This window comes from Papaver somniferum, chromosome 2, assembly GCF_003573695.1.
Source record: "Papaver somniferum cultivar HN1 chromosome 2, ASM357369v1, whole genome shotgun sequence".
In the NCBI taxonomy this organism is placed as follows: domain Eukaryota; kingdom Viridiplantae; phylum Streptophyta; class Magnoliopsida; order Ranunculales; family Papaveraceae; genus Papaver; species Papaver somniferum.
This window is the reverse complement of record NC_039359.1, coordinates 42,687,056-42,759,144: the sequence shown is the minus strand read 5'-3', so window position 1 is coordinate 42,759,144 and position 72,089 is coordinate 42,687,056. Positions and strand designations below refer to the sequence as shown.

General features: G+C 38.6%; 4 protein-coding genes across 6 annotated transcripts; 2 read left to right on the top strand and 2 right to left on the bottom strand.

Annotated features, from left to right (window-relative positions):
* The first annotated feature begins 29,725 nt into the window (after nucleotides 1-29,725).
* On the top strand, nucleotides 29,726-34,817 carry LOC113347478 (histone acetyltransferase KAT6A-like). Of its 2 annotated transcripts, none has more exons than XM_026591141.1 (5): nucleotides 29,726-29,973; nucleotides 30,710-32,094; nucleotides 32,858-33,064; nucleotides 33,163-33,314; nucleotides 33,803-34,817. In XM_026591141.1, exons 2-5 carry the CDS (start codon nucleotides 30,750-30,752, stop codon nucleotides 34,358-34,360), a joined length of 2,262 nt encoding a protein of 753 aa, XP_026446926.1. In that variant the 5' UTR covers nucleotides 29,726-29,973; nucleotides 30,710-30,749; the 3' UTR covers nucleotides 34,361-34,817. The 2 variants fall into 2 exon arrangements, with proteins under 2 accessions (XP_026446926.1, XP_026446927.1); XM_026591142.1 differs by having other exon boundaries at nucleotides 30,707-32,094.
* Nucleotides 34,818-36,002: 1,185 nt separating this feature from the next.
* On the bottom strand, nucleotides 36,003-36,752 carry LOC113350891 (probable DNA-directed RNA polymerase subunit delta). Its single transcript, XM_026594995.1, has one exon. The coding sequence runs from the start codon at nucleotides 36,750-36,752 to the stop codon at nucleotides 36,003-36,005; it is 750 nt and encodes a 249-aa protein (XP_026450780.1).
* Nucleotides 36,753-42,275: 5,523 nt separating this feature from the next.
* LOC113347476 (60S ribosomal protein L30) lies at nucleotides 42,276-44,044 on the top strand. The gene is made up of 5 exons (XM_026591140.1): nucleotides 42,276-42,437; nucleotides 42,543-42,648; nucleotides 42,760-42,861; nucleotides 43,572-43,640; nucleotides 43,732-44,044. Exons 1-5 carry the CDS (start codon nucleotides 42,417-42,419, stop codon nucleotides 43,770-43,772), a joined length of 339 nt encoding a protein of 112 aa, XP_026446925.1. The 5' UTR covers nucleotides 42,276-42,416; the 3' UTR covers nucleotides 43,773-44,044.
* An 817-nt stretch (nucleotides 44,045-44,861) lies between these two features.
* On the bottom strand, nucleotides 44,862-47,974 carry LOC113347475 (protein FAF-like, chloroplastic). 2 transcript variants are annotated; one of them, XM_026591139.1, is made up of 4 exons: nucleotides 47,924-47,974; nucleotides 47,433-47,464; nucleotides 46,832-46,891; nucleotides 44,862-46,549 (listed from the first exon to the last, which is right to left on the bottom strand). In XM_026591139.1, the coding sequence occupies exon 4, from the start codon at nucleotides 46,137-46,139 to the stop codon at nucleotides 44,994-44,996; it is 1,146 nt and encodes a 381-aa protein (XP_026446924.1). In that variant the 5' UTR covers nucleotides 46,140-46,549; nucleotides 46,832-46,891; nucleotides 47,433-47,464; nucleotides 47,924-47,974; the 3' UTR covers nucleotides 44,862-44,993. The 2 variants fall into 2 exon arrangements, with proteins under 2 accessions (XP_026446924.1, XP_026446923.1); XM_026591138.1 differs by lacking the exon at nucleotides 47,924-47,974 and adding an exon at nucleotides 47,841-47,873 and having other exon boundaries at nucleotides 44,862-46,891.
* Nucleotides 47,975-72,089: the final 24,115 nt, after the last annotated feature.

Here is a 72,089-nt window from a genome sequence, read left to right as displayed (position 1 = left end):
AAGGAATTTCTCAAAGATATTGTTTCCTAGTATGTCTTGTTTTTGGTTTAGTTGGAAGAATAAATAGTGCTTGAATAGCAATGATTGTGACTACACATAGCTATTATCTTTAATCTTCTTGTTCTTTTTTAGGTTTATTGGTTTAAATTCTAAAAATATTTGGAGGATGATGGTTTGCAGTATTTAATCTTTATGATTTGTTATATTGCAATTTGTTATGGGATATTGGTGTTTACGTCCGTGAACTATGTTGTCCCATATTTTGTCAAAAGTAACGTCGTTCATGATCGGTATTCATGTATTGATTTAAGGATGAATAGACTTTTGACATATACAAAAGTTAAGCCTATATTGTCAATATTTGATGGAAGATAGGTTAAAATCTTTTGTGACAAGGATGATGTCTATTAATTGTTGTTATGCAAATAATGATTGAAAATAGAATGAATCCTTGTATAGTCCACAATATTGATCTTCACTGATCCATATTTGATTAATTTTTGATTAGCTTTGTTGGTTGTTCCGTAAGGTACTTTATGTTGAGCATTCTTGAACTAAATTAATCATCTTGTTTGGTTATTTAATTATTGCTCCATAAGTCTTTTTATGTCGAGCAAAAAAAATGACAGTTAAATTGATTACTTTTGTAATTAGTTTGGTTGTGCATTCCAATTAGATTAATTATGGGTTCTCTTGTAATTAATCTGGTTGAGTATTTTCATACTCCTGAAGATTACTCTTATGTTGAGTATATGAACGACTATCCTATTCATTTTATAATGGTTATGTTAGTCATATGCTCCGTAAGTTCTCTTATGTCGAGCATAATCAATTAAGTTGATCATTTTTGTGTTTAATTTGATTGCGTATTCCGATTAAATTAATCATGGGTTTACTTGTGATAATTTGATTGAATTTTTGGTTATAGAAATCATTCTCATGTTTTTTGGTGTCCAATAAAAATCCTTCTTTTCTTTAGAAATTAAGGTCGCTCTTGTTGTTCCCTTGAGAATGACATCAAATGGGAGAGAGTTCTTTTGAACTTGTACGTAATGGTCATATCTCGAGGATTGTGCGGCTGTGGAATTTTAAAGGGGTTATCTTGTATCTTTAAACTCCTTGATGAATGTTATTATCTTCGGCTATATGATTGCATCTAAATTAGATGGTATGTATTTTCTATTAGTCATTAAATGTCTCTTACAAAAATTTCATTATGATCCCGTTCTTGTACCTTACCAATTTTATTGATAAAAAAGGGGAGAATTAATATGTAGTTCACACTACAAATACATATGGTTTTCGGATCATTGTGTAAGGGGGAGTGGTTTCCATGCGAGATGGAGTATTGACTAAGGGGGAGCGATACATATCACCATAGTATTATTGTTGAAGTTGTGATAAATTGGACTTTGACATTGTGTAATAATACTATGACACTGTATAACAATCATCGAGACCGATGCTTTCTCATTGTTATAGCTACGGATCTTCAACAACGGTGATGCTAAACTTACAACCTTTGGGATCATTGGAGTACTTGGAAATGACGAAGATTTCGAGGAATGTTGAAGATTAGACATGTGGAATATGAGTTATTAAATTTTATTTATCTTTTTTGAATTCCTATGTATTGATAGTTTTGTCACTAAAATTAACAAAGGGGGAGATTGTTAGATCATTGCTTAGTCGAACTCGCAGGCGTTGCTATGTCAAGCATATTTGTCAATGTTAGTGATCAAAACTATAAGTCTTGATTTCTAGTCTACTATAGCTAAGTATCGGACTAGGATAGAAAGTGTGGTTGATCTCAAGGACTTCATGGCGATTCATCATACAAGAAGAAGAACTACTCAAGGAACCGGTGGAACTTCTCGACAAAAAGGTATGTGAAGACTTGAACTTATCTGTCACTCAAAAGTCTATCTACTCTATCTCCTACTTCTTGAGACAAAAAGTCGTATGCTATATATAGACTTAGATTATACACATTTGGTATTTCGAGCCGAGTATACCTCGCCTATCTATATCTCGAAATATGTGTTGGTAAGCGTTTCGCTTCGACCATGTTTATCTTTACCTAGTGACGAAAGTCATGATATGTTTCAATCACTTTGAAAATTGCTTTGACGAGAAATGGTGTAACAACTATATAACGTCCTCTAAGAATGTTTCAATGGTTGGAATGAGATTTTAAATTACATAGCCAATGATGGACATAAGTATTGTTGTGGAAACACATATGTGCATAAGTCCTATCCCTTGAACCAAAGTTTGCGAACTTTGTTGATCAAGAGAAACCAGAAGAATGGATTGTTGCCAAGTCCGCGAACTGCCGAACTTCTCATCCCGAGAAATTCTGCTGGAGTTGACAAACTTGTTACGTGATTACTAGTCCAGAACCCAGTCCGCGAACTGGTGGAAAGTCTTTGCCGAGATTTTCTGCTGAAGTTTGTAAACTCTGCCCGGTTGCTTAAGTCCGCGAACCTAGTGTGCGACCTTAAGAAGGTTATATATCTGAAGATGATTTCTGAACTTAAACTTATAAAGACTAAGGAATGCAATTTGCAAACCGTGGATATAAAGTTCATGAACCGATTCGAGTGAATCAAATCATCTTTGCTTCAATTGCGTCTTGTGTAGTACACAAGATTTCCTTGCAATTGAAGAACTTTCTAACTAGTTCATTTGAGTCATTTGAACTGGTTATGGTGAAGAAGAATATGGTTGGTATGAAATGCTCATATGGCTAACCTTTTGGTTAACTATTGTTGAACCAAAAATATACACGTTTGGGTACGGTTAACAAACCTAGAAGCGTGCATTTCATTTGTGTATAACAAGCTAAGTTTTCGATCTAACGGTTGAGAAATAATAGCTTGAATCTGAATCAGGTTTTCATATAACGATGGATATTGTTTGCTTTGTGACCAAGACGAAACCCTGATTTGAAAGACTATATAGGGGGACATCTAGCAACTCTGCAAAACTAATCCCCACACTTCACGTGTGATACTAGTTTGCGTGCTAGAGTCGTTTCTCCTTTAACCTTTGGTTTTCTTCTTCTAAAACTAGGTTAACGACTTAAAGACTTCATTGGGATTGTGAACGCAGACCGATACTACTTTTATCGTAGTTTTGTGATCTGATCTCACATCTTCTATCGTACGAGGACAATCAGATTGATTGGCTTGAGATTAATATCTCCGATAGGCAAGATATAAAAAGTAATCACAAACATCTTCGTCTCATTGTTTGTGATTCCGCAACATCTTGTTTCACTACCATACGATTAAGATTGTTGTGAGGTGACTGATTTATCTAGGTTGTTATTCGGGAATATAAGACCAGATTATCAATTGGTTCCTGTTCACCTTGATTATTATCAAAAGACGGAACAAAAAACTTTAGGGTTTTTCTGTGGGAGTCAGATTGATCATTTGATAGACTTGTATGTGTGAGACAGATTTGTTTATTGTCAAAGCCTGCGATTTTGGATCGTAGCAACTCTTAGTTGTGGGTGAGATCAGCTAAGGGAATCAAGTGCGCAGTATCCTGCTGGGATCAGAGGCGTAGGAAGTACAACTGTACCTTGGATCAGTGGGAGACTGATTGGGGTTCAACTACAGTCCAGTCCGAAGTTAGCTTGGAGTAGGCTAGTGTCTGTAGCAGCTTAATACGATGTATGTTCAATCTGGACTAGGTCCCGGGGTATTTCTGCATTTGCGGTTTCCTCGTTAACAAAATTTCTGCTGTCTGTGTTATTTCAGTTTACGCATTATATTATTTTATCTTTATAACTGAAATAATACAGGTTGTGCGTTAGATCATCAATTAGAGTAATCCAACCTTTGGTTGATGATTGTCATTGATTGATCCTTGGATATTGGTCTTTGGTACCATCAAAGTTATTCCTTGTATTTGATTTGTACTCGCAGTTTCTGTTTGAGGAAATCAAATCAAGAGAGAGAGATATAAACTCGTTGATGTACTTTTAATTGATTGAGTCTTGTTGATTCTCTTAAAAGTATATTTGAGTTTGTCCATACAGATTGCTAAGCGTAATATTGGGTGGTGTTGTTAGACCCCCGCTTTTTCAATTACCTCATGAATAAAAGCTGGTGAAGACCCTGACATCAGAATGTCATCAACATTGATAAGAACCACTGTAATATGATCACGACGATGATGTACAAATAGAGAAGAATCTGCTGAAGAATTTACAAAATGAAGTCCAGGTAGAGCTGCACTGAGCTTATCATACCAAGCTCTTTGAGCTTGTTTCGATCCACAAATGGATTTGTGTAAAACACATACATGATCTGGCTTCTCAAGTTCTACAAATCCCAGAGGTTGTTGCATGTAAACCACTTGTTTTAAGTTCCCATGTAAGAAAGTAATGCTTACATTAAGCTTCCTAATTGACCAATCAAACTGAACTGTCATCGCAAAAACAAGTCTGATTGTAGTTGGTTTAGCCATAAGGCTAAATGTTTTTCAGAATTAATACCTTGTTACTAATGAAAGCCCTTAGCCTCCAATATGGACTTGAACCTTGCCACAGAGCCATCTGGATTGTGTTTAATTCTGAATACCACTTGCAACCTAGCACATTTTTATCTACATATGGAAGAACTAATGACCATGTGCCAGCTTCTTTAAATGCAATACGTTCTTTAACCAATGAGACGCTCCATTTTAATATATTATTTTCCTTGGTGAAACTGAAAAAGCGGGGGTCTAACAACCACACCCAATATTTCGTTTAGAAAATCTGTATGGACTGACTCCAATATAATTCTGAGAGCACCAACTAATAAAGCGAGCTCAATCAAGAAATATATCCAAGAGTTATATCTATGTTTCTTCATGTAATCAGCAAATCAAACAGATAGAAATCCGTGAGCCTGATTATTATACGAAACAACTTGGACAGTATCAAAAACCAATATCCAAGTGTCAATCAATTCAATCAACAACCAAAGGTTGGATTCACAATTGATTGAACTTACGCACAACCTGTGATATTTCAATTATATAGAAAACATAATGCGGAAAATAAATAACACTGACACCAGAAGTTTTGTTAACGAGGAAACTGCAAATACAGAAAAACCCCGGGACCTAGTCCAGATTTGCACACCACAATGTATTAAGCCGCTACAGACACTAGCCTACTCCAAGTTAACTTCAAATTGGAATTTAGTTGAGACCTAACCAATATTACGTTGATCAAGGTACAGTCGCGTTCCTTACGCCTCTGAATCCCAGCAGGACTTTGTGCACTTGATTCCCTTAGCTGATCTCACCCACAACTAAGAGTTGCTACGACCCAAAGTCGAAGACTTGATAAACCAATTTGCCTCACACAGAAAAGTCTATTGAATAGATAAATTTGTCTCCTACAGAAATACCTACAAGTTTTGTTTCGTCTTTTGATAAATTAAGGTTGACATGAACCAATTGATCGGACTTATATTCCCGAAGAACAACCTAGTAATATCAATCACCTCACAATAATCTTAATCGTATGGTAGCGAAACAACATATTGTGGAATCACAAACGATGAGACGAAGATGTTTGTGACTACTTTTTATCTTTCCTATCGGAGATTAAATCTCGAACAAATCTTAGATAAGATAGTACTCAATACGATAGAATACAACAAGATCAGAACACGCAACTACAGAGAAAATAGTTGGGTCTGGCTTCACAATCCCAATGAAGTCTTCAAGTCGTTAACCTACAGGGTTTTGGAAAAAACTTAAGGCTAAAGGAGAATCGACTCTAGTCGCAACTAGTATCACACAAAAGGTGTGGGGATTAGGTTTCCCAGTTGCTAGAGTTCTCCCTTAGTGTTACCTTGGTACAAAGCATTCAATATTCACCGTTAGATGAAAACCTGATTAGACTCAAGCTAATATCTTTCAAACCGTTAGATCGAACTTAACTTGTTAAAAGAGAGTGAAAAGACCCGCTACATACTCTTAACATGGGAATATACAGGGCCGTGTCTAGTCTTTTAGAGGCCTTGGGCGAAAACTAAGAAAATGGCCTCTCTTTATGTAAGGGCGGGAAAAAAAGTGATAGATGAAGAAACGAAAATTAATAACCATTTATGAAATGAATATAGAAGCTTTATTTACATCAAAAAGAATATAGAAGCTTGATTAAAATTTCAAAAATATTTAAATTTTAAATGGAAAAATTACATGTCTGGATGATCAAACAGGCTAATCTTGTTTTAGGCTTCTCAGGAAAACAATCATGTCCAAAAATCACCGCAAATAGGACTAGAAGGTCCAATATACAAAATTTTCAACAAAGGATAGATGTAAAAATACTAAGGTTAAGCTACAAACCGGTCAAAATTTTCAACAAAGACTAAGAGAGAGGTTTTCTCTCTTTTATGAAAAAAAAAGCTACAAACCCGTCAGAATTTTGCAAAAACTAGCATTAAGTAAATAATTATAGAAGAAGATGCATGCCCCCGTAGAAGAAATATCGAATTTGTTCTCGAATCGGCGTTTCTTCCCTCACTAGCTAACGTAAACAAGCCCAAATTTACTATTGAACAAAAGAAAAAAATTTGGGCCTCGTCATATATTGGGCCTTGGGGGGAGGGAGGGTCGACCATCCCGCCCTACGCCTAAAACGGCCCTGGGAATATACTGCTCAATTATTAAAGTGATAGCAATAATTATATATATATATATATATGGCCTCCCATAAGAACAAAGGAGACAACCATTATACGAGTATTTAGCAATTTACACTCAATATTTGTTTATCCATTGAAATGGGTGGAAGAAGTAGAATCTTTATTCACGTTTTCATAATGAAACCAAATCGGTGTTAAATTATTCACTGTTTCTTCCCGAACCATTAGCTTATTCATTGACCAGTGATCATAAGATTAGTGTTACTGATAGACTTTTCACTACCTTCGGATACGCTCTTGGTTCCACTACGGAAATGAGGAAAGAAGATTTATGTGTGGGCGTCTCATTTTGATTTTTGCTGTTTAGATCAACGACATGGACGGATTGCACTTGACTGGAAGAAAATGATTCATGAACTAATAATAATTGATAACATGGCCAAACTTGGCTTTGTGGTAATAATAACTCATAAACAATGTATAACAACAACCAGCATGGCAATATACCAGCTGGTCTGACCAATTTCGCCACGTGAGTATCCCTCGTTTCGACTTTCAAGCTTAAGTCGGCTATAGGAGTGGCTTGCGAGGCTATTCAGTTCTGTCTTTGTCCTCTTTGTCCTTTTTCTCACCTCTGCTTAGGTGGCGAGAGTCGCCGGATAACTATATAAAGTAAGATACACCTGCATGGGCTTTGATAGACCTACCGAGTTGGTGCACCGTGATGTGCACGGAGAGAAGATCGGACAGTCCAGGATTCTCTCTCAACATCGGGATAGGGAGTGGGACAGGAATAGGCCGCATTTTCCTCTCACACGGTGCACGCACATCACGGCGCACCAATCATTTTTGCACCTGCATTGTGCATTATGTTAACATAAATTTGATTTTCACTCCCTTTGTATTCGAAAATGCTATTCTCCTCCCCTATTCCTCTCTGTTTCACTATCTGATGTGGCGAGCTGGGTGGGCAAAAAACAACATTGCTAGACACACCGAAGTACAGTAAAAACTCCATATATTAATAGTAGGAAATACCATTAGGTCCTAGAAATAATATATTAGAGAAAGTTTGGTCCAGTTGACCTAGTCAACTGTGTGTTTGGTCCTTTTTGGAAAAACATATTATAGTTTGGTCCTAAAAATTATAATTTGGTCCTAACATGACGTCATGGATGATGTAATTGTCACTAGGTAGTGGCAGAAATATCCTTTTGGGACCATATATATAGAAAAAGTCAATAGAGAATATCTTATTTCAGATTTTACTTTCTCTCACCTCCTGTTTTCAGATCTAGTTTTTCTCTCCATTTTTTTTTTCTTTTTCCTGTTGATGCTCATGAAAACGATGAAGAAGGATGATAATTTTTTGGTTTTTTCTTTTATGTAGCTACTGTTGATGTTGAATATGATGATAAAGATGATTAAGTTGATGAAAACGACAGAGATTTTTGTGTTTCTTTGTCATTTGTTGTTGTTGCTGCTGCTGTTGAAGAAGATGGAGATGATGAAGACGACGATGATTTTGTGTTTTTTTCTTCTCTGCTGCTGTTGCTTCTGTTGAAGATGATGTAGACGATGAATATGATGAAGACTATGAAGATTTTTATGCTATTTGGATGTATTTTTTTTATTTTGATGTTAAAGATTTTTATCTTGATTTTGATGCTCGTGTTAAAGACAAAGTTCTGATGTTGTTAAAGACGATGATGTTTGTTGTTGTTGTTGAAGATGACGAAGATGATGAAGATGATACTACTGCAGTTCATTCCAAAAATGAACTCTGGTGTATATAGGTTTTTATCAGGAGTTCATTCCGGAAATGAACTTTGGTTTTATAGGTTTTTATCAGGAGTTCATTCTAGAAATGAACTCTGGTTTATATAGGTTTTTATCAGGAGTTCATTCCAGAAATGGACTCTGGTTTTATAGGTTTTTATCAGGAGTTCATTACAGAAATGAACTCTGATTTTTTGTTCTTAATAACGAAATTTTTGTAAAATTTTAATGAAATAATGAAGTTCATTCATATGTGATTTAATTTGGTTTTTATTAAGTTTTCATTTGTAAGAATGAACTTTGATGGTTCATCACACGAAATGATCTGCTACAAGAAAATAAGTAAAAATTAACACGGAAGGGTATTTTTGTCGGTTTTATATTTTTAAATAATTATGGACCAAACAGTAAAGGCGTTTTCCCAAAGGACTAAACTGACATGGGACCACTTAAAAAAGGACCAAACGATTATTTTCCCATATTAATATTCTTGGGACTTCACAAAACTATTAGAGCATCTCCAACAGAGGGTGGATTTATTTATTTTTAATGACACATAGGATTTTGGACTCCTGTTTGGCATAAATTCATCTATAACAGTAGGGTCCTACAAGTTAGGGGGACCAATTATTAACTATGAAGGTGTTCAAGAAAGTGTTATATACACCTCCGGTTGCACCTCCACGTCATGTTTTTAACTATTTTTTTTTTAATTCTATGGGTTGAAATTCTCACAGTTGGTGATGGTATTTTAAATATGAGGTCCTATATTTAATCTATGTGTAGACTCCATAAATAAAAGGACTAAATTAAAAATCCACATAGGATTTTTTGCACCTTCTCTTGGAGATGCTCTTAATATACGGAGTTTATTAATATAGATAGGTACACCAAATTTATTTATTTATTGCTAATTCAAAGTATGTATATGATAATGTATATGGATGCCTTCCTTAATCATCCAAATGAGCAACAAGTCGTATATGCTTTGATTGAAGAACGATGGAATTAGACAAGAAAATAAAGGAGATAATCTTGATGGTGATAATAAAAAGATACCAAATATTTTATGCCAAGAAGCTTTAAACATGCTCGACAAGTTGTAAATATTTTGCCTTCAACAAAAAGGTGTTCAGTGTAATGAGGTCTTACGCATTAGTAAATCAAAAGATGCGATAAGAATCCAAAAATTTACATCATTTCTCAAATAACTATAGATAAGTACTTTGTTTCATCTTAAATTTTGATGTAACAAGATCTATAAGTTTCCAATAACGACAATTATATTAATATATGGAGGTAAATTCCTTATGAGACTAGGAAAAACTATTAATTTTAAAATGTGGAGGTTATTACTATTTATAACTGGCCCAAGTTGGGACTCTGATTTTTCATTAATATATAGAGTTTATTAATATATGGAGTATCAATATATAGAGTTTTTACTATATTGTACTTTGTTTTGTCCCGAAGGGAATCGCACGGACCCAACTTTGCGTCCTTAGCATCGAGATTTGGAAATGGCAGATGTGGGACCCACCACTCTTTCACACGGTAGAAACGCTCGTTGCTTTGTTTCGATGTATAAATCACTTCTGGGCAAAAAATTACAACTCTCTCTCTTCATGTGTGTATGATGCTTCAGCTTTCTCTTTGACTACCCCTGCTCCCATGTTTTTTCTCCTTTTCTCTATTTTTTTTTCTTCTTAATTTCTGATCGTAAATGGGGAGAAGGTTAATATTGCAACTGATTGATAAAAAAAATTAGCAATTGATACTAGTCCTTAAAAACCAAAGAATCAATTATCAATCAAAAATGAAAAACTCTTTATTACTTCTGAGAATCTCACTGGTTACTTCCATTACCACCATTATCGATTTACATTACCTCCACCAAAGCATGAAAATCGGATTATTAATCAAATTGCATATGACCCATTCGTATGGAAAAACTCGAATATACTTTTAAGAGAATCAACAAGACTCAATCAATTAAAAGTATATCAACAAGTTTATGTCTCTCTTCTTGATTTGATTTACTCAAGCAAGAACTGCGAGTTCTAATCAAATACAAGGGATAACTTGGATGGTACCAAAGACCAATATCCAAGGATCAATCAAAAACCAAACGTCGGATTTCCAATTGGTTGATTCAAACGCACAACCTGTATTATTCAATTATATAAACAAATATAATGCGGAAATAGAAATAACACAGACACCAGAAATTTTGTTAACGAGGAAACCACAAATGCAGAAAAACCCCGGGACTTAGTCCAGATTGAACACACACTGTATTAAGCCGCTACAGACACTAGCCTACTCCAATCTAACTTCAGACTGGACTGTAGTTGAACCCCAATCAGTCTCCCACTGATCCAAGGTACAGTTGTACTTCCTATGCCTCTGATCCCCGCAGGATACTGCGCACTTGATTCCCTTAGCTGATCTCACCCACAACTAAGAGTTGCTACGACCAAAAATCGCAGGCTTTGACAATAAACAAATCTGTCTCACACAGACAAGTCTACCAAAGGATCAATCCGTCTCCCACAGAAAAATCCTAAAGTTTTTTGTTCCGTCTTTTGATAATAATAATCAAGGTGAACATGAACCAATTGATAATCCGCTCTTATATTCCCGAAGAACAGCCTAGATAAATCAAACACCTCACAACAATCTTAATCGTATGGTAGCGAAACAAGATGTTGTGCAATCACAAACAATGAGACGAAGATGTTTGTGATTACTTTTTATATCTTGCCTATTGGAGATATCAATCTCAAGCCAATCAATCTGATTGTACTCGTACAATAGAAGATGCAAGATCAGATCACACAACTACGATAAAAGTAGTCACAATCCCAATGAAGTCTTTAAGTCGTTAAACTGGTTTTAGAAGAAGAAAACCAATGGTTAAAGGAGAACCGACTCTAGTATGCAAACTAGTATCACACGTGAGGTGTGGGGACTAGATCTCTCATTTATATAGTCTTTCAAATCAGGGTTTGCAATTAGGTTACCTTGGTAACAAAGCAATCAATATCCACCGTTAGATGAAAACCTGATCTAGATTCAAGCTAATATTTCTCAACCGTTAGATCGAAAACATAGCTTGTTACACACACTTGATAATGCACGCTTATAGGTTTGTTAACCGTACCCAAACGTATGCACTTGTTGGTTCAACAATAGTTAACCAAAAGGTTAGCCATATGAGCATTTCATATCAACCACGTTCTTCTTCACCATAACTAGTTCAAATGACTTCAAATGAACTAGTTAGAGAGTTGTTCAATTTCAAGGAAATTTCATTTACTACACAAGATGATTTGATTCACTTGAATCGGTTCATGAACTTTTATATCCACGGTTTGCAAACTGCATTACTTAGTCTTTTTAAGTTTAATTTCATAAATCATCTTCAGATATATAACCTTCTCAAGTTCGCAGACTAGGTTCTCGGACTTAAGTTACCGGGCAGATTTTACAAACTCCTGCAGAAATTCTCGGGTATGAGAACTTCGTCGGTTCGCGAACTGGGTTCACGGACTGAGTTCGCGGACTTAGCTTCACTCAAGTAGTTTGTCAACTCCAACAAAAATTCTCTGGGTTGAGAACTTCTGCAGTTCGCGGACTGAGTTCGCGGACTTGGCTCATGCCATTCTTCCGGTTCTCTTGATCAACAAAGTTCGCAAACTTTGGTTCAAGGAATAGGACTTATACATAAATGTGTTTACACAACAATGCTTATGTCCACCATTGGTTATGTAATCTAAACTCTCATTTCAATCATTGAAACATTCTTAGAGGATGTTATATAGTTGTTACACCATTTCTCGTCAAAGCAATTTTCAAGATGATTGAAACATATCATGACTTTCGTCACATGGTAAAGATAAACTTGGTTAAAGCAAAAATCTTACCAACTCATATTTCGAGATATAGATAAGCGAGGTATACTCGTCTTGAAATACCAAATGCGTATAATCAAAGTCTATATATATAGCACACGACTTCTTGTCTCAAAGAGTAGGAGATAGAGTAGATAGACTTTTGAGTAATAGATAAGTTCAAGTCTTCACATACCTTTTTGTCGAGAAGTTTCACCGGTTCCTTGAGTAGTTCTTCTACTTGTATGATGAATCGCCATGAAGTCCTTGAGCTCAACTACACTTTATATCCTAGTCTGAGACTTAGCTATAATAGACTAGAAATCAATACTTATAGTTTTGATCACTAACATTGACAAACATGCTTGAGATAGCAACGCATGCGAGTTTGACCGAGCAATGCTCTAACACTTCAGCTTTCTCTTTGACTACCCCTGCTCCCCTGTTTTTTCTTCTTTTCTCTTTTTCTCTATTTTTTTTTCTTCTTAATTTCTGATCGTAAATGGGGAGAAGATTAATCTTGCAACTGATTGATAAAAAAAATTAGCAATTGATACTAGTCCTTCAAAACCAAAGAATCAATTATCAATAAAAAATGAAAAACTCTTTATTACTTCTGAGAATCTCACTAGTTACTTCCATTACCACCATTACCGGATTACATCACCTCCATCGAAGCATGAAAATCGGATTATTAATCAAATTGCATATGACCCGTTCGTTTAAAAGTAATATCATTATGAACTAATGAAACAATTTTTTTTCTTAAACCCATTCTAGATATTGATTTTGATTGTTCATCAACATGATTTTTATCGAACTTGTTGTAGTTGTTACCTTCTTTAGACCAATTTCAAACCCTTATCGATATTCTCTAATCATGCCAGTAAAATAAATCTAGAAAAATAGGTTTTCTAATGGATATTCTCTACAGTAAGAACTTGTTGTAGTTCTTATAGATCTACTTTTTCTTCTTTGTTGAGATGAAATAGAAATTTGATTTTTTTTTCTGAATCACATATACTTTTTATTAAAAGAATAAAGATTGTTTAGAAATTACAGGACCTTAAGAAAAAAGAAGAGGAGTCAACTTCATAGGCTTTAAAAGCAAAGTAAGAAAGAGTAAACTGGACTTAACAAAATCTATTGTACTCAACATTTGGCATTTTAATTCTTGCCAGAAAACTAGGCCTTCCATAGTGTAGCTTCCTTTGACATGCTGCCATTTGAACTCCCCTTTTTGCAGTTGTGTCTGCAGAAAAGTTAACCTCTCTGAAACAGTGAATTTTTTTTATTGTGTTAAGTTTTTTCACAGCTTTCTGCCACCTTATTCTAACAAACCAGGGCATCTTATTTTCAGCAAACTCAGAGATAACTGTTTTAAAATCTGAGTTAATGATTATATTTTGTAATTTCCAAACCACATCCATCTCAACTGCACAGATAACCGCATATACCTCAGCTATGTAGTTGGATGCAATACCCATTCCACCAGAAAGAGTCCCTACTACCTGACATGAATGATCTCTAATAATAACTCCAAAACCAGCAGCTCATGGATTTCCAAAGGATGCTCCATCATAACAAAAGAGAACAAAACCAACATTTGGTGGCCTCCAATAACAAGTTTTGATGCATTGAAATTTAATCCTTCTTGGGCCTAGATTGAAAAAGAGAATTACCTGATTATCATAATCCTGGTTCCATTTGTTACCTTTTATTCTCGGTCCACCCTCACAAACAGTTTTCTTGATTCTGCATTTTAAAACTCTGAATATTGGGATTGACTTGCTCAAATAGCTTTTTATTTTTTTGGAACCAGAGTTCTTTGATTATTGAGCTAGCAGCAGTAATCCAACATGCTAGAGCACTGCTCGGTCGAACTCGCAAGCGTTGCTATCTCAAGCTTGTTTGTCAAGTTTAGTTGCCAAAACTATAAGTCTTGATTTCTAGTATACTTATAGCTAAGTCTAAAACTAGGATAGAAAGTGTAGCTGAGCTCTAGACTCCACGGCGTTCATCATGCAAAGACGAAGAACTACTCAAGGAACTGGTGGAACTTCATCGACTAAAAGGTATGTGGATACTTGAAGTTATCTATCACTCGAAAATCTACCTACTCTATCTCTTATATTGAGACAAAAGTCGTATTGCTATATAAACTTCTATTATACACATTTGTTATTTCGAGCCGAGTTTATCTCGCTTATCTATTTCTCGAAATATGTGTTGGTAAGCTTTTGCTTTGGCCAAGTTCATCTTTACAAATGACGAAAGTCATGTTGGTTATTTAGATATCTTGAAAATCGCTTTGATGAAAAATAGTGTGTGAATAACCTCTATTTAACATCCTCTAAGAATGTTTCAATGATTGAAACGAGAGTTTAGAATATATAACCTTGAATGGATATAAACATTGTATGTGAACTCATACTTGTGTGAATCCAAAATACTTGAACTAAAGTATGCGTATACTTTACCGGTTCAGGATGTACGGAAGCTACGTACGCGTACTGCCGGAAGTTCACATCGCGTGAATTTCTGCTGGAGTTTGTGAACTGAAAACAAACTCAATCCGGGTACTTAAGTATGCGTACCGGTATGCATACTTAAGTAGGTTATTTTCTAAAAACGGTTTATTCGTGAACTAAGACATATATAAACTAAGGAATGCATATTTGCAAACCGTGGCTATAATGTTCATGAATCGATTCGAGTGAATCAAAATCGTTTTTGTTTCGACTGTGTCTTATATACTTCTATGAGATCTAAGCAATTAAACAACTCTCTAACTAGTTCTTATGAGTCATTTGAACTAGTTATGGTGAAGATGAATAAGATTGATATGAAAGTGCTCATTTGGCTAACCATTGGTTAACTACTGTTGAACCAACTAGGTGTACACGTTTAGGTACGGTTACACAAACCTAAATGAACGTGCATTTCATTTGTGTATAACAAGTTAAGATTCGATCTAACGGTTGAAAGATATTAGCTTGAATCTAATCAGGTTTTCATCTAACGGTGAATATTGAATGCTTTGTTACCAAGGTATCATTGATTGCAAACCCTGATTTGAAGACTATACACAATACACCATTTCCTGTAATTTCCAGCACATCGGTTTCAGAGGTTTGCTACGGATATTGGCGTTGCAACCTTTACAACGTCAATATACATTGCACACCAAAAAATACGTTGGGAAAATATATAATATGAATATAAGCTAAATATAAGCTAAATAAATTTAATTGACCAACGTTTTTTCTAACGTATAAAACGTTGGGAACATTGGCATATATGTAATATCAGATCTCGTTTATTTAATCTCAATTCTTTTTACTTATTATTATTATTTTTTAAAATCTTAAAATTCCAAATATTTCCCTCTCAATAATTCACAAAAATCATCCTCCCTCCTAAACTTAAATCACCAAGAGAAATGGTCAAATACTCATCATGTTGGTGGAAGTCATCGTGCCCTGGATAACGAGGAAATTTCTTCTGCTGGGGTTACATCTGGGCAAGTTGAGCTGCTAAACAATAAAGGTGAAGTTGTTGCATTAGGAAGTGTTCGCGAGGGTGACATCTTGCATTGTAAAAAGCTGAAGCCGACTGAGAAGAAGGTCTATGTAGAGTATGTGTATGACCAAAAAGCAGTTCTTTGGAATGCCCCTCAAGGAGATGATTATTTCTTCTTCAGACAGCTACTACTGCCTGCTTGGGTAAATGAAGCGAGGATAGGATGCAACCTGCAAATAGTTAATCTTTTTAGGATTGGGTATTTTGACAAACACGACATCTCCTGCAGACTTCCTCTTTTTTTTTTGGGTATTTTGACACAAAGGAAGATATATAATAGTGAATCTTACAGGCTTTTTGTTTTTGGGTCTACTGACTAGGGAGATTGCTTAATATAACGACGAATTCTACAGACTTCTTATTAGGTGTTTTTTTTGGCTGTAGGAAGATTAGACAGACTATGCATCTGTCTACTCTGTCTTTATTAGTTTTTTGTGTTTCTATGCTTAATGGAGTTGTATATATATATATATATTGTTTCTTGTTCATTTTAATGTCAAATCTTTTTAACTCCGCCAATGCGAATGCGTTGCCGGTCCCAAGCCCGGATAAAGGAAGAGGGAGAAGGTTGGTATACTCTTGTCATGTAATATGGAGTTATTCTTTTCTTTTCTTTTTCAGGTAACGGGTTTCCTTGCACAATTTTGGTACCAGTTGTTCACATTGATTTCTATCATTCTTACTGGTAACGGTTCTCTACTTTTCACAGTTTTTCAATATATTGGGATGATGTTTCAAGTCTGTTGTGGTGATTGCAGTTCAGTTACTTGTGGAGTATTGAAGAGTTATTGTTCAATTCCATGCTAACCTGCCGATGTTCCTATCTGATTTGTTTTTGAAAGGTATGCATTTGAATACTCACCAATTCCTATCTGTTTTGCTTCATATAAATTCAAATTAAATTGATGTAAGTTAATGTTTAGTATATCAGGTCAAACTTGCATAAATGATGCCAATGAATAATCACAGTTTAGTTACTAACAGAGAGGACCACAAGTGCCGCACTTTAAATCATCCAGTATGACAAATATATTATTTTGAATTATCCAGTATGACAACGTGCATAAATCATGCCAATGAGTATTGCATCATTTGAATCTATCTGAAGCAACATCCAACTACACCTGATCAACTATTCCTATCTGATTTTATTTCTGAATTGATTTTTGTAGTTGAGTAACTGCCTCAGATTACACTGAGCTTGCTCGATTATATTAGAATCTCAAGGACCAAGGTTTGTGTTTATTCTCCGCATCGTGTTTTATACAAGCGTGAAAATTATTGTTTTCAGTTAGTCCTTTTGTCTTCAAAGCTTAGTAATAATAATTCATAGCTGCTGGTGGTGGGATTGGGAATGCAGATCTTTTCTGGTGGTTATACAAGCTTGTTTCTCTTTTATACTTATACAAATGTGCTCAGTCGATGAGGGCGATGCCGGCCCAGACATTATGGGAAGCAATTGCAGGTCATGTTTCCATATAAGGTGCCAGGTTCTGTGTTATCTCTCATTAACATACTGAATTTTACCATTAACCTTAACTTCCATATAATTATGTCTTCTACTCTACAGGATATTGATTTTAATGCTCTTCCACTATTGGTACTTATGATACAACGTACGTATATGTAAACAACTGAAGGTATTCTTATGAACTAATTCATATTGTCAAATTCAGAAATTCCATATAAGATGCCAGGTTCTGTGTTATCTCTCATTAACACACTGAATTTTACCATTAACCTCAACTTCCAAGTAATTATGTCTTCGACTCTGCAGGATATTGATTTTAATGCTCTTCCGCCATTGGTACTTCTGATACAAAGTACGTATATGTAAACAACTGAAGGTATTCTTATGAACTAATTCATATTGTCAAATTCAGAAATTCCATATAAGATGCCAGGTTCTGTGTTATCTCTCATTAACACACTGAATTTTACCATTAACCTCAACTTCCAAGTAATTCTGTCTTCTACTCTGCAGGATATTGATTTTAATGCTCTTCCACCATTAGTACTTCTGATAAAAAGTACGTATATGTAAACTACTGAAGGTATTCTTATGAACAAATTCATATTGTCAAATTCAGAAACTTGGATTCGTGACCGTATTTATCTTTAAATCAATAGTTCATTTGTTTTATATATAATGAATACATCTTGATGGATTGTGATGACCAACCATATGTTCATATGGTAAAGATTGGGTCTTTTTAGTTGATCTACAGTGGTATATGATCGGACGCAGAAATCTGCCGGAATTGTCGTCGGATCCTTTTTTTACCTGGAATATTCGTCGGATTTCTTTTTAATACGTTTAAACAGGTTTGCAACGTATATATAAGTGTTGCTCAAATTAGAGTAATACGTTGCCTAAATTATGTATCCGTTACACAAATTAAAGAATCCGTTGCTTAATAAACGTTGGTAAACAATTGACCAACGTTTATAGAAGTTGCACAAATTGATTTTGCCAACGTATTTTCGCGTTGCACCCAAAGCCGTATTTCCAACGTATATATGCGTTGGTGAAATTCATTGAAACACTTATATCCGTCCCAAATCGGATGTTTTGGTGTAGTGATAAAGGAGAACTCTAGCAACTGGGAAACCTAATCCCCACACCTCATGTGTGATACTAGTTGTATAAGCTAGAGTCGATTCTCCTTTAACCTTATGTTTCTACCGATACCCTGTAGGTTAACGAATTGAATACTTCATTGGGATTGTGAAGCCAGACCCAACTATTTTCTCTATAGTTGTGTGATATGATCTTGTTGTTTCTATCCTGATTGAGTGTAATCGTAAGTTGGTTTGAGATTAATTTCTCCGATAGGAAAGATTGAAAAGTAGTCATAAACATCTTCGTTTCATCGTTTGTGATTCCACAATATCTTGTTCGCTAGTCGATTGAGATTATTGTGAGGTGATTGATATTTTTAGGATGTTCTTCGGGAATATAAGTCTGGTATATCAATTGGTTCCTGTTCACCTTGATTTATCAAAAGACAGAACAAAACTCGTAGGTATTTCTGTTGGAGGCAGATTTATCTATTCCTGTAGACTTTTCTGTGTGATACATATTTGTTTATTAAAGTCTCCGACTTTAGGTCATCGTAACTCTTAGTTGTGGGTGAGATTAGCTAAGGGAATCAAGTGTGTAGTATCCTGCTGGGATCATAGACGTAAGGAGCGCAACTGTACCTTGGATCAGTGTGAGATTGATTGGGGTTCAACTACAGTCCAGACCGAAGTTAGTTTGTAGTAGGATAGTGTTTGTAGCGGCTTAATACAGTGTGTGTTCGATCTGTACTAGGTCCCGAGGTTTTTCTGCATTTGTGATTTCCTCGTTAACAAAACTTCTGGTATCTGTGTTATTTATTTTCCGCATTATATTTTGTTATATAATTGAAATATCACAGGTTGTCCATTGAATCGATCAATTGGTAAATCCAACCTTTGGTTGTTGATTGAAATTGATTGATCCTTGAACATTGGTCTTTGGTACCGTTCAAGTTAATTTCTCTTGTATTTCAAATAGACTCGCAAATTTCTATTTGCTTGAGTAAGTACTGAATCGAGAAATTGAGATATAACTCTTTGATATACTTTTCTTAAGATTGAGTCTGACTGTCTAGTTGATTCTCTTGAAAGTATATTGGAGTTAGTCCATACAGATTGCTAAGCGAAATATTGGGTAAGGTTGTTAGACCCCCACTTTTTCAATTGGTATCAGAGCAGGAAAAAACGGTTAAATACCTTATAAGTCTGTGTTTGTAGCGATACGACTATATGGACAGTAGAGTCTCTATAAACGCTTCACCAGGAATAAATTCTGATCATAGAGAAAGTTCTGAAAAACTTGTTATTCTCCAAAAAAAAGTTGGATGAACAAATCCGGATCAACTGTGATCTTGTTGCATAAATTGTAATGTATAAGGATTTGAAATCTGTCAAAATTCCTTCAGTGGATTTGAATAACTTTGTTTATTCTTCTCTGAAGAATGGTCGTAAGTCAGATGATGAACGAGGTCCAGGATTTGTGAAATCTGACAGGACGCCGAACTACTCAAACGAGATTAAAGATGTTGGTCCATGTATGTTCTGTGACTCTTGCAATCACTTTCAACATACATGTATGTCCTTCCTGAAAAGCCTAATATTCATAAGAAAGCTGAACAATTGTTTGCTTCTCTAAAAGGATGTACAAAAATAACAAGAAATCCTAAACATGGTAGCAGTAGTATGAGAGCTTTTGCTTTAAAATCAACATCGCCCTTTCAATGGTTTCTTGACAGTGGATGTAGCTGACATATGACTGGTGATCTCTCGTGGTTTGTTACTTCAAACGACTATGAAAGTGGTCCAGTAAAATTTGGAGATGGGAGTTGTTGCTACATAAGCAAGAAGGGGACGATCAAACTTCTCGGCGTACCTGAAATCCATGATGTAGTATACGTAAAAGGTATGACTGTGAATCTTCTTTCTATTAGTGAAATCTGTGACAAAGGCCATAGAGTTGTCTTCAATGCAAACAGATGTGACATTGTAGACAAAGCTGGGAAAGTAATTTTTCAGGGAACTCGTGATAAAAACAATTGTTATCTTATGGATACTCAGTTCAGTAACTGTTGCAATTTGACTAAGGTGGAATCTACACATTTTTGGCATGAGCGTTTTGGTCGCATCAATTATCGTCTTCTAACTAAGATCATTAATAAAAAACTTGTTAGAGGCATTCCCAAAATCAATGCAAAGATTGATGATGTATGTGGTGCCTGTCAAAAGGGTAAACAAAGGAAAGTTCACCATAATCATCTCGAGATATTCTCACTAAAGCTCACTTGATTTAATTCATATGGACCTCTTCAGACCTATTCAACAACCCACGGTTGCGGGTAAGAAGTACGCTTTAGTTATGGTAGATGATTAAACCAGATTCACTTGGGTTGCATTTCTATCTCACAAGAATGAAACCCTTGATGAATTCAAGATTATTGTTAATAGAATCCAAAACGAACAAGGTCGCAAACTAAAGAAAATTAGAAGCGACTTTGGAACTGAATTCAAGGACACTAAGGTGTTTGAATTTTGTGACGAACTAGGGATTATTCAACAATACTCACCACCCATTACTCCTCAAGCTAATGGGGTTGCAGAAAGAAAGAATATGAACATTCAGAAAATGGCCAGGGTAATGCTCCATAACAAAAACTTACAGTTAAGGTTTTGGGGAGAAGCTGTCTTCACAGCATGTTATTTGATCCACCGTGTCTACCTACAGTCTAAAACCCTTAACACTCCTTATGAGTTGTGGTATGGTATAAAAACCAACTTACATTATCTCAGAGTGATTGGAAGTAAGTGCTACATTCTAAAAGATCGAGAACAAAGAGGGAAATTTGATACTAAAAGTGATGAAAGTATCTTCCTTGGCTATGCCTCTGATAGTCGTGGTTTTCGAGTGTTTAATCTCGTAACCCAAGTTATGATGGAGTCTGCTAATGTTATTATTGAAGATATTAATAATTTTCATCATGATAATCCTCCTGCTGAATTGCCTCTAACTGAGACAATTGAGAGAGTCAAAGAAATCTCAGAATCAGTTGAAGTCATCCCAACTGTTACTGATCCTGATATTTATAGTGATGAGGAGAAGATCAATGATCAGGATACTCTTGTTGAACAAGAATGTGTCCCTCATCGACACATATGGGTTCAAACGAATCATGATCCCAACAGTATTATTGGAGGTAGAGATTCTACTGCTAAGACAAGAGGACAACTTCAAAATATTTGCAATTTTGGTTGTTATCTTTCACAAGTAGAACCGATAAATATTGATGAAGCTCTTAGCGATCCCTTTTGGGTGAATGCAATGCATGAAGAGTTAGATCAATTTCAAAGATAAGAAGTATGGGAACTTGTACCTTGTCCCTCCAATATCAATATTTTTGGTACCAAATGGATATTGAAGAATAAGTCTGATGAATTTGGCACGATTGTCAAAAATAAAGCCAAACTTGTCGCTCAAGGATATTCACATATTGAAGGAATCGACTTTGACTAAACCTTTGCTCCCGTGGCACGCCTTGAGTCCATTCGGTTGTTATTAGCTCATGCTTTTTTTCTCAAGGTTAAGCTGTTTCAAATGGACTTAAAATCCGCGTTCCTAAACGGAAATTTAAGAAAGAGGTTTATGTCGCTCAACCTAAGGGTTTTGAAAACTCTGATTTCCCAGATCATGTCCTTAAGCTTAAAAATGCATTATATGGGTTAAAACAAGCACCTCGTGCCTGGTTCTAAAAACTAACTACTTCCCTTCTTAGGAAAGGTTTTTCGAGAGGCAGAGCGGATAAAACCTTGTTTACCAAATGGAGTGGGAAAGATGTTGTCATTGCTCAAGCCCGTGTAGATGATATGATCTATGGTTCAACTTCTGAAAAACTTGCAAAAGATTTCAAGTCTCTCTTGGCAAAGAATGTGAAATGAGCAATGTTGGTGAATTAAAGTTCTTCTTGGGATTACAAATTCAGCAACATAAGGATGAAATTTATTTATCTCAAGAAAAATATGCCAAGGATCTTGTCTCAAGGTTCGGTTTAGATAAGTCAACTCCAAAACTGACACCAATGCCACCACTGGTAAACTACACAAAGATGAGAAAGGAGTAAATGTGGATCAAAAACTATATCGATCCACCATTGGTAGCCTTTTATATCTTACAACTATTATACCTGATATTGCTTTTAGTGTTGGTTGTTGTGCTAGGTTTCAGGCTAATCCAAAGGAATCTCATCTTGCAGCCGCAAAAAGGATCATACGATATGTTAATCACACGGTCGGGTATGGTCTATCTTACACCTTTGATACTAACACTGATCTTTCTGCCTATTCGGATGTTGATTGGGCAGGATGTATGGAAGACAAAAAAAGTACTTCAGGGGTTTCTACTATGTAGGACTGAATCTTGTGGCCTGGCATAGCAAGAAACAAAATTCACAATCCCTGTCTACATGTGAGGCAAAATATATAGCTGTTGGTGGCTCAAGTTGACTATCCTTTCAATTTTTGGGACAAAGAGGTTGCTTGTTTTTCACATAGAGTCGTCAATACTTAAAAAGGAGACGTTAAGCCAAAGTGATTAAGGATCGTCATCGGTTTATGTAATACAATAATAACTCTAATCTAGGATAATTGTTTTTTAGAAAAACCAGATAGAGGGTCGTTATCTGCTACATCATATACACTGCCGATTGTTCATAATCTCCACATGCATATGAAAAATTGTTAGGGTTTGTGAAATTCGTGATGACGACCCTCTATCTATAACTGCAATGTTTCAGTCATAAAGCCAATTTTACAATCAAAACACAACAGAAAAACCAAACAAAATCGGGTTTTAGTTCACTTACCTTCTAATCGGGGCCATAGCTTCTTCTAATTCTTTCGGTTTAATTTTTGATTGCTTATCGCATTAACCTTTCCTTTGATTTTCTATACGATATTAGGGTTCTCAATTTTTTATTGGTCTCTTTCGTATGAGCCATGTTCGTAAAAGAAGTTAATTGTCGATTAAAGTTTTCGAATCAACAATTACGTCGATTATGACGATGAATTGGTGAAGATTTTTTTTTTTTTAATGGAGTCATTAAGGGGGAGAAGAGAGTTGAGAAAGAGAGAGACTTCTGATTTGTGATTTTGTATGAAAATGAATTAAGGGACAATGAGTTAGGGATTAATAGGATTTTAGTTTTAATAATTATATATATATTAAAGAGTAAAACTGTATTTTCGCTACCTTTTGGCACCCCTATGTTTGGACTGGGTATAAATTGGTGATAACCCTCAACTATTTCTAGAAGCCCCCAATTCAATAAGAAAAATAAAACTAAAAATAAATAATCTTTGCTCAGAACGATGATAATTGATTAGATTACGATGGTAAACTAATAAATCTTAATATATTAGTGGCTATAGTGCATAGATTATCCAATAGACAGTAGGTTAGGACTCTAATACTAACATAGTGAATCTTAGATTTTGGTCTCGCTTCGACCAGAACCGAGGTACCTTGATAATTTTATCTTGGTGTTCAGAGTTCTTGTTAACATTTTATACTTCTAAATTAAGCAGTTGCTAAAAACATTAGAAATTCTAGACTAAGTTAAACTCCCTACGTAATATGACTCACAATTTCACTCAAGATAAAGAAAATCATTTTTGAACGGATGTTTGGCCTGATCTCATCCCGCCAAAATTGAGAAATTTGTCCCGACCAAAAATCGAGACCACCAAATAAATCTCGAATAATTCGGATACGTCCCAATCGTTTGTTATCTCATCCGAGTTAGCCTGCCAGCCGATCGATTAATCCATTTTTTTCCTCGAATCCTGCCAGCTGACCGATTAATCCATTTTTTTCTCAAAAAAAGAACCGAGGAAAATGGGGAATTGATCCCGCGACCTAGAACTCCTTAACTTAGAGCAACCACAGTCACGAGACAGACCAAATACCAAATTCCAGACTAAAAACCAAAAAAGTTTGGTATTCTCGGTGTTCAAGCGCAGTGGGTGACGACCAAAATTTGGTGAGGCGTAACTTATACATCCGCTTGAAGCCAGACGGAATTTATACTAACGTTTCTTGGCGGGCGTCTTTTTAACATGCGTCTCAGTGAAACGGATGTATTACGTGCGCCTGATTGAGGCGCAGTTTTAATTCACGCCTGGCATTAGACGGCGATGGAAAATGCGTCCCAGTAGACGGAGATGGTATGTGCGTCTGATACATACGGAGATATAAATTGCGTCTGCATCGGACGGACACAGAAGGTGCGTCTGAGTGGGGCGGAGATGAAAGGTCCGTCTATGTGGGGCGTTTATGGAAAGTCCGTCTGAGTGGGGCGTTTATGGAATGTCCGTCTGGGTGGGGCGTCAATGTAAAGTGCGTCTAGAAATATACGTTAAAGGGCAAGTCCGTCTGATTATCTCCTCTTCTCCTCCTCTTTTCACAGAACAAGAACAAAAAAGACGACGAAACCTAAGAAAAATTCTAGGGCAAAAATTCAGCTGCAATCTCATGTTATGAAGATTAATCTATGTTTCCGTGAAAGAAACAAGTTTTCTAATAGAGGTATGTAATCTAAAAAACGTGATTTTTATAAATTTTAATCCATCAATCTTAATCTTTGATTTTGTGTCTGCTGCAGGATTTCTTTAATTGGGTCTGTAGATTCTTTAATTGGGTGCGTAGAATTTTGGTTGAAGATTAAAGGTACGGTTTTTGTTCCAAAAGAATTAGGTTATTTTTGGGTGGATTCAGTGTTGGTCGGACCAGGCGTACATTAAAGATACGTCTCACACAGGCGTGCATAATACATGCGTCCGGACCAGGCGTACATTAAAGATACGTCTACACACAGGCGCTCACGATACATGCGCCCGAACCAGGCGGTTTTTATAACTGCGCCCCACTGGGACGTACATTCTAATTACGCCTGCTGTGGGGCGTACGTATTATCTCCGTTTTGTCCGGCGGTGGTTATAAATACGCCTCACTCATACGCTCTTTATACATCCGCCCTAATTTCATGCGTTCTTTATACTTACGTCTGGTGTGAAGCGCTCACTATAACCCCGTCTGAATTCATACGCTTATATTAAGCCCGTCCCAGTATAACTGATTTTAGTCTGGGTCGGCGACCATTTTTGGTCTCAAACCCTAATTATCCGGACTAAATATAGCTTTAGTCCGTTCCATTGCGGCTGATACAGAGACCAAATTTGGGTTTAGTCTCCAAATTTGGTCGTGACTGTGGTTGCTCTTAGGGCCTGAACCACCAGACCAACCATAGGTTGGTGTTACTATTTGAAGGTATGTAGTAATATTACATTTAGACTACAAAATCCATTACACCCCACCTGAAATTCTATATTTTTATTATTTAACGTATGCCGAATTTCTTAAACGGAATTCCTATCTAAGAACGAATCATACGCGTACTTATGCCGTTCAGAACTACTGCCGAACAACGAACCGTTGATCGGATTTTTGACTACCCGAATCCGCATAATTCCCATATGTATGTCCTCCCGAACTCCCCTCCGTATCCCGAATTGCTAACTAGGGGTCAATACCGTCATAGTTTGTTTAACTTTTTAGAAGCCTATTATTGGGGCGTCACTTTCCAATAGAGGGGCTTCACCTAATAAGACAAAAACGGGTCACCATAAGTAATTTCAAAAACAGCCTATCTAAAATAATTTTTATAATGACTAAACAACCCTTATGTGGTTAGTACTAATAATCTAATTAACTAATAATTAGATTGATAAGATTTTTTATATAATTAGTGATAGAAAATCGTATTAAGTGATTTTGTTGGGAAGAAAAAGTTGAAAAAAATGAGAAACTTTGGAGATTTCTTTTCTAACTAAACCCTTAGATTTTAAATCACCCAAACAATGTTCTTTTTATTTTTCAAAATTGATGAAAGTAAGTAAAAAAAATGAAATTTTTTAACTTTAAGAGCGGTTTACGGTTGGGCTTTTCCTTCGTAGCCAACCGTAAGACAAATTTACGGTTAGGTGATGATAAACTCCTAACCGTAACTAGGTAAAATTAGAAAACCCAACTTTAAACCAGTTACGGCTGGTTTTTTTGGGTCCAAACCCAACTATAAAAATCAGTTACGGAGGGTTTTTTTTGTTCGAAACCCAATTGTAAATCAGTTACGGCTGAGTTTTTTTTTTGTCGAACCCAACTGTAAAACAGTTATGGCTGGGTTTTTCGTGATCGAACCTATCTGTAAATCAGTTACGGCTAGGTTTTTTTGGTTGAACCCAACTGTAAAACAGTTACGATTGGTTTTTTTTTTTAGGAAAACCCAACCATAACTGGTTCTGAAACCTATTTTTTTTCTACTGTTTCAATCAATCTAATCATTTGAGATGTAATTGGTTTGTTGATTACCATTGCTTCTATCAATATGCTTCTTCCGCACCTTTAACAGAGAATTCAATCGACGATTATAAGTTTTTCGAACCATCGATTGATCGAAGACGGTGAAATGATTTTGATTGGTAAAAAAAAGAGGGAATGATTTATGGTTGATGAAGGGGAGGAAGTTAAGAAGAAGAAGAAGACGACGAGGAGGAGGAGGAGGAGGAGCAAATCTTTGAATGAGAATTAGGTTTTGATTTTAGTTTTAGTTTTTAGGTTTTTGATTTTAGTTAAAGGTTATTTTAGACATTTGGTATTAAATCAAGGATACCCCATAACCAGTTTTTTGGTCACTAGAAATCCAAGTGAAGCCCCTCTATTGGAATGTGACGCCCCAATAATAGGCTTCATTTTTGTGGAAATTGTATAAATACTCCTCCTTTTCATGAATTTCACAAATACCCTTATCCATCAATAATTATACCCCTCATCTTCTAAAATATAATCCATTTAATTTTAAATCATATAAATACCCTTTCAATATTAATAAAAATTTAGATAAAAACCATTTCATTTATTATCTCACATGCTGGAAGCGGTGGTGGTGGTGATGCCGGCGATGGAGGTGGTGGTGCCACCAGATTTGGGATCAACTTTTGTTGTTGATACCAGATTTTTGTGTCAATTTGGGTTGTTGACACGTAATCTTGACCTAACTAATTTCCGAGTTTTCAATTTTTGTAAAGATTTGGGTTGTTGACACCAGATATTATATCAACTTCGGTTGTTGACACCAAAATTTGGTGTCAACTTCGGTTGTTGATACGAAAATCCGGATCAACTTCGGTTGTTGGTACAAAAATCCGGACCTAATTTATTTCTAAATTTTCAATTTTGTTATCAACTTGGTGGCAACGGTGGTGGATTTAGAGGAGATGGTGGTCGCAATTGCGGTGGCGGTGGTGACGATGAGTTGTGGTGGAGTTGTGATGGTGAAATGTTGGTGATGGTTTTAAAATGGTGGTGGTGGTGGTGGTGATGGTTATGGAGTGGTGGTGTTGGTGAATTGCCGTCGGTGAGTTGGAGGCGGTGGTGGAGTGATTGAGAAAGAAAGTTATTGTTTTTTAAAAAACAAAAGTTACGTGTAATAGATTATTAAAATAGTTTACTTTTAAGAGGATAAGTTTTAGGGGTTTTTAATAAAATGCCCATGTGAGTAAATATATTTAATAAAATGCCCATGTTTTTTTTAATATTAATTTAATGCCCACGGTTTGACCTTTTCCATCTCGTTTTATTGAAAAAACAGCTAACAGACATTACTGCGTATGTGGCAATACATCAGGCTTGGGAAAAGACATTCAAGCTCTTGAATCATGTAAGTAGGACCTTGTTAAACCGTGTGAAACGCTGGACTCACTACCCAGTTAAACCATATGGTTGTAAAACGATTCAAATAATGAACGATAAAGGTTGCCCACCTTTTGAAGGGTTTCCATGGTTATACGATGCACTCTATTTCTTCTCCGACGACAGTACCTTTTTCTGCATCGAAAATCTCTCCATACTCAGACAAACAAAATTAGGCTTTCAGCCATAAAAATGCACCAGCTAATTTGAATAACACACCACTAAGATACAAAACATTATTGCACATACGAATTTGCAGCCAAATAATGAAACGAAACAAAGATCAAGCCATTATCAAACAAAACTCGAGAGTCAAGATACTGATGGGATTACCGTACAGGCATACAACACACAACCTCGCCTACTACTTGATTTATATCAAGCAATTGATTACCATACATCAATTTAAACCCATAAATTTACTCTCAAAACAAAATTAACGAATTTATACCAAACTCCCAAATTTCATTTTGTGTTGATGTGATTTCAAAGTGAATGTGAACCCATCCATGAAAATCCATGAAAGCAAGAACAACTCTTAATTAAATTGACCCCAGAACTAACTCGATTATTCCCAAGAACTACCGTTGTCGGTGACTCCATTTGCTAGCTCTAATCACCACTTTCATATCCTCAATTATCAACCCTAGGTATCAGCAGTAACACCTGTTATTTTCCTTTTATTCTTGGGTGTTTTTTCAGCCGTTTTGCCATTCAAAACAACCCAAAATCACCACGATCTTGCGCCATCAGCTCATAGATTATAATTTTGAGACTGGTACAACATCTAATTGGGGTTTGGCAACGAGGGATTGGAAGATATTGGTTGGATCTATTTATTGATTAAGGAAGTGAGATGGGTTTGAGGGGAGCTTACATTATTTGTTGATGGGCAGAGAACCTGGTTATGGGGATGATGGAGGGGACGAAGTTAGGAATTAATGAACAGAGAACCAGGTTGTGGAGATGAGTTTGAGACATTAAGAAGATCCTTTTCCTCATTGACAATTTCAGTCGTAGATTAATCAAACGAGCGGCGAAAGATGATCTATAAAAATGGGTAAATTTGTAATTGCACCCACTATTTTCTCATCTTGTTTGATGATAAATTGACTAAGTAAACGAGTTTTTACTAAAATGGTGGATCCAGACGGAATTTCTTAAGGCGCGGGCATTAAATTAAAACGTGGGCATTTTTTTAAATGTTTTTTCCCACATGGGCACTTTTTAAAGTTCTCTAATCTTTATATACAAGAGGAGGGGTATATTTATAATGTGATAGGGGTATTTTTGAAGGATTCTAAAACTAACGGTATTTAATTATATACCCTTCATTTTTTTAACCCGGCCTTTCCGGAAAAAGCAGAGAAGTAAGAGGCTATTTTAGACAATTAAAAAAATACTATAAACTGACACTAAGGTGCATCCTAGTGTTATTCAACGACACACCACAGGCCTTGAGAACGCAATAAAACCCTAGAAAAAGATAAAAAAATAAAATCATCTCTCTCGTCCATTCCTCTGGAAAACCCTCTTTCTTCTGCTTTCAATTTTCTCGTTTTCGTTATTTTCAGCTGTCTCTTGTTTTCGTTTTCTTTGTGTTTCAGGGAAGGAAGAAGATATTCAAGAAGATATCTGTAATGGTTTTTGACATACCCCGAAATTAGGGTTTTGTTTGACTGTCTTACAGAAGAAAACAACGGTAGATTTCTCACTCGATCTTTTCTACTATTGTTTACTATCATGACATTTTTTTTTTGTTTGAAGCACATTTCTTTTCTTGTTTGAACGTGTTTGATTATTTCCTTAAATTCTCATGGGGTTTAGGTTTGTCGAAGCTCAGAATTTAGGGTTTTTGATACTAAAAGTGAGGCTACTGGAATTTCTGAATGCGGGGTTATGTGACTGCGAATTAATTAGAAATCTGGGTTTTGCTTATAAAGCTTAGATATGTCTGGTTCTGCTCATAATATGGTCATTGGAGATTAAGGCCCCTAGAGTTTAGTAATTCATAAGTAAACAACCCGGTTTTTTTTATTTTTTTTATTAAGGCTCGTTGGATTCATTTAGTTCTATTTGGCGTTTTGTATTGTGTTTAGTGTTATTTTCGGATTTTGTTGAGCGGTTTGATATTGGGTTTCACTATGATCTGTTGAAATCCCAGTATAGGTTTTGTCAGTGGTGAATATTGAGGAAGGCTGATTAGCTCCATACCCAGAGCTAGTTGGTGCTATGCCAAGCATTTGCTCTCTCTCTTTTCTCTCTTTCATGCTTGTTTTTTTTTCATGATACAGTACTACTCAGTTGCTAGTGTTCGGATTTTTTATTTTTTTTACTTTTGGAGATATTTTGCTGATGTGGTTGTTGCTGTTGTAAACTATATTAAAGCTTATGATTTCCATTATTGAAGTATGCTGAATTACTTGTATGTAAAGCAGGTTAGTGCAAGGCTAGGTTGAGCAAGCAAGGTGGGGGGAGATGTCGAGTCAATATCCAGTACTCGACAACAAGCCAATCGATCAGTGGAGGGTGACCGAGTTGAAAGAAGAGCTAAAAAGAAGGAAACTTATCACAAAGGGTTTAAAAGATGATCTTGTAAAGAGATTGGATGATGCATTGCGCATGGAGAGGGATGTGACCGAGGAAGACGCAGCAGTTAATGATGATAATGACTCCTCTATTGAAGAAGTACGTCAGGAAACACAAATTGAGCATGAAGGTGGTATTACAAAACCAATGGAAACTGAATTGGTTGAAGATAGTAGGGTTCATGGAGACGAAATTCAAAAGGTCGATGAAAGTGGAACCACTGTTCAAATTGATGAAGAACGGAACGCCGTTGCAAAACCAATGGAGACTCAAATGGTTGAAGATATTAGGGTTCATGATGGAGATAATGCTCCAAAGGTAGATAATAATACAACTGCTGATCAGCGAGGAGATATAAAAGCAAATTGCAAGGAGACTCGAACCGTTGAAGATGCTGGGTATCACAATGGTTATAGAACTGAAGAAGTCGATGAGAGTGCATCCGCTGTTGACGTAGATAAGAGTTCCAAAAATCTGGATAAGAGTAGAGCTCAAGGTGAAGATTTAATCAATTCTGTAGGAATGTATGAGGAGTCTGTGGTTCATTCAGTTTCCGTGGAAACGAGTATCTCAGTTAATGAAACTGTGGTGATTACCCAGACAAAGTTCAGGAAAGAGGAGTCGAATGAAAATCAGATAAAGAATGAGGATTCAACGGATCCTCATGATGCTGTTTTTACTGTTTCTCATTCACATAACCAGGTATCTGAGGCCGACCCTACTTTAGGGTTTCAAGTAAATGACTCTATTTCTTCTGATTCTATAACAATTGATAAACAGAATGTACTAAAGGATTCTTTGAATGCTAATGATTTCAATTTAGAACCCAAAGTTGTTCAGCCACAGATGGTCGAACCATCATCCAGTGAAGTTCCTCCTAAAGGTGGGGTTTTTCATCCACTGGATGAGCCTGGTCCGTGTGAGCTAGATGATACCCGCAATGCGATTAATGTTGACCCTAGCAAAAAAATTGATAGTGCAGATGGTGGATCTTCAGAAAAACTAAATTTAGATCAAAGTCCAGGGGATGATCTGATGGAAGAGGATGTATTGGAGAGTAAGAACATGGACTCCCATCATATTTCCGATGGTGTGGGAGATGATAAGAAGGAAATGCATATTGTAAAAGATGGAAGTTCTTTTGATGCTTCAGATTCTGCTGTGTCTAATGACAAGAATATTTCTACTAAAGATTATAAGAGTGAGGCTGCTCCTGAGAAAAGAAAATTAGAAGGTACACTGCACGTTTATTTTCTGCTGTGAACTTCTCTTGGTTGTGCTTTCTTCCATGTTAGGCTTTTTGCTGACTATATTTGGTAGTTCTTCTGCGAAAATTATGTCTAATGTCTTATTTTCGAAGATTAGTAGAGTAAGCTTAAGTGGATAGATTAGTTATTTTTTTCTATATTGAAGACATGGAAACTGTGGTTGTTATTGTTTTTTTATGTGATGTTTCAATATTTGCAATGCGAAATGTTGCCACTAGGTTAGCGTTTAGACATTCAGATAATAGAAGCAGAGATGTGACTTTCACATCTCCAGAGTACTAGACCCATATAGGGTTGTATATCCTTTTTAGATTAAGACCTTATTACTTATTAGCATTCCTTTAGTGGTAGGCATACATATATACCTTATCATTTTTTTCTTCACTTTGATGTATTATTTATCATTCTTAACGTAGTTCGTTAGTTCTTATCCGAAAAAATGTTTAGTTTTCTATTTGCTGAATTTTGACTAGAGACTTGGTATACACGCATTAGTGGAAAAAACTTGGAGACTTAAAAATCTCGTTTGTGTAATTCAAGTCAAAACTCGTCAGACAATGAAGTATGGTTGGCTTCACATTTCTCTAAAAGTTGGATAGCTGTTTACATGTTCCTATCTGCATGGCATATTAAAATGAGCATGCTTCTTAGTGGATGTTCTCTCGTGTTTTGTTCAATATTATTTTAGTATTTTCTAAGATGTTTTGTATTTATCATCTGTTTGTGTAGGTCAAAAAGTAGTGGAGAGCAATGAACCTCCTAAGAGGCAGCGTAGGTGGAATTCAGAAGCCCCAAAAGTTTCTGAACAGCCAACCTCCATTCTCACACCTTCAGCGACTCCAAAAGGCACGTTCCAATCTGTTACTCCAAGACGCAATTTCACTAGGTCGGACTCAGCAGTTAGTAGGGGTGCAGATGCCCCAAAGGAGCGTGTTGGTAAGTTTTCATCAGTTTGGGTGTGTTATTTTGCAAATGAGTAAGAAATAGTTTCTTGTACTTGAATTGAATGAATATTTTTTTTCCCACATTTCCAGTTCCGCCATCATCGAAACCTCCAACTGATTCCCTTAGAATCGATCGCTTTCTACGCCCGTTCACTCTAAAAGCAGTGCAGGAGCTTCTAGCAAAAACTGGATCTGTCTCCAGTTTCTGGATGGACCCAATTAAGACCCACTGTTATGTTACGGTACACATTCCTGCTACTCTCTTTCTGTCTCTCTCCACAGTGTCACTTTTAAGACCAAGTAATCATGTGGCTTGAAGCCTTGATCTTGTTACGGTTAAAGGCTCAAATATATTTTTGGACTTTTAAGGACTCGGTTTATGTTTATCATCCGCGACGATTGAAGCCAAGGGAAAGTTATTGAATGGTCCTGCACACAAAGGTGATAGTTCGTATAGCTACACCACTGATCCTTGGATCAGTTAGACTATGAGTTTGATTTAGCTGTTATTCTGGCTTATCTCCATGTGTTCGGTCTTTCTAGAAAGAAAGTTGTGATGTTTAGTTTGTCACCCTGGAATGCTGAAGCTAATACAGCCCACATGCTTTTATTTGTTTGTAATTCTTTGTGCAGGTTCATGTGATTATGGATGTGATTCTTGCATCATGGTTTTATACTGTTGGATCTAATGTTACACCCTAACCACAATTTTAAATTTTGGTTGTTGCAGTACTCATCAGTGGAAGAAGCAAAAGATACTCGAAATGCTGTGTATAATTCGCAATGGCCTACTAATGGTGGACGGCTACTGGTGGCCGAGTTTGTCGACTCGCAAGAAGTGAAAATGAGGGTTGAAGCTCCACCTCAGTCCCCAGCAACACGGGCAGCTGTCAGCTCCAGCCCAGTCACACCTCAGGCACCTTCACCTTTTGCAACCAAACATTCACCTCGTCAGCATCTACCCAAGGGGCAGCTCCCACCACCCCCACCACTCCCCCTCCCGCCACCGCCACCACTATCACATCCACCTCCAGCTAGGGAACAGCTTCCGCTTCCACCTCCACCCCCACTTAGGGAACAGCTTCAGCTTCCACCTCCACCCCCACTTAGGGAACCGCTTCAGCTTCCACCTCCACCCCCACTTCCCGTTAATATGGATGTTCCAATCCTTACCCTTGATGATCTTTTTAAGAAAACCAAAGCCACTCCTCGTATCTACTACTTGCCATTGTCAGAGGAACAAGTTGCTGCTAAGCTTGCAGCTCAAGGAAAAAACTCGTTACTCTGATGCAGTTGGAATCTTTATAAATGTTGGTTAAGTTTGGTATATATGGCGTTATAGTTTATATTAAATTAATATCATTGCAGGTCTAAAGGTGTTTCTTGTAGGCAGGCAAACTGTTGGCCTTGGTTAATTGCTCAAGGAGATCAGGTTCGTTAGAGCTTCTTTTTATTTGGCGTGATTAAGCCAAATAGGGTTTTGTTTAATGTTCTTTTTGACAACGAAGAACATTATTTCGGGTCTAAGAAACTCGAGGGAGGAGCCTCAGTTGATTGATTAGACTGTAAAAACCTAAAAATTGTGTTTCTGGGTTGTCTCTTCAACCATGGTTGTTATGTTGTCGTACTTGAATACATTAGTTTGTATGGACCTGAATTCCTGATTTGTCAATATTGTAGCTGATAGGTATTATAAACCTAATATTGGATCATCTCTGCTGCAATTCTGCCTTCATTTACTTTTATGTGACATGCTTATATACATATTTTTATATTTAGTTTCTTGATCAAACAACACAAATTTGTTGGTTAGGTTCAGTTTAGATCTCCAATCCAAGTGATTGAATCTCCAATCCAAATTGTTGGTTAGGTGAGGAAAAACAAGAAATCTCTAGGTATGCCTAATATTGGATCATCACCGCTGCAATTCTGCCTTCATTTACTTTTATTATATATATATTTTTATATTTAGTTTCTTGATCAAACAACAAAAATTTGTTGGTTAGGTTCAGTTTAGATCTCCAATCCAAGTGATTGAATCTCCAATCCAACAAAAAATTGTTGGTTAGGTGAGGAAAAACAAGAACTCTCTAGGTATGCCTTGAGGTGCCTTTCTGAGTTGCGCCTCAGGTTTGGTAAGTACCAAGCACTCCGCTAGAAGTAATTTATCATCCAAAGCACAAACCAATGTTGCCATGAGTCTGAATTTCAGGCCTAATAATTTTCCTTCAGTAACTTTGCCAACTTCTTCTGAATCTGGGAAGACCAAATTTTGTTTTTTAAACCCAACCAAACATGATGGCTAAATGTACACGGAAAATAAGATACACTGAGAACAGTACAAGAAGTAGCAGGGGTAAGAGAAGCTCTGCTCCGTCATTGTGACGTCACAAAAGCTCAAATTTTTCTGATGCATTTTCAAGTTCCTCCTAACAGTCATAGAAATTCCCACTATAATCATCAATCTGTTTAATATCTTCATCAATTTCATCATCAATTTGTTCAAATTCATCATAATTTCTAGTATCAATTACTCTCAGGCAAGAAATAATATTCATAGTACCATTCAAAGTAAAGAAGACACCAAACATGGCAACACTTTGTTCATCCATTTTATAAACCAAATAATTGATACCCATTACCAACATCACTACCAGAAACCCTATCTTACTGACTCCACAGAATTTGCAAACCAACAACAACAAAATACTTACCTTACAACTACTACCGTTTACAACAGTTCTTCAAAACTAGTAACATCTAAAGCCGTCCGAAAGGATAAGAAGATCAAACTTACCATCATCCATAAAAAGATTCAGAACACTAGAAGCAAGTATCGAGAAAGAAATTTTGAAAAAAACTTGTGATCATTTTCACACTTTTCTCAAAGTCTGAAAACTTGGCTGCATCCGACACTCCAGAAGAGAACCTTACCAATCCTCTTCATCGTAGCTCCAGTCCTCATCCTCCTTATAACGTTCACTGCAACTGTTGTCCGATGAAGCTGGAGAAGTATCACTATCTCCAGAAGACGAATCTTCCTCATCACTTTCATCTTCTTCTTCAGCGCCATTTGAGGCATCAGGGAGATTCTCATCGGAGTCACTGAAATCTTCTACTTGAGCAGTTCGGGGATGTATCAAAACAAGCTTCTGCTCTTCAACCTTGGGCTCTCCTTCCTGCATGGTTCTGGCAAATATCCTTGGATTGTCCCTCTTAAAATCAAACCATCTTCGCAACTTCCAATCAAGATACTTCTCCATCTTTTGCCTGTCCTCAGCAGCATCAGATCCTTCTTCATTGGTGTTTATCTCTTCCACGTGATACTCGAACCTTGGTGCAGAATCTTCCTCGGAATCACTCTCAGTTGCACTACCATATTTTGGACCCTTCTGATGCCTCTCAGACCTCTCCCCTGTTTTCCGATCTGACCTCTCATAATGTTTCGGTACCCAAGCAGCAAACAACGATTCAGTCTTTTCATCTTCTCTCCTCTTCTTTTCCTCCTCTTCTCTCTGACGATCATCAATCTCACTTGCACGTCTATTTATCTCCCCCTGAACTTCATCCCTCAATCTCATTAACTCATTCATCACCACTGAGAAAGCTAGTTTTTTCGCTTGATTGTAGTGATCGGAGTTGGCAGGAACTGCCGGATTGGAGGCACTGGAACTTGCCATTCTCTGCTAAATTCTCTCTAAATCTTCCCTTTTCTAGTAAAATTGTTAATGTCTATGTTAATGTCTTCCAAAATATCCTTTTTAAAGGCACAATTTTGTTCATTAACTGCCATTTATGGCGCTTAGTTAACTGTCATGTCGCTTTGTTCATTACGCCCATTCAACTCCATGCGTACCCCCTTAACCATAATGACCATCATTACCCTATCAAGACCTATTTTCAACTCCTAATCTTCATTATTACCATTAGTCCTCTTGGAACTGCTATTAAGGGAGTCCTTGGCAGGTCACCAAACTTTGAAGTTTCTTTTGGGGCCTAATTAAAATCTTATGTTTTATGCAGATTAGAAGAATGCAGCATCAGTTAAGAGGCACCATTGCGGTCTGGGACATGTCTGGCAGATGGGTTAATAGCTCTACTACTAAACCTAAGTACTCTATGGACTTTCAACAACCATTTCAAAACCACCAACCTCAACACAATCTTTCCCTCCATTTTACTACCATTACTACATTTGGAAGTTTGTACCATCATACATACGTCAGTCTAAGAAATGACAAACCCATTAATAATCCACCAACACCAAACTATGCCAATTTTACATACCATTCTCTTCCATCCCAGGTTTACCTACAAAGTATTATTGGCTTTGTCCTCACCTGGGTCTCTTACTATCAAGCTCACGTGAATACCTCATATCTGAAAGTGTCCATAAAGTTTGGATACGAAAATGACATCTCATATGATGAACCCCTTCCCCAACACAATGTTTGCAGTATCAAGACAACTACCTTACACCAATTTCCTCCTGAAAACTATTCAAATCCTAGTCAACAACTCCTACATTCCCTCTTTAAGGTTCAAACATACAAACAAACAAATCTCTCTTGATTTTTCTCCATCCATATTATCTGTGATCAATACCAGTGCAATATCACCAAGAGATTCCTTTCTCTACATCTGTATTTTGTATCCATTATCTGCAATACTGATCCCAACCTAGTCACATTCATATATATCAAATTCTCTTAATTCATGGAAACTTCAAGTTCTTCAGAAAACCCTCAAAAAATAGATCAAGATATTCAAACCCTGTCTGCTCAAATGGCTGAGAAATTAATTTTACCATCTACACTTGCCAAACTAGTTTTCATTGATAAAAAAGTTGTTCTAGCTGAAGCTGATAGCAACTGGAAATGGTGTATGGCGGGATACTTATGCTGTGAAACATTGGTTCCAACTTCTTCAATCCGTTTTTACATATGCAATAATTGGCCTTTAGCTCAACATTCTATTATCACCACCTTTTATGGTCTGCGAAACAAAGTCCTTATTTGTTTCTTATCAGATTTTGGGAAAAAAAATCTGCTAATAAGGAACTTAGCTTACTATGTAGGAATGCTAAACCTGACATCATTTTTCTCTCTGAAATAAAAATGAACAAAGATTTGTCTGCTAGAAAATTAAGAACCCTTGTACTTTTAACGTCCCTACTGTTGGTAGAAGTGGCGGTGTTGCTCTTGCTTGGAAGAAGGATGTTCATCTCAACATTGTTTCATCAAGTATGAGGGGCATCTATGTCACATCACTGACATCATCCATTCTAAGAATTGTCATAATCATTTTATGTATGGTGAACCTAATAGTAGCTTAAGGCAAGCCTTTTGGGAACAACAATGTCAACAGACTAATGCCCCCTTAGATGAACCTGTTTTCTTTATAGGAGATTTTAATGCTCTCTTAGGAACTGAAGATAAAAATGGTGGCCTAAAAGTTGATGATCCTGATTTTGAAAACCTTAGAAACTTTTGTTTTTGTCTTTAATCTACATGATCCTGGCTTCTCTGGACCTAGGTTTACTTGGTCCAACATGCAACAAAGTCCTGATTCAATTCTTGAAAGATTAGATAGGTGTCTTATAAACCAAACTGCTGAAGATCTTTGTCCTAAACTTTGTATAAACAATATCCCAAGGGACTCTTCTCATCATTTCCCAATGCATATAGGTTTTAATTATGAGGATATTTGTATGCATAGACCTTTTCATTTTATGGCTATGTGGATTAAGAATCCTACCTATAGGGACATTATTGCTAATTCTTGGTCTGTAAATGTGGTAGGCTCCTCTGCCTACAAGTTCAAAGCTAAACTTTTAAGTACTAAGAAAGGTCTAAGAGATTGGAATAAGTGTTCTTTTGGTAATATTTAAACCAATATATCTACCATTAAGAAGGATTTAGCTGATCTCCAACTCTCTAATCCTACTGATACCAGTAATACTTCTAGACTAAAAGCTAGACTTGAGTACCTTTACAATTTAAAATAATTATATTGGAAAGACAAATCTAGGGAGGTTTGGCTCTTGGAAGGTGACAAAAATTCACCCTATTTCCATAGAGTAACTCTCTTTAGAAGAAAAAGAAATGCTATTAACTGGACTAAGAACTCCTTGAATACTATTTTAACTGATAGAGATAGTATTGGAAATTCTTTCATAGATTACTTCAAAAGTCTTTATTCCTCCCATCCTCAGCAATTTCAAGATGAAATTCTTGCTGATATTCCTGTTAAATTTTCTGAAAAGGATGACACACTCTTAAATATGCCTATTTCTCCAGAGGAAATTAAGAATGTTGTTTTCCAAATGGGGGAAAAAAGACTCCTGGTCCTGATGGCTTTACATGTCTCTTTTATCAGAAGCACTGGGATATTGTGGGAGATGTTGTCATTGATATGACACATAACTGCTTCAGAACATGTCATATTGCTAAGGTCTTTAACCATACCAATATTTCCCTTATTCCCAAAGTCCCTCTTGCTGAACTGGTTACTCAATACAGACCAATAGGTCTACGTAACTTTATTTACAAAATTCTTTCAAAAACTTTGGCTAATAGACTTAAACCCTTTATGAAAAATATAATTTCCCAAAATCAAAGTGCCTTTATTCCTAAGAGGAGTATTTCTGATAATATTCTGCTAGCCAATGAGGCCATGTATGTTGTCAATCATGATGATAAGGTTGAGGGCGTAGCTTCTATCAAACTTGGTATGTCTAAGGCTTATGACAAGCTTGAATGGGATTTTATATAAAAGGTTTTAACTAAAATGGGTATGTCTAACCACTGGGTTAAACTCATAAACCAGTGTTATTCCACTGTGTCTTATTCTGTCATTCTTAATGGTGGCCCTACTGGGTTTTTCCAACCTGAAAGAGGGCTAAGACAGGGAGATCCTCTTTCTCCCTATCTTTACATCATTTGCTCTAAAGCTATTTCTTCTTATATTGATAATCCCCAGAAGAAGGATATTTTAGAAGGCATCAAAGTCTGTAAAGATGCCCCTGAAATGACTCATCTTTTGTTTGCTGATGATTCTCTCCTATTTTCTAAAGCTACTTCTAAAAATTTTCAAGTCATAAAAGACTATCTTCAAGAGTATTGCATGGCCTCTGGGCAAGAAATAATCTTTGAAAAGTCTGGTATTTTGTTTAGTTGAAAGATTCCGGAGCGTAGAAAAGCTCGTTTGGCCAATATTTTAGACATTCAGAGCAGGGATTTAGAAAAATATCCCGTATGGGTATTCTTCAAGCTGTTCATGCCAGGAACTCTATCTGGCTTCATAAGCTCTTATCCCAAGCTACTAGAACTACTCTAATCAAACATATTGGCCAAGCTATCCACCTTTTTTCAAATGAGAGCCTTTCTTATTCCTAAGCATCTTTGTAAACAAATGGATTCTCACCTCTGTAAATTCTGGTGGGGTGAAACTTTAGATCCAAAAGATAGAAAGTTGTATCTGCTTGGCTGGGACATTTTATGTTCTCCCAAAGCTGAAGGTGGTCTGGGTTTTAGGAAGGTTGAATTAAATAACCTAGCTATGCTTGCTAGGAATGCCTGGAGAATCCTGGAAAATCCTAATTGTTTACTTGCCATTGTCCTTAAGGCTAGATACTTTCCTAGAACTGATTTCTTGAATGCCAAGTGCACTGGCAAGTGTTATTGGACTTGGAAGTGTCTGCATGCCATAAAGGAACTAATCAAACCTTTCATCTCTTGGATAGTTGGGGATGGTCAACTCATTGACCCATGGTGTGACAAGTGGATACCTGCTTTGGTTTCTGCCACACCCAACCCTCTTGTTCCCTAACCCTAGTATTAAAGTTGCTTATTTTATTGATTCCCAGACCAGAAGTTGGGATGTATCTAGACTTAACACCCACTTTGATAATGCTTCTGTCCAGAAGATTACCACAATTCCCTTAAGCCAGTTTTGTACTCCTGATAGGAGGACTTGAGATCTTTCAAAGAATGACAAGTTTTCCTCTAAATCTGCCTACTTGGGACTCAGAGGCATTAGGCCTTCCCCTTGTAAAAACCTTTGGAAGCGTATTTGGAAAGTAAGAGTTCCTTACAGAATTCAAGTGTTATTATGGAGAGCAGCAAGAAATGCCTTTCCCTCCAGAACTATCCTTCACACTAGAATGCCCATGCACAGTGTGGATTGTCCTAGGTGTTATGATCCTCAGGAAGCTATTATGCATGCTCTGATCACTTGTCCCTTTGCTAGTAGAGTCTGGTTTATCTCTGACTTCAACATAAACACTCAATTTTTTCAAAATAATTCTTTTACTGATTGGCTTCTTTCTGGTTAATTGATCCTCAATCTAAACTCCCTGAGGATGACCAAAGTTTTTTTGTGGCTATTCTATGGTCTCTTTGGACCAGTAGAAATAATTTCATCTTCCAAAACATTAAGGAAAACTATACTACTGTCCTAGATAGATCCAGAGCTATGCTCCTCACTAGGATAACTAGTATGACTATCTCTACTACCACGTCTGTCAGTATTTTTGATAAATGGATGCCCCCTCTTTTGGTTGGATTAAATGCAATACTGATGATGCCTTTGATGATGATATTTCTGGAGCAAATGGTGCAGGGTATGTGATGCGAGACTTCTCAAGAAAAGCAACCTTTTGCGCATCCTTAGTTTTTGAAGTACATTCCGCTGAAGAAGCTGAAGCAAGAGCCATCTGGGCAGTACTGAAGAAAGCTTTAGAGCAACAATTAACTCACATTATCATAAAAAGTGATGCGAAATCCCTCATCGACCAATTTTCAACTGGAAACTTTGATGGGGATTCGCGAACAGATGCTATCTTTAAAGACATTATCTTATTCTCTTATAAGTTAACTGCCTGTATTTTTAGTTTCCAACCTCGTTATTGTAACTCTGTAGCTCATGAACCTGCTCTGTGGGCAAAGGCAAACAATTCTACCATGTACTGGTCTACCCCTCCTGTTTGGATTCTTCCAACCATTAGCCTTTTTCAAGGCCTTTGCTTAAAAAAAAAATGACGGCTAAATAATGTGTGTTCTTATCTTAATCCGGAGTCCGGAGACAAGTTCGCCCGAGGAATAATTTGGTAATTTTTTTTTATCTTATGTAAGGTAATTTAGTCTTTTTCCTCTCCCATTAAGCTGTCCCTTATCATATCAATTCAGGTTGATATAACCTGGGTACTCTCTGAAACCAGGGTTCCATTTTAAACCCTAAAACCATATTCTGTATCATTTCTTTTTTCCATTATAGATTCGCTGCCGGCTTCTGAGAAGTGACAATCGAAATCTCCATTTCCGTTTCTCTTGAAGTAAGCAAAGATGGTGGTCGCAAAGAAAATGGTACGAAAAGATATATTCTTCCCTTTTCCACGTTTTAGGTTTTTCTATTTATGTTTCAGGGTTTGATTGATTTGGATCTATATTTGTTTTGGTTGATTTTCTCAGAAGAAGACTCATGAGAGTATTAACAACAGACTTGCTCTTGTGATGAAGAGTGGGAAGTACACCCTTGGTTACAAAACAGTCCTCAGGACTCTCAGGAGCTCCAAATGTAATTATCCCTTTGTTCTCTTTTCATGTGATTTTCGGTGTTTTTGTTGTTTTATTGAAAATGTTTTTGTTTTGAGGATTAGGGTTACTGATTTATAGTAATTTCTTGCAGCAAAGCTCATAATTATCTCAAACAACTGTCCTCCCTTGAGAAAATCTGAGATTGAGTACTATGCTATGCTTGCCAAGGTTGGAGTTCACCATTTCAACGGGAGTAAGTAGTCTATTGGATCTTTTTGTAGTCTACAGGTCCATTGTATTTTGTTCTTTTTGTGACTGTTCAGTATTATTTCAGCTACTTTTATTGATTGTTTTTGTGGTGTTATCAATACGACTATTAGAGAACCTTCATTTGATTAGGTGGAGGTTAAGAATATCTTATATACATGGCCAAGCCTGACATGTTAGCGTTGGATATGGTTAATAGATGTCCCCTTGGTGATACAATACATTTAAACTGTTAAGCTTTAGTTTCTGGGAAGAATGCGCCACGAATCAGCAAAAAAGAGCCTCATTTGCATTTTTCAAAAGTCAGTTACCATTAACAATCTTTTGCCCTGTAACTAATTATTTTATTTAGCAGAGATGCATGTTACCTTCATTCTCAGAGTGTTGTTTGAGTCCAGTCATAGCATAGTCTAATGTGTGCTGAAGTTTTCTAATTCTGTTGCTTTTATTCGTTTGGAGGTTTCATGTTTGTAAGTTGTTTGGTTTTATTTTCCATTCCTTTTGAGGTAGTTTGGGTGCGTGCCATTTTGGTGAACTTCTAGTGGTTGAATAAAGTAGATGTTCTTCCTACCAAATGACTGATAATGTCTCCTTGGAGTTGTTTCTTCCGATCTATCTCTTTTTTTGGTGCTATTCCAGTTATGTTGTATATCTTTCACGCCACTGATATATTTTTATCCTTCTGGGTTGTTTCAGACAATGTCGACTTGGGAACAGCTTGTGGGCGATACTACCGTGTATCATGCCTGAGTATCATCGATCCAGGTGAGACAGAAATACCCTTTTTGTTCAATTCCATTTGTTTACTGGATCTTGTTCTTTTGCCTTACACTTCTTTTCCTGTTTTGTTTCCCAGGTGATTCTGATATCATCAAAACTCTTCCTGGTGACCAGTAAGCAGAGAAAGCTAGGGTATCCATTCACTTGATTCAGATTTTCCTTTTGGTCATCTCGTTTTCTCCTTTTCCCCTATTTAGCTTAAGTTGAGTTACAGTTGAATTGAATCGAATCAAATCAAACTTTGTAGGTTTATTTGTAAGAACGGAAGAGATACAATGGTTTTGGAAAGTGAAAGTATGCTCTTGCACTTTATGAATGTCGTATGAGACTATCTCTTTTGTTTGTGTTTGTCCACTTGAGCCTAGAAATTTCCAAAATTGCCAGGGTCATTTTGTCATTAGTACTTTCTCCAAAATTGTTGCTGTTAACATTCAACTGCACCTTTGCATCAGCTGTGCTTACTTTGTGAGGATGAATTTGCTCTAAAATTTAACTTACATCACCTTAGCTTCAATGGTGGTCTAAATAGCCTAACCCTCAGTTTGTGTTTGCCATAAATTGTGTCGGTGTTACATCTGTTTGATGGGAGTTGTTAAGGATTTTTCTACGCTTTATATACTTCCTATTTGCAAATCATCTAAGAAGCCCTTTTTCCTCTTCAGTACTTTGTGGAGTCTTCTGATTGTGAATCAGACCTTTCTGTATCACTTTTTTTTTTTTTTTTTTTATTCTTGAAGAGGCATTTCTTACACTCCAATATGACAAGTTAGAGAGGTCAGAGGCTTTAACCCTCTTCTGAGGAGTAGGCCATCATGTGTTATCTCTTTGCTCTGGCTTGCGTACTATTTTATCTTAATTATCTATCTATAGATCTCTTCTTGTGTTAATAGTTTGATCCTCTTGATGTTTTGGCGCTTTCATATTAACGCATTAGCTACCATGATTCATAAGTGTACTTCGATAATATGAGCATGAACCCGACCAACAAGGTTTACTGAAGCTAAGAAGAAATGAAATGTCAATTTTAACATCATTTCCATGTCCCAAATATTAAGAGCCCAGGTGGACCAAACAATCCTACATTAGTAGTGTTTGGAGCACTGGAACCCAGCAATCCTACATTAAACTTGGGGAAACTTGGATTATTTTTGAGTAGTTGTCCAAAGAATGTAATTAAACAAAAATGAGGACTTTAAACAAAGAAGATTTGAGAAAAACACAAACTAAAAAATTTATGTGAAATATTTTAATCATATTATTAACTGCTACAAAACATCTCAAAATGTCATCGTTATTCTTCAGAGCTTAGCCTTTCTAACCCTAGCTAGACTAGTTTGATTAACTATGCACCGGCCGAACTGAAACTATTGGCAGTCGAAAAAGATTTGATTTTCTATAGTCATTGGGTTGACACATTCCACGTACTCTCCCCTCTGGCAACGATGAAGCTAGTATCAGTGGTTGTGAACAGTTTCTCAAGATTTCACCGTCAAAGTCTTGTTTTCCTTCTCTCGTCTCATGAATCTGACATTGTGGTAATGATGATGATGGTTGTTCTGATGATAATACTGGCCTAAACCGCAGTCGAATATGATGGAGTGGGTCAGCCGAAGGCCTCTCCACTTTCTCTGCTTCTTCCTCTTCATCCGATCCTTGTTCTTGTTCGGATGATATCCCATCATTTTCATCATCATCCTTCTTATTATCCTCATTCTTTTTTTCATCTCTATCGTCATTATCAAAATCAACTAAATCATTTACATCTACATTGTCTTCTTCCTCCTGTTCTTCTTCCTCCTCCTCTTCTTCTCCTTCAATGTCATCAGTTGTGGTAGTAGAAGACGTATCATTGGGAGGAGGATGAATAGTGAGATGATTCATATGCATTAGTTGAAGAGTAAGACGGCCATTAGATCTATGAGCCCTAAAATACTCATGATGCTTCACATTAACCTCTTTTATAACCAATCTTCCATCTTTATATGATCTCTTCAGTACCCATGGCATATGACATGGTAAATTCTCTGTTCTTGCGAGTAATGGTATCGGTGGTGGAAACTCCCTCCTTATTCCGGACCTTTGATTTCTCACAATGATCACATTCTTTCTATGATCATAAAAGGGTTTCTCTGTAATCTCTTCCTCTTCCTGTTTGTGATGATGATTCGTGACAGGGGTTTCATCAGTTGAAACTGTAACATCATCATCAACGCTATGAAAAGAAGATGATGATGAAGAAGAAGAACAAAAAGGAGATATAGATACAGGAGAAGATGGAGATGTACAAGAAGATGAAGCTGATGACGATTGTGGTGAGATATTGAATCTGTTGATCATAGATGAATGATTATGATTTGAGGGAGATGTTAATGATTTAAGACCTGTTTCTTCTTCCTGGGAATTTGTAGCTGTTTCCATTGTAGTTGAAGAGGAAAAAGAGGGTGGAGATCTAGACTTGAATAAGATCGATGAGAAAAAGTGCATGGTCTTATATAAAGGAAAGAAAAAGAAAAGGGGGAGATGATTTCTAGAGACAGAAAAAATTAGTTGGAAATAGAGAGAGATAAGAGGATGACTGAGTAAAGAGAGGATTTGGAATTATCAAAAATTAGGTTTGCATGGCATGCAAAAGAGACACCCTGGTTATGGCCTATATCTATCTCTCTGTATTCTATAAATAACAAAACAAAACAAGTTAAGAGATTCTCTTTTTAGAGAAGAACAGAGAAGAGAGTTATTGATATTGAGAAGAGCAAAGGTGTATTGAAAGATGAGAGGAAGGAGGATGAGATGACAGCTGATAACATGTCAAACAATTGGGGTCATGAAACGGCTGTAATTATTTCTCTGTGTTGGCAAGAAGACCAATTTTCTTCTAAATTTAACAGCAACTCCTGCAGTCAAAAAAAATAATATCGAGTAATATCATGGTTATATTACCTAAATTTCGAACAACCAATTAGGATAAACATCAAACACCAAATATAGAAATTATGGACTATTACGAGAGAGCTGTTATATTCTGTCCTTTATTTTGTCTGGACCTAATTTTGGTTGGCATGGGTCTCAATAAGAAACATAATCTACTGAGATGAAGAGAAGAATGTAGATATCCAATTCTATCATCTCTGTAACATTACCCGAACTGAATTTACTAGTATGGTAAATAAACTTACAAATTGTAAAGCCCCTAAGTTCCTCCTCTCCTCCTAATCTCCACGACTCTCAAGTCACAACTGTAGATCAGAGAAATATTTTGAGCTCAAATGTCTATGCATGATCCATGCGTATACCAATAGAGTCCAATTAACCTTTTAACTAAAGTAACAGATAAAAAATCTTTATTGTGTGCATGCATATGGGTCAGGAGGAGTTAACAAAGTCTATACGTGGCAGAATCGAAGGTCAGAATCTGATCAACAAGAGTCTGCGAACTTGCAAGTTACAACTATGCACACCCTGTAATCAACTAGGAAGATTTTCCTCACTTTAAAATCCTAAATAAAGCTAACAGAATATTCATAATCACCTATACTGACTAAAATAATCCTTTAAATAAGTCGTAATTAGGCATATCTAATCAAGTTGCAGGGGTATGGTTAGTAATTTTCCACTAAAACCACCAACTGGAATCAGAGCTTAGCAGGTGATTCCCGGCTCCCACTGGGTACAATACTTGGTGAGTAATCCTCGAGAATAAGAAGAAAAAAAAAAGGGAGGAAAATTTGTTCCAAATTAGGCATTTTTAAGGAAAGAAAAGAAGGAAAACGAGATTACCTAAAAATGATGAAGAATCCTGGAGGGAAAAACTGCAGACAAAAAATCAAATTGAAAACTTAAAATGTTGTAAAATAAGAATAAACAATTGAAGAATTTGAAGCACACATTCTGGAATAAGTTTGGTTTAATCCATGCCTATCCATTAAAAAAAAGAACTTCAAAATTCGGTTCCAAGATTTTCGTACAAATCTAATACTAAATGTCACCTGACATTGGAATTCAGAAACAAGTGTTTTCAACACCCAGAGAGATTCCATGGACAGAAAGACAAACAACCAAAGATGTTCAAATCGCTATATCTATCCAATTGAATCAAATTGCACATACATAAGTGATTTTTTTTATCAAGAAATTAATCTTGCGACCAAATAGATTAAGACACTGAAATTGAAGTATAAAACATACATCAAAACCCGACTCTTTCAATCACCAAAAAATATACAGAGTAGTAAAGAAGAAGAGGTTGTGCTACTCCTTAGTTTACGTACCCCAAGTGAAGAAGACATAACTCTTGGGTTTAGAGAGAAAGAAAGACGAACAAACGAACTGAAAGTTGTAGAGATAGAAAAAAATTTGACCACTCGATATATACAGATACGCTACGACTATCCTCCGCGTATATGCTCCGGTGGGACCAGGTGAAACTGAATCTTATCATGGGACCCACACCACCGTAGAGCACAATAGATTTGAGAGTCTTAATATTGTAAACGTGTCTTTGTTTTATGACTTTGACTATTCATTTCGATGGTTTTGTACGACAGCTAATCCCTTTTCTTTTCTGTTTCGGTTTATCCGCTCATATTTTATTTTTTTTAAGGAAAAAAAGAGAAGAAACTCTTTAGATTTATTAATTGGAAGTCATAAACATGCTAATTCAAGTACATCGAACAGATACAACAAAAATATATAAAAGCAAAATATTATTGTGAACACATAAATCATGAGGCCATCCAAGTGTTCACAAACAATATTTGCATACGTCCTAATTTTAGAATTGTACATCGTATGCGTAACGGGATGATTATATCGATTCATCGACTCAAAGCCTTCGGGCTTGTCATTGTCTAGTCGAATATTATCATAAATAATGTTCGTATAAGGAAATAAATCAAGAAACAAGTATAAATATAAAGCATATGAAGTTTAACGCGAAATATAAGGTGCTGAAATGTAAATGAGACAGATTTACGTGGTTCGGCACTAAGGCCTACGTCCACGGGGTTTGGTGTTTCTCTATGTACTGAATGGTTACAAAGATAGTCGAATGACTTTAAAATATACATAGGTCTGCGGAAATAGGTGGATTACTTACTCTTCCTATTTCTCTCTCCTATATTCTCCTCTAATTGCTCTCCAAAATGGTTTGCCCCTTCTCTCGAGGGGTATATATAGGGAAGGAACATGGGTCCCATCTCTGAGTTGCCGTTGTAATCTTATCTTCTTGTGCTTTGTGCCCAATTCGCAGAGGTCTTCGGCATATCCCGCGGCCTGAGCTTGAATACGAAGGGTTATCCCCGCTTCTTCCACAAGCTGATCGACACGTGTATATCTCTTTGGTATTTAATGCGGGTAGATGGATGTCTGGTCGTGTCAGACAAGTGTCTCTTTGACTGGTCACATCTGTGTCAGCCAAACTTCCTCTCGGTCGTTGATCTGGGATTTTCCTCGGGATTGGGTGCGTTAATACCCAAGGGGTATTATCTGGTGCTCCTTTGAGTCATCATATCTCTGTGGTCCTCTGTCCCTGACCGTCAAATCTGCTGACCGATGACATCTTCTGATGAAATGCTTGCTATCATGTTTTGATGTCTCGCTTTACATGCCTTCCACGTGTCTCTTTTTGTACACGTGGAGGATGATGAAAGGTGTACATACAATTTGCCCCTCTTCTTCTAACTTGGGCATATTTTGCAATTTTGAAGAAGAAAGGTAGTCCTACACGTTTCCCACTTTGCATTAACTTCTCCCGTAACTGCTCCTTGGTACGAGGAGCAGTTATTGTCTTCTCTAACTTCATAAATAGGAAAGAGAATGTGAAAAAAAACTTTTATTCTCTTCTTGTCAGTGTTCATTCTCTTCTTGTCCTCTTATTCTTGTTCTTTAGTCATTTACTATCACTGTTCTTGTGAGGAATATAACATTCAATTTTTCTGTTTCTTTCTTCTGCTTCTTTCATTCTTGATTGTTGCTGCCCCTGTATCTGTCGATATCTCCGATCCTCCTTTCTCCCACTGCGGTTGGTGCTTGTCGTCCTCTTTTATACAGGTATGGGATTTTTCATCAGTTGTTCACCATTGTTTTATCTGTGTATCTATCCATTTGTCTCCTGCTGCTGTGTTCTTGGTTTTGTGATGAAAATCATACATGTCGAAGCATATATGCTTGCCCCTGTTCTTTGTTACAGCGTCTTTGAATCCGTATATGAGTATTATCCTTAGAGTCGGATGGAGTATTTTTTTAGTTTCTTAGGGTTTTTCATGTTTATCCGGATGATCCTTCAATTATGGGTTTTTTGATCTTTAGTGATCTCCTCGTATTTTTCTCTAAACTGTTTTTGTGTTTCCTTGTAGATATGTCTGATCGTCCGCGGGCTCCTTACCAAACTCCGCCGTCTAGTCCGCCAAGATCCCCTCCGCGTAGAGATCTTGACAGATCTCCACTTGGGGAAGGTCCTCACAAGTCTTCACAATCGGATCCTCGGGGTCGTAGGGTTTCGTCTTCCTCCGGTGTGAAGATTATGCCTTCTAAAAAGGGGATATGCCGAAGGGTCCTTCTGGGTCTAGGTATGATGCTAACCGCGTCCCTTCTCGTCCTCGTGAAGATTCTAGGAGTACGCAGGCTCCTCCTCGTGATGACTCTAGGAGTACGCGGGCTCCTCTTCCTCGTAACGAAGTGGTGGATGCTCCGCCCCTTCGTTCAATGGCTCCTCCTTCAGTGCCTCCGCAGAAATCTCTGCCGCCTCCTCCTGCGGTTTCTTTCAAAGGGAAGTACTCCAAAGGTACTATATCGAGAGATGATCCATCTACAAATATTCCTTCCAAAAGGAAAGCTTCGGAATTGGGTCCTTCTTCTGATTCCGCAGACGAAGAAGAAACTGTCCTCGTGATACGCAGCATTTCAGTTGGTAAGAAGAAGGTCACTTTCAAGCATATTGATCTTGAGATGTTCAAGGAAAAACATGAACTCCAAGCTTTTGAGGTTCGCTTCTATGCTCCTGATGATGATATCACCTACGAGCTCCTTGCTAATTATCAGTTTGACGAGTTTCAACTATTGACTACGGTTGGAGCCTTCGAGGCGGGTCTTATGTTGCCCTTATATAAGTCGGGTGATTCCTTTTATTATGACGTGTTGGCTAGTCGCGAAGGCTCTTCTACGAACACTCATAATCGTTCCGTGTCACAACTATCTGGGAATTATCTTCGTTCACTGAAGGAATGTTATCTGCGGAGCAAGGGAGAGACTATGATGACCTGCTATGTTCCAAATCCTGCTGAGAGAGAGTGGTACACTCCTCAGAACTTTAACAGTTCTTTTGGGGATTATTTCAATAGCAGAAACCGTAAGCCGTGGAGTATTAGTCTTCGTAATATTGCTGCTTCCCGTGGTGAAATTCGTCTCTTGAGTGAGGTGAGTGATGCCAAGCTGAAGTATGTTCCTGGTACTGAGGGATATGCTAAACGGAAACTCTTTCCTGCTCGTGAAAGGATTAAGCGTGACCATGGTTATGAATGGCATGCTACTGTTATTGAGGTAGTTGGTCCTTGGGATTACGGATGGATTCCGGGTCCACGTGGTTGGCATCCTTATGAAAATAGCAAGCCTCGTGAAACTCCTCCTGTTCGTTATGGATATTTCTGTCCTTGGCGTCCTAATTTCGCGGGCATGAATTTTCCTTATGCTCTTGATGTCGTTGATGGAGATGAGGAGGAGGGTGCTGGTGCTATCCATCCATCAAAGAGTGTTGCTGCCGCCAAGATATAGTTTCTTCTTATATTCTCTATCTTTTTGCCCCTTTTTCCTTGCTTGAAATAATTTTTATTTTTGAAGTGAGGGAAAAAAATGAGCCTTTGTGGGATGTATACTGGTTTGTAGGTGTCGAAGAAGAAGAAACTTGGACCCAAGCAATCTTCTACTGCGGTTATCAGTGAGGCTGAGGGTTATGAGGAGGTTACGAGTCCCGTAAACCAAGGGTATGGTGAGGATTAAGAAATGTCCAACGGAGAAGAGCGTACCGACACTTCTTATCCTGATGACGAAGGTGGTAATGAAGAAGAGGTTGCCGCGGGTGGTGATGGTGAGGCTGAAGTTGCCGCGGGTGGTGATCTTGAAGAAGAAGTTGCCGCGGGTGGTGATGGTGAGGCTGAGGGTAATGTTACCGTCGGTGAGAGTGGATCTGCCCCTGTTGGCGAAGACATTGCTGGTGCGGGTACTTTGCCCGTAATTTCCCCAGAATTCTCTTTCGGTAGGATATATTCCGAGGGGGAATCCTTCGATGTGACTGCTGTCATGGGTCTTGCCGAGGACTTCTCATTGCTTTCCCCACATGATGATTGGGATGTGCTTGGGGACCTTGGAAAAGAAGGTACCACTGATCAGCAAGTTGAGAATGCAGGTGGTCATTGCTGAGGGTGGTAATGTCGAGACTTGCGCGGGTGAGGAGATAACCGTCAAGGGGAAGTCCGCGGTTGGGTCTCCTTCCGAGGATTTTACTTTCTCACAAATGCCTGAAGGTGAAGATGCCATTTTGGCTTGGCTAAAGAAGAGGAACCTGATGTTCGTCCCTAATCCTGCCCCCGTGGTCACTGGTGAGAAGAATTCCGACGCTTATACTCGTCGAATGATGCAACTGTCTTCTGAAGCCCGCGTTGCTGAGATGTGGGAGAAGGATCTTAAATCTTCAGAAGCTAATTTCGTGGTGGACCCTCCCTCCTCTGTTGCTGACATGATGACCATAGCTGATGGGTACCAGTACGGTTCCCCCAGCAGCGTGTTTTAGAGGTAAATCCTTGTACCCTTTTTATGGTATCCGCGCATTGTGTTCTTCGTGATATCTGATCCCTTTGGTATAATAATGTTTGTTGTTTGTGACGTAGATGATGAGGAGCGAACATTGTAACCATGTTCTGTACCAATTCTTTAAAGCAAAGTCTTTAAAGTTGGAGGCCAAGCTTCGTCATAGGGAAGAGGAACTGTCTGCGGATGAAGCGGAAATAAATGAACTGAGGGGCTGTCTGAAGGAAAAAGAACAGCTGGGTAACGCTGAGGAGAATCTTCGTTCAGAACTTGCTGTAGTCCGCAACGAATTGGAGCAGACTCGTAGAAGTGTCTCGTCTTTCACAGGTTTGTATTTTATGGATTTTTTTCACTCCTCGTGATTTCCTATCTGTATTTTGGTGTTCTGTCTGAGTCTCCCCACCCTATCTTCAGTGGGTGGAGTCCCCGAGTTGATATGGCTTCGGAAAGAAAGGGAACGACATAAATCCATTGTTGCAGAGTTGGTGGGTAAGTTGAAGAGCGAAGCCATAAAGTGGAATGCTCGTGCTGATGAGCACAACGCCTTAACAGCTGAGTGGCGTGAAAAGCGAACACTGATGGTTGATATGCAAAATAAGTACAATCATGACCGTTGTTTGTTTAATGGTACCCTGCTATGGACGCGTGACAACCTCGGTGATGCTCGAGAACATGCTTCAGACTTAGAGGCTAGAGTGCGCTTTTTAGAAGGAGAGTTACAACAGGCTCGTTCTTTCTTAGGCCCCGGGGTTAGAGATAGTATGCTGCGTCTTTCCGAGGAAAGAGATAATGCTATGGCCGAGGTTGGTGCTCTTAGCAAAGCCCTAGCAGCGTCTCGAGCGGATGTTGCTCGCCAAGTGGAGTCTGAAATAGATCTTGAGATGAATGTGTATCGACTTCATAAAAGGATGGGAGATGTGAACGATGAAGTCAACCATCTTCGTCACTTGGATTCGATGAAGCAGGTAGATTTAGACGCCTGTCAATTTGATCTTACGAACCTTCAAACGGATTATGAGAAACTATCCACCGAATATGACTTTCTTGATGAGGCTTGGGACGCAGTTGTCAATGAGTATGAGGAGGCTTCGGCTAATGTCGAAGGTATAACCTCGTTTTATCGAGTGTGATTCTGTTATTTCTTCGTTATAACCCCTTAGTATTTTTTGTTTTCAGCACTCGAGGAACATCTTCACGCAGCAAATGATGAGCTTGAAAAGATTCAATCTTCCTTAGTGCAGCAGGAAGTACAAACCAACTATTTCAAAGGGTTGGACGCGTCCCGTGAGGAAGCAGCGGAGATTGCCTCCAAAGAGGCGGAACGTGTATCTGTATTGCTGTCTCAAGCCCACCAGCGGACCGTTGTTATCACTTATAAGGCTCAATGTCAGTTGGCTGAAGAGACCAACAAAGTCTTGGATAAGATTGAACTTGGCCTTAAAATCGAACATGGTCTTGTCAAGAACTATCCGTGTCGTCCCCTTCCCGCGCCTTTGCCTGGTTCTTCTGGGCCCTGTTCAGGTGGTAGCGTACCTTCATCTCGCAGAGACAACCCCGTTGATGGAGCTCTATCGTCCAAGTAGATTTCTTTTATTAGTCATAGAAAGTTGATCCTCGTTGATTATGTAATTTCAGATCATTTTTTGATGTGTATCCTTTTTTAATCTTATTTTCCGAATCTTGTAATCAACTCTTTATGAAATAGATCATCCTTTTGGCGTACATGCGTTATCAATTCACCTTTTTATTTTAAAGTATTGTGAAGTGTTAAACTAGAAATAGCTGGTTTTTGTATAAAGTTGAGTGTTTGAGTGCGACACCGAAGGTAAATACCTTCGTGATCGTCTTGAGATCTGTCACCCCGCTGGCGAATCCTAGGCCAGAGGATTCCCAAACGGTGGGGGCCGAGGCAGCGTTCTAGGATATGGAATGCTTATTTGAAAATATTTACATGCACCCATTCCGTCGACCCACTGCCTTAAAATTGGTTGGGTATCTTCTCCCTGGTCTTACACTCATAGACACTGATAGGGGAGCCCTGAGAGATTGTAGATTAACTACTTTCCCCAATATTGTTAATAAATTTTGTTTATTTGAAGATTTCACAAAAAGCTTGTTTGATTGATAGGTTGAGGCCTGCTACTCCTCGTCCAGAGATAGAAACATGTAAAGCTGTTACGCTGCCTTCTTCTTCTGGTATTCTGCACGCAGATGCAAAGCTGCGCTGCTCCTATGGCTAGTACGGTTTGAGCCATTTAGCATTCCAAGGGTGCCGGAGGACCTCGCCTTTCAGATTGCGAAGATAGTAGGATCCGTTTCCCGCAATGTCGTGTATTATAAAAGGTCCTCTCCATGTAGGTGCTAACTTTCCCCATTTCTTCTCTCGTTCATACTGCGGGATTGTTCTTAGCACATACTGCCCCTCTACAAAATTTCGAAGCTTTACCTTTTTGTTGTACTCCCTCGCTAGTCTTCGTTGATAATTTTCCATCTTCTGCAATGCTGATTCCCTCCTTCCTTCCAGGTCGTCCAGTCTCTCTAACATCATGTGTGTTGTGAGATTTTTCTCCCATGCTTCAGTCTTTGTGGTTGGCATGAGGATCTCTGTTGGGATGACTGGTTCAGCTCCATAAGTGAGGAGAAACGGGGATTCTCCAGTGGCAGATCTTCGTGTTGTCCTGTATTCCCATAATACATTGTGTAGTTGTTCACACCATCGCCCCTTGTGTTCGTCTAATTGCTTTTTGAGTATAAGGGCGAGGGTCTTGTTGGTAGCTTCCGCTTGTCCGTTGCTTTGAGGGTATATGGGGGTGGACTTTTTTTTCCTTATTTTGAAAGTGTCGAAGAGCATGTCTATATTTTTCCCCTGTAATTGTTTACCATTATCGGACACGATTTCCGCTGGTATGCCGAACCTGCAAATAATGTTTTGGAATATGAAAGTAAACACGTCCACGTCTCTGATCCTGGCTAAGGCTTTGGCTTCCACCCATTTACTGAAGTAGTCCGTGGCTACTATCAAAAATCTTCTTTTCCCTGATCCTTCGATGAAAGGCCCCACGATATCTATGCCCCATTTTGCGAATGGCCACGGACTATACACATAATTCAACGTTGTTGCTGGTGCATGTATCTTTTTGGAGAAACGCTGACATTCTTCACATCGTCGGGACATTCTTGCGGCATCTTGTACCATTGTGGGCCAGTAATATCCTTGCATTTTTGCTTTGTCGTCTAGTGATCTCATGCCGTTATGATTTCCTGCGTCACCATAATGGATGTCGTTTAGAATTCGATGCCCCTCTTTCCTGGATAAGCAACGTAGTAACGGTCCGAGGAAAGATTTCTTGTACAGGACCCCATCCCGAAGATCATATCTTCCTATTTTGGAGAGTATTTTCCTGGCTTGTTTATGATCCGCGGGTAAGGTCCCATCTTCGATAAACGCATGGATCATCATTCTCCAATCATCTTCGTTGCTGAAATCTTCGTCTTGATTTGCTCTTGACAGGATATCTTCTTCGTCAAAATCGTTATGGATGTCTTCTCCTACCTGATATTCGTTATTTTCTTCCACTGTATCTTGATTGGTAGCAAAGGAGAATTGCGATGCAATTGAAGGATCGTATACTCTTGTTATTTTAATATCTTCGATACTCTTGTCCTTCAGCATGGATGATATATATGCTAGGGAATCCGCGTGCCTGAGATCCCTTCTGCATAAGTGCCGGAATTTGATGTTCGGAATTTGTGATGCCAATGTTTGGACCAAGGCCATGTAAGCTGAGAGGGTGTCGTCGTACACATTGTATTCGAGCCCTATTTTCCGTATGACAAGCTGCGAATCACTTGTCAGTCTTACATCGGTTACTCCCATCTCTATTATTAAGCGGAGGGCATGTACGACTGCCTCGTATTCGACGATGTTGTTAGTATGCTCTTTGAATTCTAACCTGAGGGACTGTACGATCCTTTCTCCAGTTGGGGTGGTGATGAAAATGCCTATTCCTGCCCCTTCCTTATTTTTGGAACCATCAACGAAGACTTCCCATTGTCTTTGACTCGCGGGTTCGAGGACGTCAACTGGATCCTTGCTTTCTTCGTCGGCTTTTGGTATTCCCCCAATCTCTTCGTCGTTGTCCAGGGGGAAGTCTGCTAAGAAATCCGCCAAAACTTGGGATTTTTGGGAATGTTGAATTTCATGAATGATGTTGAATTGGTCCAGGTGGGTGTTCCACTTGGCTATTCTACCTACTTTTCCCGCGCTTTTGAGGACTGCTTCCAGTGGTGCTTTGCATGGGACGCGGATGAAGTGGGTTAGGAAATAGGTTCTCAGCTTTTGAGTATCCCACACCAATGCTAGGATAAGTTTTTCGATCTTCGTGTAGTTTCTTTCCGCAGAATTGAGGGTCTTACTGACATAATAGATGGGCTGTTCTATCTTCGTATTGGTTTTGACCAACACTGCGCTAACTGCGTCTTGTGTCGCTGCTATGTACAATGCCAAAACCTCATCAGGATCAGGCTTCTGCAGGATTGGAATTGAAGCCAGGTGTTCCTTGATTCTTTGGAAGGCTTCTTCGCATTCTGCGGTACATTCAAACTTTCTCCCTTTTTTGAGAATATTGAAAAATGTTTGCATTTGTCCGAGGATCGGGCAATAAATCTGCCCAAGGCTGCTATGGACCCATTGAGCTTCTGCACTTCTTTTAAATTCTTCGGAGATGGAAATTCTACTATGGTATGAATCTTCGCTGGGTCTACCTCAATGCCCCTTTTTGTTACCAGATATCCAAGGAATTTCCCTGAGGTGACACCGAAAGTGCATTTTTCTGGATTTACTTTCATGTGATGTTTCCTCATTGCTTCGAAAATATCTCTCAGGTCCTGGTGGTGATCTTTGCGCATCTTACTTTTGACGAGCATGTCATCAATGTAGACTTCTAAGGTACTACCAATCCATGGCCTGAAGATAGCATCGACCATTCTTTGGTACGTTGCCCCTGCGTTTCGAAGTCCAAAGGGCATTCTAGTGTAGCAATAAAGGCCATGCGGGGTGTAGAATGCTGTGTGTAGTTGATCTTCTTCTGCCAGGGCTACTTGGTTATAACCAGAATATCCATCCATAAATGACAGCTCTTCGTATCCTTCCACTGCTTCAACCAGCTGATCTATGCTTGGCAGGGGATAGCTGTCCTTTGGACATGCCTTGTTGAGGTTAGTAAAGTCGATGCATATCCTAACCCCTCCATTTTTCTTAGGAACGACGACCATGTTGGAGATCCATGTAGGGTATTTGACTTCCTTGATGAACCCTGCTTCTAGTAGTTTCTGAAGTTTTTTTTCCACTGCCTTATGATACTCTGGTGCAACTTTTCTTATTTTCTGCCTGAAAGGTTGCGTGCCTGGCTTGATGCGCAGCTCGTGTTGGATTATTTTCGGATCAATCCCCGACATATCTCCTAGCTTCCAGGCGAATACATCCGCGTATTCTTTAAGTAATTTGGTTAAGGAATCTTCTCTTCTTTCGTCCATTATGGTCCCTACTTTGATCATCTTCGGGTTTTCTTTCGTTCCTATGTTGATTTCTTTTACGGGCTCTACTGGTGTGAACACCGGCTTCGGGTCCCCGAGGACTGGGACGTTCTTTGATTGCTATTTGGTATGTTTCTGTCCTTCGTTGGCTGTTGAAGTACCTGTCTCTGTGTTTAGGACATTATCATTTTTTGTCAAACCCCTCCCTGTGGTTTCCTTGAGGAACAGGTCTATGGCCTTTTCTTTCGCAGCTTCTTTATTTTTAATCCTTCGGGTTTTTCGCTGCTCTTCTTGCTCGTTGTTGATACGATCCTGAGTGGTCTGGCACTCCTTTGCAGAGACCCGATCTCCCTTGATTTCCATCACTCCCTCGGGTGTAGGTGTAGGGAATCTGAGATATTGGTAGTAAGTTGCAGCCACTCCCTTGAGTTTATGTAACCACTTCCGTCCAATAATGGTGTTATAGGGGGATGGGGCGTCAACCACGCTGAATCGTGTTTCAACCTTCATGGGTCCGACGTTCACCTGTAACACGATGTCTCACAATGGCTTTGTGGGTGCTCCGTTGAATCCGTAGATGGTGTAATAAGAGGTCATTAGCAATTCATCATGGAGCTTCATCCGTTTGAATGCGTCGTAGAATAGAACGTTCACTGAGCTTCCCCCGTCCATGAGGATCTTTTTGAGGTTACATCCAGACACTGGTAGTGTGAGGACCAAGGGATCGTTATGATCTTCCATATCTTCTTCTATATCTTCAGTATCAAAGATAATTGGTCCGTCCATCCACTCTTCGTGTTCGTCCACCTCTACGCCATCAATCTTATATAATTCGCAGTGGTCTTCGAACTGCTTCCTTAGCCTCTTTCCTATCTGCGCTGTAAGGGAGGGCCCCGCGGATTCAGAACACGAGATGGTGTTGATTGTGCGGTTTCCCTCTGGAAGTTGGACTTGCTTGGTACGTTTGGATCTATCCTCGGCGACCTCCTTTCGTATGTAATGTTTGAGTTCGCCAGCATCAATTAATTTTTGGATCATTATTTTGAGGTTTTTGCATTTCTCAGTCTGGTGTCCATTGAAGCAGTGATACTCACAGTAATCTTTAGACTTCTCGGTTCTTGGGGGCTGTTTTCCCTTAGACCATGGCCACTCCAAATTTCCCTTCCTTTGATCTCTCGCAAGATCCGAGCGTAGCTACATTGAGCTTCGTGTAAACCTGATCTTCGAATTTTCGATCGTCTTTTTGTCTTTCATCTCTTCGTTCCTTCCTATCTTCGTGTGGCCGTTCCACTGAGCTATTTCTTTTGTCCCCGCTGGTTTATTCTGCGGAATTGGTACGGTAAGACCTCTGCGTGTGTGCCCTCGGGTTCTCACGCTGGATTTCTTCAAGACGAGCGTACTTTTCAATAATTATTCGAAGATCTCCTTCTGTGTTAGGCACGCTTCCATGAATCTCAACAAATAGTGGACTCATTCGGTCTAATCCCCACTTGTAGCAGTTGATACTTACTACTGGGTCCACACTCCCTATGGATTAGCATATCTTGTGCCATCTGTTGGTGTATTCCCTCGTGTTTTCCTTGTAGCCAATTGCCAGAGAAAAAAGTTTATCCATTCCAGTGTTGACAGCTTTGTTGTACATGTATGTCATCAGAAATTTCTCTGCGAGTTGATCGTATGAGTTGATGGAATCAGGTGGCAGGTTGTCAAACCAAGACAAAGCCGATCCCTTCAGACTTGATGGGAAATATCTACACAGGACGGCGTCGTTCTGACTCCATCGGGCTAAGACACAGTTATAATACCAGATATGTGCCGCGGGATCACTGGATCCGTCGTAGCATTCAAAAGTTGGGACATGGCACTTTAACGGAATGGGGGTATTTGCCAGGCGATGAGTTAGGGGCGTGGAGTTAGCTTCTTGCATCACCTCTTCAAGCCTTCCTCTGCCTTGTCTGGCTTTTAACTGTTTGATCTCATCCATCATCTCATCACGCAGCTCCTCCATTGCGCGATAATATCCCACGTTCTCATGCTTATCTATCCGTTTCTTTCTTCGATCTTCGGTGTCATAATAGTCTAACTCTTCGGTGGCATATTCCGGATCGGACGCACTGCTTCCCCCGGCGTCTTTTGGTAGGATGATTCTTCGGTCTCGATTAGGCTCTGGTGCTTTAGAATTTGCTTCGTCCAGTTGTTGGCTAGTCTTCGTGCTTTGGGCAATCTTATCTTCCAAGTCTTGGTTCTCCCTGGCCAGAAGAGCTACAACATCTGCGTAGACCTGCTGGCTCCTTTTCAATTCTTCGAGCTCTACCATCAGTCGGTGGGATCGGTTTGATCCCTGATTGGGAGTTCCGGCTGGTACCCCTACGACCATAGTTCCCCCTTCGTCTACAGTGTGTATTAAGGGTGGCCGAGGATCAGCTTCAATCGTTGGTATCTCCAAGTTTGGTCCCCTCGGTTGAGCGTCCACCCGTGGTACTAAAACCACTGGTATGGTTTGATTCTGACCGTTGGTTGACGGCATTCCGAAGATTGGTGGATCTGCGGGCTGATGTGTCATAGATTCTGCTACCCCTTCTTTTTGTTGATGGATTTGGCTTGGAACCAAAGTCTTGTTAGCTTCTGTAGCCTGTAGGGCCGTAACAGTCTTTGTGGTTGCTGCTTTGAGATCCGCAGCTGCAATGGAGTTAGTGTTCATAGGTGAAGTGATTTCCGCAACATCCTGCCTCTGAGTAGTTGTTTTAGCTTTGTCTCATTTCTGCTTGCTTCGGGTCATGACCGAGGTAACCCTCGGTGTCTCCTTTGATGAGGCTTTGGTTTTTCCTGCCTCTAGTATCTTCTCCATTTTTAATCCTTTCCTGCATAGGGGAATAAATAAGGAGAAACAAAGATATCCACGAGGACCAGGTTAGCGCCATTCGTACCCGCAAGACTATTGGAATAGAAGGAAATGAGTTGCCCAAGGGCCCTAATAGAATAGAAATGTAAAGACTTCACTGGTCAAGTTTTTGAAATAAAAATCCTCTAATAAACGATCATGAATCTTGTTTTCAGACTACTTTTTGAAAAAGAACTCTTGAAAAGGCAGATCCGTCGCGAGGACTCATGAATCTGGATTATTAAATCTTAGTTGAAGAAAACACCTCACGTGCAAATCTGTGATAGATAGCCGCGGGTGAATCTGTTTTGAAATGTTGTTTGTGAAAATGAAGAACATGAACCCAGAATGAAAAAGGTTTTGAAAGTACGCTGAACCCAGAAAAGGTCACAACCATAATGCGCGTTTTAAGGCGAAATCACAGGATGAGATAAATCTTTTACCGGGACAAAGTCCCTGTTTCTAGCGCCAAATTGTGAACACATAAATCACGAGTGTTCACAAACAATATTCGCATACGTCCTAATTCTAGAATTGTACATCGTATGCGTAACAGGATGATTATATCGATTCATCGACTCAAAGCCTTCGGGCTTGTCATTGTCTAGTCGAATATTATCATAAATAATGTTCGTATAAGGAAATAAATCAAGAAACAAGTATAAATATAAAGCATGTTTAACGCGGAATATAGCTGAAATGTAAATGAGACATATTTACGTGGTTCGGCACTAAGGCCTACGTCCACGGGTTTGGTGTTTCTCTATGTACTGAATGGTTACAAAGATAGTCGAATGACTTTAGAATATACATAGGTCTGCGGAAGTAGGTGGATTACTTACTCTTCCTATTTCTCTCTCCTATATTCTCCTCTAATTGCTCTCCAAAATGGTCTGCCCCTTCTCTCTTAGTGGAGAGGGGTATATATAGGGAAGGAACATGGGTCCCATCTCTGAGTTGCCGTTGTAATCTTATCTTCTTGTGCTTTGTGCCCAATTCACAGAGGTCTTCGGTATATCCCGCGGCCTGAGCTTGAATACGAAGGGTTATCCTCGCTTCTTCCACAAGCTGATCGACACGTGTATATCTCTTTGGTATTTAATGCGGGTAAAATGGATGTCTGCTCGTGTCAGACAAGTGTCTCTTTGTCTGGTCACATCTGTGTCAGCCAAACTTCCTCTCGGCCGTTGATCTGGGATTTTCCTCGGGATTGGGTGCGTTAATACCCAAGGGGTATTATCTGGTGCTCCTTTGAGTCATCATATCTCTGTGGTCCTCTGTCCCTGACCGTCAGATCTGCTGACCGATGGCATCTTCTGATGAAATGCTTGCTATCATGTTTTGATGTCTCGCTTCACATGCCTTCCACGTGTCTCTTTTTGTACACGTGGAGGATGATGAAAGGTGTACATACAATTACAACAACATAGGAATTGTAATACAACAAAGTACATAATTGCTGATCACATAAGTAATCGATGTATTCAGATAGATGGTGTATTGATTCTGCATCCACCATTTGAAAAATTCTTCTTCACTAAAAAAATCCTTTATAAAAAGGATAATTTGTACTAGACATCATTATCATAACCAATTTCAGTATCCATTGATCTTGTTCGACTGAATCTTGAGAAATTGATTGTCAAGATACAGGCCCGGTCCTGCCTAAAGCAAATGTTTTCATGTGGCCCCTTGTTAAGAAGGGTCCATGCCAGGTCAGTCCTAAATGCAATCTGGTCCAGAATTCCGCATTAGACATTATTTTTGCATATTTACCGGTTGCTTACTTGCTTTCTAGTTGTGATTAGCGATTGCGTTACTATGTTGTCGTTTATAAACATATGGACACTTCTAGAGTACTTGGAAGTATTGGATAGAATAATCCCTAATTAATCCACCATTTGGAAATGTCCATTTTCTTTTAGTCCCTCAAAAATATCTTTTTCTATTAGTGGCCCCTAGTAAGTTTCTAATTTCCATTGTGGCCCACATATGTTAGGAGTTTGACATGATATCCCTTTTTTGTATCATACGAAATCTAAAAGGTGTGTTTTCAGATTTGTGGCCTCCTTTTTGGTGTGGCCTCCAGCGTCGCTTATCCTGCTTGTATGGCAGTGCCGGCCCTGCGAAGATATACTTGAATATATCATCGGGTTCTAATTGAAATGCCCGAAGGCTGTAGGAAATCGCATTAATGGCGAATACTGCATGACATAGAACAATCATGAGATATCAACAGTAAAACTAAAAAATAAAACAAACCCTGAAACCTAAAACCTAAAATCACAAATAATGTGATTCTTTTATTGAAAACATAAAAAGCTAATTACACAAACCCATATCTACTCAGAAAATCTGATATCTCAAATAAATCCGAGCAAATCTAGGCTTGGAGATGGAGAAGATTGAAGAAAAGAAGTTTGAAAATACGGTTATCCGCTCATAATCATTAATTAAGCGGTGTATATGAAGATAAAAACTTGTTTGGACCCTGTTTAGCAATTCGGGGTACGGGAAGTAGTTCGGGACGGCATATATACCGGAATTATATGGATTCAGATAGGTCGGTTTCGGTCAAAAAGTTGGTCAATAATTCGCTGTTCGGGGAGTAGTTCAGAACGGATACGTACGTGTATAATTCGTTTTAAGAATATGAGTTTGGCATTCGAAATTCGTTATTATTAAATAATAAAATTTTAGAGTTTTAGGGTAGGATATCATAGTTTGTGCTAAAAATTTTACTAAACCTATATTAAATATCATCCATTTATATCAACCAACAACCGTTGGCACGGTGGTTTAGAGATAGTCCAAGCTAGCTGGAGGTCATGATCATGAGATCAATTTTTTTGGTGGAAAACCACATTACAAGGAACTGAACGGGCAGTTGGGCTGGGAATGGGAACGAAAAATTCGCGCAATACTCATATATTCCGCGTAACCTAGGGTGGAGTTTGAATTATTCAGTCGTATGATTCGGATTCGATAGAATCGGAACTATTCATGAATAGTTCGTCGACTTACTAACTAGAGTTGGACTTTGGATTAGGTTTTGTTTTTAAACCATGTGATGTCAAATAATCTAATTTGGTTAGAGAGGTAATACAGACATTTGGTCATTTTTTCCCCGATGTGCCATCAGCCATTCAGGGATCAAATACAGATCGAGCAGGGGAGCAATGTCTCGTATTGTGGTTTTGTCCTCCATTCGTGCCAATTTCTTAGAAAGAGAAACTACACGACACGCTTAATTCTCCTGCATAACATATTTTAAATTCCTTGATTATATCAAAGGTTATTAAGGCGAAAATAACCTTATAAACAAGTAAATATATCATATGGTTGATATTATATCCAAACCAATGGAAATAATCAAATATAATTTATTTTCTTCTTTTGGTTAATCTCAATAAATAATATTTTTGTACTAACTAAAAAAGACGTTAATCCGAACCTAGAAACGCCAATCATATGTTTTTAACCCAAAAATTATTAGATTATTTATTCTTTTATGTCAAATTTATATTATTAGCGAAAAACCCGTTTATGGAATATCAAATACGACCACAACCGTATGCAATAACTTCAGACAATATCCAAAATTTTGATACAAAACTGGACGAATACCATGTGTTCAATTTGTTAAACCACTGCTTGGTCGAACTCGTAAATTTTGCTATCTCAAGCTTGTTATCAATGTTAGCTGAACAAAACTACATCTTGATTTCTAAGCTATTTAAGTCAAGTATTTGACTAGGATTAGAGTTTGTTAGTTGAGTATCAGACATCACTGAATAACCCTCGAAAATTGAAGACTGGAGATCAAACGAAAACATATGGAGAACTTCATCAACAAAGAGGTATGTGAAAACTGAACCATTTTATTTACACACAAGTATTACAATTCTAGACCATGTCATATGACTTCTAGTAGATATTGCAGATAAGAAGTTTCGAGCTAAGCTTGTTTTGTTAAACATCTCAAAATATGATTCAACCAATGGATGTTAATTGGTCCTTAGCAATTTTATTTCGAAATAATTTATTGTTCATGAACTGTGTTTGTGGATCATTCGAAAATTTCTCAAGCAATGATATTTTTATCTATGGCAATTAGGAACGTTTCAAACATCTAAAACAGAGTTTTCAGAACTACTGACATCTAAACTCAGGAGGGTACGCGTACCCAATACTCGTACCATGGTCATCTGAGGTTCGGAAACATAGGTAGGTACGCATACTATGATGTTATGAATGCGTGAATGAGGCAGGTATGCATACCCATTACGTGTACCTCAAAGGCCCGAGTTCGTGAATATCCTTAGGGTACAAATACCCAATACGCGTACCTTGGCCTTCACGAACTTGTTATACTTACGCGTACCCTTTCGCATACCCACCCAATAAGAATTAGCAGATGCTCATTGTTGATACATGAAAATAGTTACTCTCTAACAAGGCTAGGGACTTCCCAATAGAGAGGGTAATCCTACTAGGAAAATGAAGACTTGGGTACTAAATCCCAAGTCCAATAAAGTATGTTCATGGAATAACAAGGATAAATAAGGGATTGATAAGAAACTATGGGTTATATCAAGGAGAGTGACAACAATAATAAATAAGAAGATTTTTAATGACATGTGTCATGATGTCATGAGAAGAAGGGATTTTGGGAAAAGCCTATAAAAAAAGGAATATAGTACAACGGAAAGCAATCTCTCTCTCATATTATTTTAGGAAAAGGTGTAGTCATTGTTGTAACCAGGACATGTAGGACCTATATCAACTTTACCCTTCAACACTCATGAACTATTTTCGTAAATATGTATATCACTACTACAACTATCGTAGACCCTTCTAAGACATATTTGATCACTAAAACACTTTGTGTATGTGCATCATGATTCAAATCTTAAGTGTTTAAATGAACATGATATTGCTTATTAGTTCTTAAAGGATACTTGCCATGAACTATCATTATACACGGTTCTAATACTACAAACCATATTTCTTCTATGTAATTTCAAGATAAATTTCTCACATGCTTACATGAACTTCTAACAAGAGTTTCATCTAAACAGAGAAACTGTTTGCTTGAATCTCAAGTTATCTTAGTTTGAATTCTAAGCAACCCTAGTCTTGAAAATCTATAAATAGAGAGACTCAAACAACTAGAAAATTCAATCCCTGACACTTATGTATCCTAGTTGTTTTCTAAATTCGTCCTCTGTGAACCTAAGTTTCCTCTGAGAAACATATTTATGTTCGCGACTTAAAGACTTCACTTATTGATTTGTGAAGTCAGGACCGATTATCTTTACCTTGATAGTTTGTGTATCCTGATCTTATTCTTTCTTTTAAGTTTTAGTAATATCTTTCAGGAACAAGATAGATAAAAATCACAAAGTTCTTTTCGTCTCATACTTTGTGAAAAAGCGGGGGTCTAACAACCACACCCAAAATTTCGATTAGCAATCTGTATGGACTAACTCCAATATACTTTTAAGAGAATCAACTAGACAGTCAGACTCAATCTTAATAAAAGTACATCAAAGAGTTATATCTCACTTTCTCGATTCAATACTTACTCAAGAAAATAGAAATCTGCGAGTCTAATTGAATACAAGAGAAATCACTTGAGCGGTACCAAAGACCAATGTTCAAGGATAAATCAATTTCAATCAACAACCAAAGGTCGGATTTCAAAATTGATCGATTCAACGCACAACCTGTGATATTTCAATTATATAACAAAATATAATGTGGAAATGAAATAACACAGACACTAGAAGTTTTGTTAACGAGGAAACCGCAAATGCAGAAAAACCCTGGGACCTAGTCCAGATTGAACACACATTGTATTAAGCCGCTACATACACTAGCCTACTACAAACTAACTTCGGTATGGACTGTAGTTGAACCCCAATAATTCTCACACTGATTCAAGGTACAGTTGCGCGCCATATGTCTCTTATCCTAGTAGGATACTACGCACTTGATTCCCTTAGCTGATCTCACCCACAACTAAGAGTTGCTAAGACCCAAAGTCGAAGACTTTAATAAACAAATCTGTATCACACAGAAAAGTCTACGGTTGTTGATGGTGGTTTTTAGCTTAGGGTTAAAATCGTAAAACCTTGCATCTGATGTGATGTCACTCTATAAGGAAACAAAGCCGTGAGCGCTAACCTTTCCGCTGGCATCTTTATTGAGCCGTTCAATATATCTACATGAAATTTATCCAGACTGGCGAATGTAGCAACTATCCCAGATATTCTGTAAATTTCGGCGCCTTGCCTATATTCACTTAGTATAAGTTTCTTTAAATGCCTTCTATGCTATGTTCCTCGGCTGAACCCTTAATGTTGATATGGCATGACGATTTGTGTTCACTCGCAACAGAGTAGCACGAATTTCCAAATATCAAGGATAAGGTCTTTTCATAAGGTATTCAATCAGAAAATCATGCTGCTCTCTGGCAATGAACTTAAAAGAACTCCGTGTCGACACATAGAATTCAATCAATTTCTCTGACTAACTTGCAGAAGTTAGGGTTTCGCGCCTCGCGTAGTATACCAGACCTTGCTTGACGAAAGTAAGCCTAGGAAAACTAGGAAATTAATCCGCCATGGATTAGTAGGAGCGAAACCCTACCCAGAATCAGAAAAACAGGGAGCCGCAACAGCAAAGGGAGGCGTGGCCATGCCTTAGGCCAGCTGGCGCCACTTGCCATTGGCCACGCCCCATCCTAAACCGACCCTATTTTCTTCGACCAATCAGGTCGCTTTAAACTTGCCACGCGCACATAAGTTGTGGATGGGCCCATATTTTCCCGGCCCCACTTCCCATCGACCAATCAGGTCGCTCTAAAGCCGCCACACTCTCGCAAGAAGTCTAGCAGCGCCTTATGTTTGGCCGACCCCTTTTTCTTCGCTAATCAAGTCGCTCCAAACTTGCCACCATACATTAAAGTCCAAACGCACCCTGCCGCGTCACCATACTAACTGGCAAGCCAAACGCACCCTGCCACAACAACATATTGATCGGCATGCCAACATGCCACTCTGTCGCGGTAACATGCTAACATGCCGCTCTGTCTCGGTAACATGCCAACATGCCACTTCGTGGCAACCTTCCATAAATAGCGCCCTATGTGCTAACTTACCTCCTGTTCGTGGCCAACGCCATGAAAAGCTTAAGATTAAGGTTTTTCTGGTCAAAAACATGCCTATGCATTAACCAAAGCCCTAATTTACAGTCGTGGCACCAATTATGCCACTTCGACCCCGAAACATGCCACGAGCCATGTGGGACCCATGAAGCCCTAGGGTTGGCGCCACGTCGTAGCCACCCACGACAATCCACACTATGGCCTTGCCATAGTTCCTTTGGCATAGCCATGGCGCCATTTGCACAAAATTATCGCCATGCCACATGACACACGCACTAATTAGGGTTTCCACATGCCAAAACCTAATTTTGGCAAAGTTGCTACGCCAACCAAAGCCAAATAACGTTTCCCAGAGCAGTGGGATTGATGTGTCAACAGGGCCAATGTTGCCACATGTGGGTCCAACACCACGACGCCAAACCCTAGCCGTGTCCATGCCGCAACGCCACTAGCACGCCGCTATGCTACGGCTACTAGCACGATGCTATGCCACAGCTACTAGCATGCCGCCATGCCACGACTACGCCTCTGACATGCTGCTATGCCATGGCTACGCCACTGGAGTGCCACTAGCATGCCACTATGCCAATGGCGCCACTCCGCTATACAACAAGATGTGACCACAATCAATGGCCATCCTTCCTCATGATATGCAATCTCGACCATCCAATTTCTTCACCGAACTGACAGGCTTGTAGCAAGTTTCAGGCGACCAGCTGCCTAAATCTAGTGGCCATGGCTACGCCAGGCGCCACTTGCACCACCGTGCCACTGGCATGCACGAGCCATGCCACATTTCCACTGGTGTATACCAAAACGCCACCGCGCCGTCATCAGGCACCAACACAAGGTAGCCATAACCAACGTCTACCCTCCTTCATGAGATGCGATCTCAGCCATCAAAGTTCGCCACCGAACTTACAAACTTGTGGCAAGTTTTAGGCGACCAGCCAAAACGAGCCTAATATCATTACATGCTATTTTCCTGTGGTAAGTGCCTTGACTTTGAATTGCCGCACGTAGCGAAGTGCTACATGTTTTCCACGAAAACACTCGAGACATCAAACACGTTACAAACTTGGGGATGCTCATCAGGGTATTGGTCTGGCGGTTTACAGCGTGCGGCGTGTAATGCGCCCGTTACAAGAAAGTGTCGTGAAGTGGGACAATTAGTGGTGGTAAAAAGTAACGATGTAAACGAATTCATTTCCTTCATCATGGAAGCATAATGTCCGACGGTTACATGAATTCACTTCCTTCATCATGGAAGCATAACGTCTGACGGTTACACGTTACTCTTTTCTTCCACCACTCAATCGTTTTACTTCCTATGAGACCAGGGTACGTTTCAATATGACTTGTATAAATACGCTTCACCTATTTTCACTAAACAACAAGTTTGGGTCGGCAACAACACAGTATCTAGAAATCACCTGGTAGCTCCATTCTGCTAGCCAGTTCTACTTTCAGATACAAGTCATATACAACCATACCTTCAGAATCAACTATTCTGGTCTCAACACTCTCTTCGCTTCCTTCCCTAAAACCAACCTTTCTCCTTCACTTTGTGACCGAAGCAAGCCTGTAACGACCATTTCTTGGTTTAGGACAGGATTGTACAGATTGATCTCTCGAATCAAAAGTACTCCCGTTCAATACATTGTTTAGGGTTTAGATTCGTTTATCATCCACACACCCAAAATTACCAAAATCAGCAGAAACGGTTTTCACCCACAAACAATTGGCGACCATAGTGGGAGATTAAATCTCTCGGTTACAACTCCGATTCCCAGAAGATGGTAGGTCTTAGATTTGATTCTGTGGTCCCAAATTCCACTCCGACTCTGGAGAATGGCGATGTTTCTTCTCCCAACACGACACCTGATGGCGCAACCAATGAAGAAATTCCAAGGTTGGCTGAATTGGCACGGGTTCAGGAGATCCACACAAAGAACATGGACCTGATGAAGGAGACGATAAACATCATACTCAACTTTCTTGTCAGATTTACATCTGATTTGAGTGGTTCACCCGCTCCGGAAATTCTAGCATTGAGGACTGACATCCCGGATAATCGTTCTCAGGTCAACAGCTTCACCACCAATCGGAAACCGGTGAACCAGGAAGCAGCCGCGTTGGTGGAGAGTTTATGTGAACTTCCGCACCTCTCAAGACACCAGCGAGCGGAGACATTTACCGCGATTAATCAAATATCCCTAGATGCGTGTTTGGTTCCTTTACGCTCGGAGACTTCAAGAATATCAGAGATTTCTGTCAACAATGTTACATTTACTGAAGACAATATGATGGCAGAAGAAGGACATAACTGGGCCCTACACGTCACTGCTCGCATCAAGGATTCGGAGTTCAAAAGGGCCCTCATCGACACGGGGGCGTCCTCTAATGTAATCACTCTCAGAACGCTCATGACATCCAAGGTCCGTCCAAGCAAAATTATACGACAGCCTACTATGATGACAGATTTTGAAGGCAACCAAACCAGCACGTATGGATACATCAACCTGAATCTGTCAGTAGGACCGATCCAGTCGAAGGTAAAATTCGAGGTAATCGAAAAGGAGCCAGACTACCACATGATACTGGGAAGACCGTGGCTCCATGATAACATGATCATTCCTTCAACATATCACCAGAGCCTAAAGACTATGTTGAATGAAGAAGTCATTCACATTACCGTGTCATTATCTCCTTATGCACCGATCTGTGGTATAAATATATTCGAACCGAAGGAAAATTCGCGGGATTTGTCAGGCAAATTTCACTGAACTCCACTCCCGACATGGACATCAATCGAAGAAGAGGATAGGCTCGCATCACTGCACGAAGGGACCCAATCCCGCTCCATCTCTCCAAAGGAGAAGCACGCTAATTTTCCTTCATCAAGCGGAATCATGGCTCATACTCATACCAAGCGGGAGCGGGCTTTTTTTGCAAGTCATGACGAAAAAGGGAAAACCGTATATCGGCGCCGTTGTTAGCAATTAGCAGGGGAGACTACCACCCAGTCTCTCTGCCCAATGGAATGTAATCACAACAGCAAGCCACAAGAGGAGGTGCCGGACGCACCACGACAATTGCAAGATGAAACCAACTCCACCACGGATAAACTCGAAGTTGTCAACATCGGAAGCGAGGAATCTCCACGGCCTGTCTCCATCAGCTCAACTCTATGTGCCGACGAACGTGCGAAACTTGTGGACCTTCTTAAGGAATATCAAGATGTATTCGCGTGGACATACGAGGAAATGCCGGGATTGGATGAGAAACTGGTCACTCACCATCTACATATAATACCCGGATCCAAACCGATCAAACAATCTCCGAGACAGTTCATACACGAGGTGGAAGAACAAATCAAGACGGAGATTCAAAAATTACTAGCCGCTGGTTTCATCAAACCCATCCACCATCCCACCTGGTTGGCCAATTTGGTTCCAGTAAAGAAAAAGAGCTAAAAAATCAGGTGATGTGTTGATTTTAGGGATCTGAACAAATGTTGCCCCAAGGACGATTTTCCTCTCCCTAACATTGATATGCTGGTAGACGCCACCAGTGGACACGGTATGTTCTCTTTCATGGATGGATATAGAGGCTACAATCAAATAAAAATGTACGAGCACGACGCAAGTAAGACAGCTTTTCGAACTCCTCTCGGAAAATTTTACTATACCATGATGCCTTTCGGTTTGAAAAATGCTGGCGCCACCTACCAACGCGCCATGTCCACAATTTTCCATGATATGATGCATAAACAAGTTGAAGATTATGTGGATGACATAGTAGTTAAATCAAGAACCCGGGCGGCCCATACAGAGGTTCTGCGACAGGTGTTTGAAAGATGTCGTGAATAAAAACTAAAGATGAATCCTTTAAAGTGTGCCTTTGGCGTCTCTTCGGGAAAATTTCTAGGTTTCCAGGTGACTACCGAGGTGACCCAGCCAAAAACCAAGCCATCCTCACGATGCCGCCTCCAAAAACTGTGAAAGAACTATAGAGCTTCATGGGTAAGGTAAACTACATCCGGATT

What these genes read in the sequence shown, in the direction of transcription:
- LOC113350891 (XM_026594995.1), bottom strand. Translation starts at nt 36,752, where the DNA reads ATGGCAAGTTCCAGTGCCTCCAATCCGGCAGTTCCTGCCAACTCCGAT.
- LOC113347476 (XM_026591140.1), top strand. Translation starts at nt 42,417, where the DNA reads ATGGTGGTCGCAAAGAAAATG. An exon ending in TGGTGGTCGCAAAGAAAATG is followed by an intron (nt 42,438 to 42,542) that starts GTACGAAAAGAT and finishes TGATTTTCTCAG; the next exon opens with AAGAAGACTCATGAGAGTAT. An exon ending in CCTGAGTATCATCGATCCAG is followed by an intron (nt 43,641 to 43,731) that starts GTGAGACAGAAA and finishes TTTGTTTCCCAG; the next exon opens with GTGATTCTGATATCATCAAA.
- LOC113347478 (XM_026591141.1), top strand. Translation starts at nt 30,750, where the DNA reads ATGTCGAGTCAATATCCAGTACTCGACAACAAGCCAATCGATCAGTGG. An exon ending in TGAGAAAAGAAAATTAGAAG is followed by an intron (nt 32,095 to 32,857) that starts GTACACTGCACG and finishes CTGTTTGTGTAG; the next exon opens with GTCAAAAAGTAGTGGAGAGC. An exon ending in AGACCCACTGTTATGTTACG is followed by an intron (nt 33,315 to 33,802) that starts GTACACATTCCT and finishes TGGTTGTTGCAG; the next exon opens with TACTCATCAGTGGAAGAAGC.
- LOC113347475 (XM_026591139.1), bottom strand. Translation starts at nt 46,139, where the DNA reads ATGCACTTTTTCTCATCGATCTTATTCAAGTCTAGATCTCCACCCTCT.